This window comes from Dysidea avara, chromosome 1 (assembly GCF_963678975.1).
Source record: "Dysidea avara chromosome 1, odDysAvar1.4, whole genome shotgun sequence".
NCBI classification, from domain to species: domain Eukaryota; kingdom Metazoa; phylum Porifera; class Demospongiae; order Dictyoceratida; family Dysideidae; genus Dysidea; species Dysidea avara.
In genome coordinates this window covers 48,765,575-48,817,989 of record NC_089272.1, presented here as the reverse complement: position 1 = coordinate 48,817,989, position 52,415 = coordinate 48,765,575, and the positions used below count along the sequence as shown (strand labels likewise).

The window sequence follows — 52,415 nt, the reverse complement described above, 5'->3', positions numbered from 1 at the left end:
ATGTGTTTGTTATTTATTTCAACACTTCAGGTCTAAAAGACTTCAAGTTAAGGAACAGTCTTGGTGCAGCTAGCATCAATTTTAGCATTAAATTCTACAGAAATATATTTTTCATTTTAAAAATCACCAGAACACGATGATCGTATACATAAAAATTTTCAATGGACACAATTTTTGTAGTAACTCAACTTTCTGCTAAATTTAATGGTACACCTATGTTTTATAGATAACTTCAGTGAAAACGAGTAATCCTCAAAAATAAAACCAGTGAAATTTGTTGATCCACAAAAATTACATACCTCGAAAATTTGTATATATACAGTATTGGTCTGCCTACTTGTCTGCCTCACTAGGCTAGGGGTAAAATGTACAGCTACGATTTTATACCGTAGTACTTAACTCAGATCACTTGGGGTTTTCAAAGAGTGTTTGCCCTCTGTGCCTTGCCTTTCACAGTACCTTCAATCATACTGATCATCTTCCTCTTCATAACGAAACAATACCAAGCTGTTAATTTCCCTTATAACACTTTCCTTAGAGAAGCATGTTTAGACCAAACTACATACATATTTGAAACACATACACTATTGTAAGAGGGAGTAAATACCTGTAGTTGTACTTTCTGTATAAAACAATTGCATAGCAACCCTCCCTTTAACAATTAAAGTTCAGAACACACTACCACACCCTTAAACAATCAGATCATATAGTAACAACAAAAGGTACTTGTGTTTGGTGTGTTGTATTGTTACATGAACTCTACACACACACACACAACACACACACACCAACTACACATGCACATACACTACACATGCACATACACTACACATGCACACACTACACACACACTACACACACACTACACACACACACACACACACACACACACACACCACACACACACACACAAACCACACTACACTACACTACACACACACAAACCACACTACACTACACACACACTACACTACACACACACTACACTACACTATCAGTATCAGATCAGTAACATGTGTAAATAAGTAGCAGATACAGATATACATTAACATCTATTTATGGGCACTCGTGCTCTAGTAATATCCTAGCAGTGCCTGTTAATGTAATGTTGACTATTGATTGAAGTCCCACACTGTCACTTTACAGCTGAATTTTGAGTGAAAATTGTGAGAAGAAAAAGTTTATGCTACCATATCAGATTGGCTTTGTTAATCAGCTTGATAATATTATCATACAGTATAGTAGTACTGTATATTAGGGATCACGCAGTTTTGGGCTTTCTTACCCAAAAAATATCACCCTAAAACCAGCCTCAAATATCCTTCATAACAGCTTGGCAATATTGGATAGGCATAGCCAAGCTCAAAAATGCCTTCAGAGTGACCCCCAAACCCTTCCAACAAGTTTCTACGGAAGTTTAAAAATTTTCTATTTACTAGAATTTAATTCTGACTAACTAACTAACTAACTGATGCCTTTAGCCTCAACAATGGATAAGGCTACAGGCTTGATTTTTTCACTGTTTGACGTCGCTTCGTTCCAAAATGTGCTTTTTCACCAACCACAGCACGTACAATACACGTATCGTGGACTTACCTTTGTCCTCCTTTGTGTTCCAGTTCTTTTCGCTGACAATGCAAGGTGTCAATTTGTGATAGCGCAATACAGCTTCCCTCTGGCTGTGTCATGCTTTCCGCCCGCATTTAGGAATTTTAAGCTGGATTAGGGATCAAAGAACAAAAATGCAGGGAAACAAGGGAACAGCTAAAAGTTGTGAAACAAGGGAGGTTGCCTATACCTGCAAATATTCTGGCGGACATCTAATCCCTACTCTTCAATCTGTAACCTGCTGTTTTGATTTTTGATCCATAATCCAGCTTAAAATTCCTAATTTTTCCTTCTGCTTGTTTTATATCGGTTATTGGAATATCAGCTAAATGTCATATCAGTGCACCTCAATTATTTTATAGGAACAGTGGAACCTCTATTTTTACCTGAATACCTGTGTGAATATCACAAAAAAGTGTTCAGATATTAAAGTGAATTAGTTGAGATAAAATACAGAGCCATGTTCAACTACTCTAATAGAACATACACTTGTTGACAAAATACAGTCACTGCTACCATTTGGATAATTATAAAAGGGTTTGGATAATCAAAAGTTTGGGTAATTAAGGTCTCACTGTCCACAGCTGATGTCTTTCTAAACAAACTCTCTGAATTAAGGACACAAGAAAAAAGTCCATAAGGAAGACAACAAATTTGGTCTGGTCAATACACTTCCTGTATCTGAAAGAAGAAAACAGCGAAAAGTGGTAAAAACCCAAAAGGCACATCCCATTGGTGAGTTTATTATTGTGGCGTAAAATGGTGGCCATGCACTGCTTCATTTGGACTCTAGGCTTGCGACTGGTGAGTGAGTGAGTGAGTGAGTGAGTGAGTGAGTGAGTGAGTGAGTGAGTGAGTGAGTGAGTGAGTGAGTGAGTGAGTGAGTGAGTGAGTGAGTGAGTGAGTGAGTGAGTGAGTGAGTGAGTGAGTGAGTGAGTGAGTGAGTGAGTGAGTGAGTGAGTGAGTGAGTCTGTCAGTCAGTCAGTCAGACAAAATTTCAAGTTTTGGCGATTTTAAAAAAATTTCTATATCCAGTCACTGTTAAGTGCTTTCTGATATTTAATACTGAATGTAATATTTCAATGAACTTGATTAGCAATTTCGTGTCATCACTTGCATGCTTTTGATACACCCACATGGAATTTCATTATTGGTATTTCAGATCGAAATTTGGTTCTACTTCGGGTACTTAGAGATAATGAGTTACTCTCTAGAATTCCTATGGATATAATTACATGAAAATAACAAGGAGAAAACATCCTGACCACCTGGTAGACTCCTGTAAGCGTTCGAGCGTAAATCGGATGGCTGCAGGTTCGAGGCCACCTAGGTCCAGTCATGGATTTTTTCTCCTTTCTCCAACTTTTCAAACACACCTTAAGTAGTTAAAGTCTAAGTAGCTAAAGTCTTTGAGCGGGCTGTAGGACCAGGTGTCCTACAGACCTTCAGCACCTGTGCTGTAAAGCATTAATAAATTAAAAAAATAAAATAAAAAAATACTATTATAGAGCATCAAGTTTTCAAAAATCTGAGTGAGTAATCAAGTTTCATTGGCCTTAGATGGACTAATATTATTCCATAAAGGTGACTTTCGTGGCATAAGGTGTCTCTTGAAGATGGTATTTTAGGCGGCACGCATCATTTTTGGGGGGATCTCTACTTAAAACAGTACTACCATACTGTTTGACATAACATTTGTTGGTCATGACACAGGAATATCCTCCCACAGACCACAAAATGACCTCATAATAATAGTGTGTGACTTTAACCTTTTATTGTGGTTTTGTTTGTTAATTTGTTGTAGTGATACTTTAATTAATGCATTGCCCAACCACAGTCACAACAGCCATAATAGTTATGGCAAAATCAATTATAAATACCTGTAGCATAACTTTATAAGAGCTCTGTATAGCGTCTGTCAAAAGTGTTAGTAGATCTACTATTTTCATGCCTTAAAGTGAAGGGGAACAGGGATTATTGATCCCTCACTCATGATTGTGGGAAAGATGACATCACACACTTTTTGATGGTCGATAATAACATTGTAGCAAAATATTCACAGTGATATTGGTACTATTAACAAGAGAAACAGTAAGGAGACAGATCATAAAGGTTAGAGTGGCATACTGCTACTTTTGTACAGTGGCCTCATGCACATATGTACATGTGTACTTGTTCAAACATCTAAAAACCACACTTGAGGATAATTTCTTCAACTGTCAACAGGTAAGCAATGTTTATTGTGCTTAAACTCACAGTACTCGACAGAGCTATTCTTCACTACTGGTACACATAAACACTACTAGACTGATAAGTTTACTGTAAAATTTTACATGTGGGTTTTCCCAGGCTGATTTTGTACTTCAAAGTTATACAATGGCTTTGTGGTTGTCATTGTGTAAACAATTACTAGATAATAGAATCCCTTGTTTTATAGTGAGTAATTTGATATTTGATTGTTCATGGGCTCACATAATGTGGCATGTGTAACTGTTGTATAATGCCCTACACAACACAAGACATTATTGTCATGATATTATCACAACTCGACTAATACACATCCACTAACCTGAAGGAGTTAAGGTGGTTACATTAGTAGTAACAACAGTTGCTGGTCCAGCATTGTTAATAGCCGACACTGTCACTTCATATTGAGTATCATTATCAAGATCAGTGAAACTGATAGTATTACTAGTAGTGGTTCTCTCCTCCACCAGTTCTGTTGTCCCATCAGATAAGGTCACATTGTATGTCACATCACAACATGAGGTATGGCTGAATGTGTCCCATGATATTACCAGTGAAGTCAGTCTCTGGTAAATTGGGGGACCTGTGAGGAGTGATACAGTATGTGAATTAGTTCAGAACTCACAAGAAACACAACAAAGCCACACTGTCTACAATTGTGCCACTCTGCAAAAAGCTAATATCATCTTTTCTTGCATAGCATCACATATGAACTTTTCATCTATAGCTAGAGGGTGTCAAGTTTCAGCACCTGCCAAACACTTACTTTTTATAGGCGGTTAGCAGTAATTACACGTGCACAAAATGAGCGATTGGAAACAGTGGAAATGGAAACAGAAAATGGTAATGTTCAAATCATCATATACTTTATCCTAGAGTACAACCCTCGCTTAGTGGCCACTTCTTAAAGACCACCTGGTTAATAGACCATTTCTGTACAAAGACCACCTTGTCAATTACTACACTTAATTCACTTTGCATGGACAAACTTTCTCACTATTTTACATGACACATTCTGGACATCACTAGTGTATCACATGATTAAACATTGTCATGGTTTCCAAATTGGCAACTCTATAGCATATAGTGGAAGAATTCATTGCACGTATGTATGTCATGGCTGAAAGATTTTAACTGACAATGTTTATGCAAAAAGTGCCACCCAATTCAATCTCATAGCATTTTTTTTTTTTTGGGGGGGGGGGGGGGGGGGGGGGAGCTAACAGGCTGAGCACACTGTTGTAATCACTATAACCATTCACAAGACTCCAGCTTCCATTTAAGGGTCTGCTCAAATAATTTTGAGCCCCCAACTTTTTCACCTTCCTCTACTTGTGTATTATATACACACTACATGGTCCAGTAACTTGAATAGTACACAAACTCTACACAACAATAGTACACAAACTCTACACAACAATAGTACACAAACTCTACACAAACTCTACACAACAATAGTACACAAACTCAACACAACAATAGTACACAAACTCTACACAAACTCTACACAACAATAGTACACAAACTCTACACAACAATAGTACACAAACTCTACACAACAATAGCACACAAACTCTACACAACAATAGCACACAAACTCTACACAACAATAGTACACAAACTCTACACAACAATAGTACACAAACTCTACACAACAATAGCACACAAACTCTACACAACAATAGCACACAAACTCTACACGACAACAGGTTCTACTTTAAGGGCATACCCTCCCAAGACACAACACTATCTACAAAGTAGATCTGAAGTCAATTATCAATAGTGACCTTATGTAGTTCATGTCCATGAAATCTTAACACAGTGTCTCAATTATGTAAATGTGTCCAATCTTCAAAATCTCACACATTTAACAAGTTCCATACACTACACACCAATAAGTGATACAACTACATACAGTATAAACACTATTATTCTATGACCTTATATGTACATATTGTACTTTGTGTGGGAGGATCAAAGCGATGCCGCGTATCGTATTGTCCATACAGTACTAATCAACTGCATAACTGTACTGTATGACTCATACAGTACAGTTATGCAGAGAATTTAAGGAATGTTACGTAAACAACACACTGTAAATCGCTAAAACCAGTTAAACTAATCCTACGAGTTCGTTCTACAGCTAGGAATGTGGGCGTCTGGATTTAGTGGAACGGAATGGTGGAATGGACTGGAATGGTGGACTGGAATGGTACTTTGGTAATTTCAATTGGTGGTCACCTCTTCATAAAGACCGTTTTACTTTAATATTTAAAGCGCTGCTATCTTGTTGTTTTAGAGTGTATCCCCATAGAATGGTCTTATTGATCAGTTGTGCACCACATGCCTAGAAAATCAGAGTGATATCTGATTTGTAATACAGCAATATACCCCATGCAAAAACAGTTTGGCTGTATAAAGTGACGTCCCCATCAAACTAAAAGTAACTGACAACTAAAGGAGCTATTATTTGGGTGAGGCCAAGAAATACTGACAAATAACTTGCTATAATTTATAAAAATTTGGTCCATCATCGTTCACTCGTACAGACTTGCTGCATTCCTAATTAATTCCCTGTAACTCTAATTGGCTAGTAATTTATTATTATTAACACTTTACAGTGACCAGCACTGAAGGTCTGACAGCAACATGTGCTGCAGCCTTAGGATTACCTAACCTAATTCAAGGACTTAGAACTAGCTGCCTTTTTTCTCCACTACAACACCGGACTATTGAGAAAGGTACCAATTTACTAGCCAATTAGATTTACAGGGAATTAATAAAGTCAGACTGCACAAGTCAATGATAAAGGACCAAGATTATTGTAAATTATACTTAGTTGCCAGTATATATTGACACTCATTTCTAGATATTAGCTCCTTTAGTTGCCAGTTGCTTTTAGTTTTGTGGACACATATTTTTTTGTATAGCCAAGCTGTTTTTTGTATGGGGTATATAGCTATTACTGTATTGTATCATAAATCAGATATCACTGGCTTTTCTAGGGGACATAACATGTGGCACACAATTCATCAATAAGATTGTCTTATAGGGCTCTAAAACAACAATTCAGATACTAAAATAAATGGTCTTTGTAAAGAGGTGGTCTTTGTTAGAAGGTGGTCTTTTAAAAGAGGTGACCACTAATTGAAATTACCTAAGTACCGTTCCATTCCAGTCCACCATTCCATTCCACTGAATCCAGACGCCCTAGGAATGGATTGTATAAACACTTACTGATCATCTGATCCCGAAGCTTTTAAACATGACTCCACTAAGACAGCACGATTGATCATGTGAGTTACATTGTAAATCACTAAAACTAGCCAAACTAATCCTATTAGTTTGTTCTACGACTAGAAATAGATTATATGAACACTTACTGATATCCTTATCACCGAAAATTGCAGCGGTTTGAATACTAGAGAAAATCGCTCCAAACCAGACATGACCAGGAAGTATAATATAATACTTAAAGCACCACCTTGCTTGTGTGTACGAAAAATACAGTACTCGGGGGGTGTCTCGAGGCAAATACAGCACTCAGCTTTGTCTCATGCTGTATTAGCCTCTCGGCCCACCCCCTCGTACTGTATTTTCCATACACACGCGCGGCGGTGCTTTAACTCTAATAACTACCACTTCAGAGAGTATAGGGTTTCTTATGTCATCCCATTAACATCCCATCCTCAACCACAACTAATCACACAGTACCTTATAATATTATTATGGGGTTTGTTCAACCTTTATCGTGCGATTTTATTACCATTTTTAATAGGCGAGCTAGTATTGGTACAGTATACTTTAAAGCCAATCATCTCAAGCCACACGATCATTTAAAAGCACAAAAGAAGGAAGGTAGATGGTGCTATGATTACTTCTAGCAAGTACTGTAGTAGTGACATCAACTAGTGTAACTGACTACAGATACTGAACAAAATAAACAGTTTTTAAAGCTTAGAATCAGTTGTTGTCATTTGCACCTGTAAGAACAGTTGGGTGGCTGATATTAATGTCAGAACAAATTGTTAGTTTTTGATGATACAATGAGTTGTACTAAGCATTTTTACAAAACAAGCACATTGTATATATCCCTTGAAGCCTAGCTATGCGTGAAGTACAATCTGAATATCTAACAAATATCCACTTAACCCCTAGGGTTTGTATTGTGTCTATTAGGGCTCAGTAGAAACCTACCTCAAGCCAACCTTCACATCTGAATAAGTCACTTCTGGTACTGGTACTGACACGACTGTAAGTGTCTTGTCATCAAAACCTTCCAACTCCACATAGTTGTTGTTGTGGTGTTTCTGTGAGTGAAATACAAGAACATGTATAAACATTAGTAGTGGTTTTTGTATGAGGACAACTGAGGAGCAACAACTGAGCAACAACTATTACAGCATAGCAGTATGGTGTTCAAGTAAGGATATCTTTTTGAGATGTGTAACAGTGATCTAGATACTCAAATAGAAAGCCTCTCTATTTACCTGTGGCATGCAATGTTATGAGAAGCCATATAAATATACATGTATAAGTGCTGCTGTTATGGTTAAACATTCTTACCCAGGTCTTCTAAAAACAGTAGCTGTTACACTTTAGGTATGAAGAGCTGCATGTGGTAGCTAATTGTCTGGGTGGTGTAATAGAGGCAGGTATCCAGGTAGAGATGTGCTTTTTAACAGCAACTCTGTTGTCCGTACTAAAAATCATATCAGAACACACTAGCTATTTGTCACATCAGTAGTTTATCAGCATCACCAAATAAAGAAATTTAAAATGTATACACAGTGAATGTAGAATCAGTGTTGGCTCTTTAAGGTACAGATAAATTGGACATTGTTACAACTATTAGCTAATATGCCAGTCATAACTAGCCATGACCACTTCATTATAGTATCATGATACAGTATCGTATTGAACAGTTTATTGATGGTGATATGTGATACACAAAATGCACTATATCACAGAACACTGATATCTTTAGCTGGAGAAATAACCTTGAAAGACTTCTACACTGTTACTATAGGTTTCTTGTGCAGCTTATCACTACAAAACACGTTCTCAATACTATACTGATGTCTATATGAAGATGAGCATGTGTATTATATGTGTTTTGTCCAGTGTCTGAACATGACAGCTATTCCACCTGTCATCTCTGCCTACAATAATGTACAGATACAGCTCTACACATCAAGACCAAGTCTCAAGGTTTATCTGTTTCCTAAGTAGTCCACCCCTTCAAATAGAGTAAGGGTCTGGTGACCATAGTATATGGTACTTGTGTGACCAGAATGTAAATGTGTGCACAAAGCAATGGCGGATCCAGGATGGGGAATGTGGGACAAACGCCCCCCCCCTCTCACTTTGTGGAGGAGCCATACATGTACTTCTGATTAAAATACTAAACTTTATGTCAGGGCAAGAATGATCAATTTATAACTAATGAAAATATGTAGTATTTATTACAAATTTAACTGAAACCGAAGTGAACCAAAGTCAAACTAGTTGTGAAATTGTCCCTCAGCACCTACATGCGTACCAAGTGCCTCTAAAATAACTATCACGTTGCTGCTGTTTAAGAGATTCATAGCCTTTTACACAGCTTTTAAGACCTCACAATCATCTGCAAAAGCTAAAATGTCAAAAATCAACAGTGAGACACTATTAGAGGTGATTATTTGCTGCTTCAGAAAATGCAGCAACTAACAAGAGAATCTGGCTCTCCCTGCAATCACCTACAACTTAGCCTGTTTGTGCCCTCCCCTTGCCAGCTCCTGGATCCGCCTCTGCAAAGTAATAATAATATTACTTGTTTAGTTGTAACTTGGCAAAGAAAGCACGAAAGTTTATACTTCTTAACAAAAGTCTTTACTGTGTGTGCATCTCAGAGTCTCACTTGGGGATTATCCACTGCTTTCTAATTTGGTCATCGGTTATTGTGTTATTAATGGCACAACTACATGGTTTATGTCACATGATTATTTAAACTGGATAATGTGATTTGATTGGCTCTGATAGTAGCACAAGTACCATATACTATGGTCACCAGACCCTTCCGCTATAATACAAAGAGGTGGGTGTTACCAGACTATTTCCTAGATTGGTAGGCTGTAAATGACTGCCATAAGTGTGCTACATTATGGCGGTGTATAGGGTCAGGGTTGTACAAAGGACAGGTTTAATCATACTGTAAGTAAACAAAACAAACACAGTCTCACATACAGTAGCAATGAGCACAGATACTAGTCTCGCATGGCCAGACCGTTTTTTCTCTGCACAGCATTTATCGATTGGAATTACAAGCACCTACTCCGAAAAAGGGTCTGGAATGGCAAGGGGGTGTCACTCAGGCTCTTGCTGTGTAGGTTGATCTGCAACCACGGTCAAACTCTAAGTCAATGGTCGAGGCCACAAAATAGCTCTTACAGTGGGTCAAGGGTCAAGACGATACAGAAGGTTCAAAACCCACAATCAAAAGTATACATAGCTATTATCAAGCTAAACATGTCACTCACAGTATAATAAAACCATGCAAAAGAATAATACATATTTTAATGTAGTATTATATACACACCCATAAAGTAAATAGCTTCATGTGCCAAGTTATTTTACAACAAAAATAAAAATAGCTAAATCTTTTCTTGCAATAACCAAATTCGCTCCGCGCTTTACTGATACGGAAGGCCAGCAATACATCGACACCATTTCCTTCCACTCATGTGGCCAAACTCATGATTTTAAAAGTTAACATATACATTGTTCCAAGAAATTAAATGAGTCGGTCGGGCCGAGAAACATGAAATTAAGTTGAAGTGGCCTAAGCTATAGTATCTATGTATTTACTGAGATTTTTGCACAACACACAACAAATAAATAAATACCAAAGGTGTAGCCGGGTGTGGTGGATTCACTAAGTGGTTTTGCACAGCATATAATATACACAAATAAAATAAATAAATACCATACAGTCTCGCAATGAGTACAGATACACATTAAAAACTTACACACAAACTGTCATTCCGTTATCAGTACTCCATTAAACACGACCTGGTGACCAACAACAGTTGCTGCGACCATAGATGACCGGACTTCTTTAACTTCAATTTTTCTTATGCGCGCCTAGTAGCTGCTTATTCAAAGGGTGTGCCGTGCGTTTCGTCAAAATGGCTTCTGCTCTCCTTCCTTCCGTGTCTTCTGTGGCTAAGTGTCAAGTGTTGATGGAACATTTTGATAATCCAGACCAACTTCAAGATGCTATTAACTGTAGCGAAGAATGCGCCGCTTTATTGCAGTATCCCTCCACCACGCCCGTTTCTAAATATTGTCCTGATCATCCACGAAGAAAACTTGACGTGTTCTGCAGACAATGTGGAACTGAGTTATGTAGAGATTGTGTCTCCCATGGTCACTCAACACACCAGCGTACTAGCATTACAAGTGTGACTGATGAAGAAACCAGGAGACTGGGAGAAGCTATGGGTCACATGACAGATTTACTGGAAGAGACGAAACGAGCAGTGTCCGTTGTGAAGGAAATGAGACAACGTGTTAGGAGCAGAAAGGAGCACAACATGGAGAGGACAAGGGAGGTGTTTAATGCTCTTAGAAAAATCATCGATGAACGAGAAGAACAAGTCATAACAGATATTACCAAAGGAGCAGACAAGAGGGAGAACACACTAAAGGTATTATTTTGTAGTTAATCTGCCACACAAAGTTAGTATCAGTAACATAATACAGCAGTTCTAATAGATATTGTGTGACAACAAATACCAGCAAAATCACGTGCACAAGATTTCGACCAATCAAATCAATTCATTTTTATGTTTAAACTATAATATCAAGATACAAGGTAGTGTGTCGTGTGGCCCAAGAAGTCGGCGCACCGCACCATGAGTATATTAACAGGAAGAAAAAAAATGCAATTTTCACACCTATGTAGCTCTGTGATCCCTTATCCGATTGGAACCAAATTTGCTAGAGATGTGCCGCCCAGTTAGGGGAGTCTACATACCAAATTTGAAGAAAATTGCTCCAGCCATTTCCGAGATACGAGCGAACAAAATTTCGTTTTAATTTCTTCGTTATCTTCATTTCGCAAAATTCGCCATAAAACACGAATGCGTGCTTGGATTGGGCTGACATTTGGCACACTTAAAGGTCTCATTAAGGCGGATCTCCATACCAACTTTGGTAGGAATCCGATGCACATTCACGGAGTTATGACCGATTATTTGCGTAAAATGAGGTCGAAGGTCTGTCACGCCTACAGGGTAAACCCCTTGGAGGAATCAGTTGAAAATTGATATGTAGATGGAGCAACCATCGTAGGAGTGCCTTTTTGTGGTTTGAAAGGAATCGGGATAAAGACCATGGAGATATGACACAAAACCCAACCTGTGTCAAAATTACGCGATCGATTTTTATGAATAAAAAAAACTATTAGTTTTCGTGTCTACCAGGCAAACCGCTTAGAGCAACAAGCTGAAAATCAGTATGTAACTGGAATAATCATCATAGAAAGTTGTTGCAGTAGTACAGAAGAATCGAAGTACAAATCACTGAGTTATGATTCGAAAGGCAACTACATACAGCAAATGCGAGATCGAGATACTCTAATAGAACAGTCACCCTAATAAAGCATTCAGCTGCATTTATAATTTACTCAGTTATATTACATTGCAAGTTATTCTGTAGGGAATTCAGCTACAAACAAATTGCCCTGTAGAGAGATCAGCTAGAAAGTTACCTTGTAGAGAGTTCAGTTACAAAGAAACAATCATGCAAAGAGTTTAGCTGCAAACAAATCACCCAGTAGAAAGTTCCGCTATGAACAGATCACACTGTAGAGAGTTCAGTTAGAAACAAGTCATCCTGTAGAGAGATCAGCTAGAAGAAGTTACCTTGTAGAGAGTTCAGTTACAAAGAAACAATCATGCAAAGAGTTTAGCTGCAAACAAATCACCCAGTAGAAAGTTCCGCTATGAACAGATCACACTGTAGAGAGTTCAATTAGAAACAAGTCATCCTGTAGATAGATCAGCTAGAAGAAGTCACCTTGTAGAGAGTTCAGCTACTAAGAAACCACCATGTAAGAGAGCTCAGCTGCAAACAAATCACCTGTAGGGAGTTCAGCTAGGAACAAGCCACACTGTACAGAGATCAGCTAGAAACAAATCATCCTGTAGAGAGTTCAGCTAGAAGAAGTTACATTGTAGAGAGTTCAGCTACAAAGAAACTACCATGTAGAGAGTTTAGCTGCAAACAAATCGCCCTGTAGAGAATTCAGCTACAAACAAATTACCCTGTAGAAAGATCAGCTAGAAGAAGTTACCTTGTAGAGAGTTCAGCTACAAACTAATCACCCTGTAGAGAGTTCAGCTAGAAACAAGTCACCCTGTAGAGAGATCAGCTAGAAACAAGCCACCCGTAGAGAGTTCAGCTAGAAGAAGTTACATTGTAGAGAGTTCAGCTACAAAGAAACTACCATGTAGAGAGTTCAGCTACAAACTAATCACCCTGTAGAGAGTTCAGCTAGAAACAAGTCACCCTGTAGAGAGATCAGCTAGAAACAAGCCACCCGTAGAGAGTTCAGCTAGAAGAAGTTACATTGTAGAGAGTTCAGCTACAAAGAAACTACCATGTAGAGAGTTCAGCTACAAACAAATCAACCTGTAGCAAGATCAGTTAGAAGAAGTTACCTTGTAGAGAGTTCAGCTACAAACAAATAACCCTGTAGAGAGTTCAGCTACAAACAAGTCACCCTGTAGAGAGATCAGCTAGAAACAAGCCACCCGTAGAGAGTTCAGCTAGAAGAAGTTACATTGTAGATAGTTCAGCTACAAAGAAACTACTATGTAGAGAGTTCAGCTGCAAACAAATTGCCCTGTAGAGAATTCAGCTACAAACAAATCACCCTGTAGAAAGATCAGCTAGAAGAAGTTACCTTGTAGAGAGTTCAGCTACAAACAAATCACCCTGTAGAGAGTTCAGCTAGAAACAAGCCACCCGTAGAGAGTTCAGCTAGAAGAAGTTACATTGTAGAGAGTTCAGCAGTTCAGCTGCAAACAAATCACCCTGTAGAGAGTTCAGCTAGAAACAAGCCACCCGTAGAGAGTTCAGCTAGAAGAAGTTACATTGTAGAGAGTTCAGCAGTTCAGCTACAAACAAATCACCCTGTAGAGAGTTCAGCTAGAAACAAGTCATCCGGTAGAGAGATCAGCTAGAAGGATCACCTTGCAGAGGGGTCAGCTACAAAGAAATCACCCTGCTTCATCTTCTCTTCTTCCTGTAGTAAAGAATAAATGATAGGTTAAAAGCCCTAAAGCCGGCCATAGGCCGGCTTTGGTGTATACAAATACAAAAAGAAGTGAAATCTAATCCAAAACAGCCAAGCTGTAAAAAAAGTGCAGCCCTGAGAAAGGCCATGGTGAAAAAAGATGTGAAATCCAAGGTGGCGGCCAAGAAATGGCTGTGATGGTAGGTTAATGGTAAAAATTTTAATAACAACAATTCAGGTGAATTTTGGGCCAATTGACCAAGCAGCACCAAATTCACCTGAATTGTCGTTATTAAAATTTTTACCATTAACCTACCATCACAGCCATTTCTTGGCCGCCACCTTGGATTTCACATCTTTTTTCACCATAGCCTTTTTCTCAGGGCTGCACTCTTTTTTTACAGCTTGGCTGTTTTGGATTAGATATTAATTACTGCAAATAACGTGTGTTGTTGTCATGCAAGGTCTTTTAATTATAAGTTTATTTATAACCCCATACAGGTTTACATACCAAACCAATTCACATGATTTTGTGTAATAGGTGAGCCCCTCCCACCTACCATTTAGCATTCTCTATTAGAGAAATTAAAAGCAAACACATTATCTGTTTTACTGACTTAAAGGTTTGAAACTGGCTTGAAATTGACAGTCAAAGCTAAACCAACAATGCTAACATCAGTAATATTATGCTACAAAGTAGTTCTTCCTGGGATTGGTAGTGGTAATGATGTGTCTCGTTGTTCTTGTTTTAATATTAGCTACAGCTGGAGAGGTTGTTGTTACTATGGACACAACTACAGAATTGTCTGGAGCTATTGAAGAAGACAAGAGAGAACAAAGTGACTACCACTGAACTGGTTAGGAGGAGGAAGATACTGGAGCGACGACAAGATCACCTGATGTTAATGAAGAAGAGATCAAGACTGGAACCAGTAATGAAGGAACAAAGAGAAGTTGAGTATGAAGAAGTGGAACGTCTTTGTGAGGAGGTGACCAAGTTGGGAGGATTTCTACCTCTGGACCCCAGCAAGTGTGAAATGACCTTCCCTACAGCAATGACAATAATGACCAAAGAGACGTCACTAATGGTAACACTTAGAGATGTCAATGGTGACATTGTTGATGATAAGAATAGTGAGGTAAATGTATCCGTGACCACCAAAACTGGAGAAGCCATAGTAGTGGGACCAGTCAAGGATGTTAATGGTGGAAACTACACAGTATCCTTCACTCCCAGGACACCTGGAGATTACATGATATCAATTGTAGTTGATGGACAACACATCCCAGGCAGTCCTCACAAGTAAGGAATAGTGTGTGTTCTATTAGAGTGTTTTGTGGATAACATCTGAGGTGTGATTGTATTATACTTATTCAGTTAGTGTATACTAATGTTACACAATGACTATACATATTAACACTACTACACAGTCAGTCTATACAGTCACACTACTATACAATAGCTATACATGTATTATTTTCCCATACAATGTGTCATACATACAAAACATACAAGTGATTATCATTCGAACTTTCCACTATAATGTTATCTCATTTCCTGTACATACAGGAAGTGATGTCACCAGTATTATTAATGTACAGTAGATCGTGTGATCCTGTCATGTTACTGTAGGATATTAGTTGTACTGAGAGACTACAGCAAGATGAGAGAAGAACACTGCCAAGTGATGACTCATTATGGAGGGAACAAGTTTGGTCAACTCCATGATGTTGCTATAGGAGTTAATAATGAAGTCATCATTGCTGATTATACTAACGAGTGTGTAATTGTGCTGGACTGTAACTTTGCTTTATTAGCAGTGATTGGACAAGGAAGTGGTGACAACAGATTGGTCAGTCCTATTGGTGTAGCAGTCAGTAAGGATGACATCATAGCTATTAGCGACTTTAGTAGTGATCAAGTGAAGAAGTATTCACTACAAGGAGAACTCTTATCAATAATTGGTAACAATGTAGGGAACAACAATGGCCAGTTTTATGCTCCTAGGGGACTAGTCTTCAGTAGTAATAAAATGTTGTATGTTGTAGATGGGTATAATCACAGGGTCCAGGTATTCCAACAAGATGATAAATTTGCATTTACATTTGGCAGTGAAGGGTCCAACCCTGGACAATTTCAGCGTCCTGTTAGAATAGCAATTGATACTGACAATAGAGTGTTAGTTAGTGACTATCATGGTAATCATATTAGTCTCTTCAGTCATACTGGCAGTTTTATTAGTAGGATAACATGTGATAGACCATGGGCCATTACTGTTAGCCCTGATGGTCACATCATAGCTAGTTATGGTGATAGGAATAAAATTGGTGTATGGAGCCCCACCCATCAAATGATAGAACATTTTGGAAAGAAGGGACCTCAACAAGGAGAATTTGATACTATCAATGGTATAGCCATGAACAGTAGTGGGAGTATTTATGTTGTGGAGTGTCACAACAAGAGACTACAATTTATCAGTTAAATTGTTATTTTGTGTGTTTGTATGATGTAATCTATTATTACCATGGTTACTAATTGTTTACACAATATGATAATATTCTACGTAACTGTACATATTAGTGTGTGAGGGGTGATGGTGTGGTTGTTTTGTGTTGTTACTATGTAGCCATGACAACCACACAACCACTGTTACCAGGAAGTTACCAGTAAGTGTTGGTGATGAAGAGCTGGTATACAAGTGTCTTTTCTATACAGGTGAAGAAAGTAGGTGTGTACAATGAAGATCATCTGAAATGATGTCATTGGGGACTTTTAGCCAATCAGATTGTACTGTGTGTACAGAATAAAGTAATCAAAATGTGTAACTTGACAATGTTTGAACTTTATAAATCACCAGTGTCCTGATCATGTGATCCACACGTCTACATGAGAGATTCGTTGTGGTTGTCAAGTGATTAAATCAGACAGTTCACCTTAATAAGGTATGTGTACTACCTTATTTGGATGTGTAATTTAAATGTGTTTAATTCAGAAGGTGTTACAACATGTTCTCCTATTTACCAACGGACTACTCACACCCACACCACACCTCCACACTAGGGTATAGGGTCTGGTGATATTGGTTAGGATTTTTTGGATCATCTGTCAATTTATTAGTTCTCCATTACCACATGTAGTAGATGATGTAATCCTTAGACATTCTAATTGGCTTAATGTATTTTAAACACATCAGTGTCCAATACTGACCAATATCACCAGATCCTACTCTCCTGTAGAGGTGGGTGTGGTCACTAATGTACTAATTGGACAAATGTATTTCTGTGTATTTGAGAATTGAATGAATCATTTTCTTTCATGTACATAATTACTATACGGAAACAGCCTTTATGGGATTTGTGACTTATGAGTAGTCTATAAACTAGTTAACTGAGGGATAGTACATTACTGATGCTGCATATGACACAACAAAAAAATTATCTAAGTCTCCTACCAAAATTTTGTACCATATATGGTAGTAATGAGGTTTACTATACAAAAATAGATTTTTCTGTCGTTACCACTTTGTAGCGCTGTTAACTTTAAAATTTCTTGGCTTCCAAAGCTGAAATTTCAGTTGACCATTCCTTTAGGTAAAGAAAAATGTAATTTGTAAATCCACTAACATGTGGGGTTCTTACAGATTTGGTCACATAATATTATTAACTCTTGATACTATTCTGAATGAAAATCATACTCTAAGCAGTCTGGTAAATATCAACTACTCTAATAGAACAGTCACTTAGCTGCAGTACTAGTGGAAACCTTCTTTCAAGTGTTGTATAATTATGTACAATATTTACTTAGTCATTATTATACTTGTTAATATACATGGTGGCTACACAATCATTGCCATTATTAATGTCACACAGACAAAAATGATTTGTAACAGTTTACCCTACCATGAACTAATGGGGACCAAGAGTCAAGTCACACTAACTTGTTATTACAATCTTTCCCAAAGTATAGTCCATTAAATACACTTCCTGTTGACATGTGACCACAAGTTTGTCTACACTGACCATGGCCTTTTTTAGATAACTACACAATATATTGTTGAACTGCCACAAACACTGACTATAATTTTAGTTGTATACTTGTATCATAGAAATCAAAATACTCCCAGCCCACACTCATCACCTAGTGGCATGTGTATGCATTACTAATATTGGCTGGGTTAACAAACTGAACAGTTTATTAGTTACAGGATCATAACACCACCATCATCTTGTGGGTAGTCTTGTAGATGTGGACTGGTGACGTACTCCATCTATTATCAGTCCCAAGGAAATTGAACTTTCCATACATTGCCACATCTTAATAATGACACAGTTCAGTGACTGATCTAATCATCCAATTAGAGCACACCATCATTTTAATGCTACAACAAGACAAGGATAGGTGCAACAAAAATAATAACACATTAAACAGTTGTTTAAAATTACTCTAATGCAACATAACATCAATGCAATAGCTAAGCAAGTGGAGTAGTTTTCTTGTTTATATTGTAAACCATTTAAATATGTAAACAAACATCCATACAGTGTTTTTCCTACTAAAAACACTGATGTGGTGTGCCAGCTTTAGTCCACTCCACTATGTGTCTTGTTGTTGTTTGTGTATTCAGTGACAAAAACATAATTTGTCTTGCATTAGTAGCTTCATGGTCACTCCTCAAAATGGGACAGTGGAATTTCCTACTAAGCCCGGCTGCATGCCAAACTTACTCAAAGAAATAAGCCATCAACAAAGTTTTATCTTCTCTTAATTGTTATAATCATACAGCTGTGACCATTTAATCTGTAGACCACACAAAACTGAATAATTTATTTACGTAGCTAGGCCGGCATACAAACAAATTTACTGAAACTTGCCAAAGTTAAAAAATGGCCACTCATTTTCCCACTTGAAGTCTACAGTATACACTGTACTACTGTACTTACCTCAAATCAACCTTCACATGTGAATAAGTCACTTCTGGTACTGGTACTGACATGACTGTAAGTGTCTTGTCATCAAAACCTTCCAACTCCACATAGTTGCCCTGGTCGTGTTTCTGTTAGTGAAATATAACAGAATGTACATAAAGAAGTAGTGTTTAACTTTGCACATGGAATTGCAAACACCTCTAATGTCTACCAAATTATGGTCACATAACTGGATTAGCAAAAAGGAGATCTTTCACACACCCAATTCCATGAACTTCAGATACCATAACTTAATACATATACCTGAACCATCCATTAAGTGATGTATGTTGGACATGCTCACTTGCTTTTTGTAAGTTGCAATTCCGGTAGAGCGAAACTTATAAAAACCACTCATTAATCAATACTGAGCAGTTTTAGAAATGTACAAGTGATGGATGATTAATGGTGACAGTATAAAGGTGTCAATTGAGAGTATACATGTGTAATTTGGTGCACTTTATGGCTTTGCCCTTAGGTGTAATTTTGATTGGTCATAAATATTGTGTCAAACACTTGAATAAAAAGATTTTAAAATGTTTTCGGAGGGTCATGTAGTACAAATGAGTTGATTGTGTAATTCTACCAGGATTCAGCTCACAGTGGAACCTTGGTGAGACACATGTGTAGACAACTAATGTCCTCACGTAAAGAATGGGGAGGAGGGAGTAAAAAGCTTATTCTACCTACCTAATAATGTGGTCTCCATATTCCTGCAAATTTGTGTTGCCACATCATTACACACCTTGGAAAGCCACTCAGCAGGGTTGTTTTGAAGATCATTGTGGTGAACCCCCTTGTTTACATATTATTGGGGAAATGTGTATCTGAGTTTTGTATTGTTTGTATATAGGTGTGAATATCAGAAGTAACCTCTCCAAGGTTCAAAAGGATAGTCAGCATACACAGATTATGACATTGTTGAATTAAAGGTGCTCAGCATCCAAAGCACTGGATAGTGTCATGCATGGGTCAGTTCATCAAACTTCTCACTGATAATTTTATAATTTTCCATGACCATATAAACAAATCCCAGTCATTTCACCTGTAGAAATAAGTACACGTAATCTACATTATACACATGAGGCATACCATGAGCATGTATACCACCTAGTGTATCTGAGTATATCATAACTGGGAAGAGCAACTGATTCACACCTACAAAATTCAGGTTGGTGGGGACAAGGTTACTATACATGTGTTAATATGAAAGGTGTCTATTACATGATATAGATGAGAAAAGTAGCTAACCATATTTGGACTACTCATACTCAGTCTTGTGCAACCACAGTGACTGCTAGATACTAACAAATCAGATGAAATTCCATCAATAGTATTTAAACACTGTATGTGCTGCAGAAATTGCACCTATATACTCCATGTAGTGGTGTAGCTAAGGTGGGTACTGGTAGGGCACAGGTCCAACCAATCAGTTCCAGTGCCCTACCAACACAGGTACTCACCGTACGTAGCTAGCTATAGCTAAATTGTATTAATAATATTTCATCAAACTTAATTGCTCTTTGCAACCAAATCATAAATCTAGCTTGACCAACATGCAAGTTCTACATGAGATCCATAATAACAATAATCAATTTTTATAAGATCCAGCCTCTACATTGGTTAATGGTTACAATTACAACTATATCATATCATCCTTGTTGTATGGCCTACCTTGGAATAGAGTCATAACATATCAAAACTATTCTATACATTTCGTCAAATGCAGCCATTATCGATGGTCTAATTTTTTTCACTCAATACATAGTTTTACCCTTAATTCTAATCATTAAAATGATGTAATATCTGCTTTTTGTTTCTTCCACAACCTCAGGTTGGTCAAACAAGCTGATTCAAAAAACCTTGCCATTCCTTGTGATTCCCTTGTCCAATACAAAATACATGCTTTTTGCACTATACCATATAAGGGGAAACCTTGGTGGGGATAAACTTTGGCCAGTAGCAAGCTAAATTAATTTGCATTTGGTGAAATAAACTTTGGCAAATTCAACCTCAGTGTTTAGCTATAAAGATGCTAATCTGAGGTGCTACAAGTACTTGACAGGTTAAATGTTGGTGAATTTGTAGCAAATCGCCAAAGTTTCCCTCTATACAATATACAGAAAACACAAAGTACAAACCAGCGTTGTAAGTGGGCCGGGTTATCCGGATTATCCGGGTAATTTGGGTCACATTTTGTCTGGGTCAGGTGGGTCTTATCCACTTCACTGAATATCTGGGTCTGACCCGGATGAGATCATATAGAGAAGTACGCCAAAAAACCTTGTTTTCCCAGCATTTACTTACCCACCTGATGATGCGTAATTTACCAGAACAAGGCTCTTTTTGCCATTTCCACTTGTCTCAGAACAAAATCTAATACACCACAGGATTCACCTGACATCAAAGAATCTGATAAACTAAACTGTGTTTCTGTATACTAAAGTATGTGGAAGTTATGGCGGCTTGTTTACAAGGTAGTGTAATTTTCACCAAATGCGGGCAATGCCTAAAACAGAATCCAAAAAATTTGACATTAGTTTTAATATGAAAGGATGTGCCATTCCTTTATATACAAATCTATTAACAATCTTACAGGTTTGAAATTTCTCAAAAACTTCCAAACTATTTTACAAGTATTCAATGAGGATTCACCACCAATAAACTGAACAGATGCCCATATGAACATGCAGTTTTCTTCCGTGGACCATCAGAGAATCCCCCCCCCCCACATGTTGTAGAATAAAATTTATTCAAATAGGTGTCTATTAAATTTGAATGTTCCTCTTGCTCGCAGGGGCCTGTACCAATTACGTTTGCACATTGTATTTCGAGAATTTCACTTATGGTGTCACATGAAATTAAAGCTCAAATGATAGTCATGACAGCTCAAGTGATAGTTTTGAATAATCAGGCCATACCAATTTGATCATATGTTTCATGGATTGTTTTCCCTCTACTGGTAGATTGAAAAATAAATCAAAATATGTAGCTAATTATTTGACTTATGTGGCTGCTTTATTAGAATATTTTACAGGTAAAGCACTTCTTGTAAGTGAGATAGTGCTCCATTTCACAATTACTGCTAGTAGTACTGATATTACATCATGGGTTGGCCAAAACACTGGCCTGCCACATTAAGATTAATTTGTTATGGCCTTTATTATGATCAAACATGAGTAAGGCCACTCCAACTAAATTTCCTGCTTCCTATCCTGACCTCAGGCATATTTGCATGCGGGTGGGTGGTCCATTTCCATTATGAGATTGGCAGCTTTTCAAGCTTGGCACAGCTATAAAAAGCTGCACAAAAGCATGTTCCTTCCTTTTCAAGTCGGTTGCAAAAATAGTAACACAAACGTGAAGTTTGTGCCGACTTGCATTGATAGCACTACTGACACATGAGCTAACACTGTTACAAGATGGCTTTTACTAATAAGCCTGTCAGTAAGTATGCAAAAATAACTGGAAAATAATGAAAGAATATGGAATATTTAGAGCTGACAGTAACCAGATGCAGGAGAGATTTTTTGGGACAAACCTAGTCCCTTGGGCAACATCAGCAGTGCTGCCTGCCCAGTATCAAACAATCAAATCTAACATAGAATATATATAATACGCGCAGGCGCTTAGAGACTTGCCTTGATGAGTAGTCTAAGTGTCTCTTTGACTTCTAGTTACGGTTGAATTTCAATGAATCGGTCCTCTCCGTAGGATAATATACATCCCCATGGTTCTCCGTAGAGCTTTCTGATTTAATAATATATTATAAGCACTCATGGCGTTTATAAACTTAATTTCTAATTTGAGAAGCGCCACTGGGAAAGTTGGTAAAGGATCTGAACTTTTGAAGGATCGTAGACGGCGGCTCGGACGGCGGTAGAGGGTCAAACACTAGTATGGCAGAGTAACAAAGCAGCAGTATGATGTGTACCGTACTAAATGATTGTAGTTTATCCCACGTGAGCGGAGATTACGTCTGTGCTGGACACGTGGTGCTGACATGTGCAAATCAGCCTGGCGGGGATTTTCTAGCGCAAACAAAAACCATGATCACCACCACCACCACACCTACTGATTTAATAGTTCCCGCGTAACACAAGCGCAATTTGCCGAGAAGAAGAGTAGTGCAGTCTTCCGGTAGAGCTAGAAACTACAAAAGCGGTGAAGGAGGTTCAGCCTTGAAAGAAACCAGAGGTACGCTAGTTTTAAAAGGTTTAGTTGTCGTACAAATTGGTAGATTAATAGGACATCATTTTAATATTTACTAGCTCATGCCCTTTTGAAGCGTTGTGACTACCGCATTTGTCTTGAAGGCAAAGCGATACGTTACATCGTATCGTATAGATGGGCTATTGTCTCACGCAGCCAGACCGCTTTTTCTTCTTTTGCTATTGGGTCGGAAACAAAAAGGGTCTGGTGAAATGCAGTATAGCAGTTTTGTTGTGGCAATTACCCCCAGATTTTGGGAATCTTACTTCGCGGCTGATAAAGGCTCACGAACGGCGAGAACTGCACACGATGGCTTCACAGTAGGTTTGGAAGCCACGTGTGTGATTCTCATCGATCAATACTGCACTGCATTCACCTTGCCCCTTTTCCCTACGATGTTCTGGCTGTGCAAGACTTGTATAAGAACAGAAATGCATTTGGGACTACGCTGAAAGTGGCCACTACAATAGCAATTTGGTGGTCTTGTCTAGAAGTGATTGCTACGGTTTGTGCTTGCGTGATTGTTTCTGATCTCTGACCACATAATTTTCCTCACCACTGCTTCATTTATGAGAAAGATTGGCTATCTTTGTACAGCAAGTAGTTTGTTTAACCATGTGTAAGCATGTGTTGCCTTTGAGGGTTCTTTTCTTGGCTTTTATTTATAAACTTTATAGCACAGGACAGCCTATTGTTAGAATATGTTTTGTCTTTCACTAATAGGTGCCTCCCACCCACATGTAACTAGCTGTAGCTAAGCTAAGATGACACCTGCTGCAACATATTTATGGTGGTCTTGTTCCGTAACATGCTCAACTTACTGTGGTGTGAATTTAAAAGTCCAAAATGTTTTAGTAAGTTTTGTGCTTTTCTGGACAACCACATCTGCAGTGGAACCATGTATTTCGCACACCTTGGCACCATGTCTGTAATAGAGACACATCTTGATTTATGAGGTCCAAATGCATCTGGTTTCCTGAAGTTGTTTTCAGAAAAGTGTGTGTTGTGTGTGTGTGTGTACCTTCCAGTCTACCCAGCTGCTTAAATGGGGACCTGGTGGCCTGGTGTCAACTGGGGAAGCAGCCCACCCAGCTGTTAACATCAATGGGTACCTGGTGTAAACTGGGGAAGCAAATGCCTTGTCTCGCTTAGTGGTGTTGGGGTCGTTGTGGAACTTTAGATTCCGCGACCTCTCATGAGACCTGGACAGTCCTCCTGCAGGTTACTAGCCTTGCCCCAGGAGGATTTGCCTGCACAAGGCTCAAGTGCCTGAGTGGTGCACAAGCATCCCAGTGCTGGTTCACTGGGTTCACTGGGCGGCAATAGCTATGTTTCGCATGGCTGCCGGAGGTTTGCTTTTGTTTTAGTGTGTGTACCTACCTATCTATCTATCTACTTATGTTTGTCTGTACGCACCCACGTGAGCAAAATCATTAGCTAAATGGTAAAAGCAGCTTGCACGTAAGAAGTAAAAGCAAAATGAAGTCTGTATTAAACTTCCGCACAGGTAAACTTTGTGCTGAGGTGGTTTTTTCTCAGCAGTCTGAAAAATGGGTATGGCGACTCTTCATATACATATACTCTATTCTTGAACGAAAATGAAGGGCAGCCTCAAGGCCTTGTCTAAACAATTTGCATGAGAAAGCACGATTGACGCACTATAAAACAGTTGAGAAGATACTTCTGTGCATAATTTGCTGCTTAAAGTGGTTTGTTATAGTTATGCTTCCTTAGCAGTGCATAGCAACGTAAGTACCGAATTACAAAATAATTCATGAAATATGCTAAATTACAGTATTTACAAATCTAATTGTCTAGCTGAATTAATAATAACAATAGCATGAATATAAACTGGAATTATATACATGGTTGATTAATGGCCTATTTGGTTAGAATGAGATAGTATTAACTGCATAGGCCCCTGGTTTTTAGAAGTAGCTTTACATCAACTTGTTTACTCACAGGACTGTGATCAATTGACCTGATTATTTCACTGTTTCCTTATTAGTAAAGTGACCCAATTTAAACGTGTGTACATGGGACCATGGATAGACGCCCACTGTATAACACAAATGTGCCTTAATATGAAGTTGGCTGTGATTTAGAACATCCATTTTTGAGTTCCGTTGTATAACCTTCCCACTCAAATAATACCTCCATTGTTCTTTTAAATGTTATGTGGTCTGAGGTGATTACGTATTTGTAATATGGTGCCAAAAAGTAACACCTAAAATAAATTGATAGTGGGTAGTTGTGTTGTACAAACTGTGGTCAATAATTGTATGCAAATTGACTGATTTAAGAAACCATATATGCTTTGAAGTGGTAACTAAATACTGTAGTGTATGCTCTAACATTATGTTTGTATATAAATTTGTCCTTAGAGTTTATATAAGTGGCACCTGTTAGTGTGGACAGTGAGGTCACCTATATAATGGACATACTGGCATTATTATGGTCCCAAAGTAAACAGTATGATGTGGGCATCTTCATAATAATCAGGACACTTTTTGTTGGTTCTGAGGCATCCGTTTTATGTAGATTCCATTGTCAAATTTATGTATCCTGAAGGCAGGGCCTATTTAAAGAACGTGACATTCCATTAATATTCTTTCACAATTACTGGGAGCTTGTTTATGTTTACTGAGCCATTTAACCATGTACTGTACAAAGAGTATACTGTTTCATATCACTAGAAATTGGCGGTAATCTTTGCCTTGTGGTGAAATTGTGTGATCCTTCTACTGGCTTCTACCTGTTTCTGTTACAAGTTGTGTGTCCAGGTCAGTATATCTAAATCCTTCAAGGGTAATGAATAATGATTAGAACACCTGGTTTAATTGTACCTGTAAGTTGACAGTGTTTCCATTTTGAAGCTTATTTCACCTGTACTGTTAATACTGGTTTGTACAGCAATTGAATGCACTCAAGACAGTGATCTGTTACAATGATTAACACTGCTTTTATCATAATGTGTTGCTTTGTCTGAAGTTTACAGAAAGATTACATACAGTTGTTATGGAGACTTTTTGGTAACTAAGTAACATGTGTAGGTGATAAAGGGTGTGTTTCACTTGCTTTCCGAACAAAAGGGAACTGTTGTTGTTAGCAGTGACGAATGTGGCACCCTTCCACCATGGGACTAGGACAAAGTGTCCTGATTGAGGTGTTCTGATTTCAGGGATCTGAATGTGTTTATTCTAGTAGCTAATACAAATGAGACCATGGACTAGTATCCTAATTATCAAGGTGTACTTGTTTCACAATAGTTCCTTTAATATTAGTCCAGTTCCATTGCCATGTCTGAATTCTCAATTTTGGTATGACATCAATCCTGCATACCATCTGTAAACATGTTGTGAGATAGATGATGTTTGGAGTAACATGTGTCTGGTGGGGTCTCAGAGAGCAGTTGTTTCTGTGTTGGTCTCACATGTTTGTACTGAAATGTGTTTGTTTCTGTTGTTGATGGTTACACCTAGAGCTAATTGCACTTTCAAATTATTACTCTTTGTGTTGAGAGATCAAAGCATGTTTGTTGCTTAAGTATGTGTGTGACCTTTTACATCTCACAAAAGAATTGAAAGATATTCTAGCCTAAGCAATCCTAGCTGTTTGTTCTGCAACTTAACATAGACTGTCTACACACTTTACTAGAGATGGCTGAAGATAAAGAGGTTTGATTTGTAGAGATGAACAAATTGACTGCATGACACTACCTTGCAACACTAGACACTGTTGACTCAATTGTACAAAAGTTATCTCATACCAATACAGCAGTGTTACACTACCACAATGCTTCATCACATGCTGTCTTTAAGCTCTCTAACTCATCCACCCATACATATGTGCTTTATTCAGCCTTATTACAGTGCTATTATTGTAGGTCAATCCTATAAAAAATGTGTTTTGTGGCTAATTCCATGAAAATATTTTCAGCTGGAAATATTTTCACCATGTTATATGCAGAAGTTTCATAGACTGTCTGACTCATTGTTAACCACCTCACATTAGTAAACAAGAGTTTCCAGCATGTTTGCATCATGGCTCCACTGTCATTTCTCTACCAGACAATGATATAGTCTGGTATAAATAACAGCTTAGTGTATTGTTAATAATATTGAACAAAAAAATATATCATCTATGAATTTTAATAATTATGTGTGCTAATTATTAATGTGGTTTTTCTCTGAAACTCTTAGACAATCTCATTAAAATAACTTGTCTCAACAGGGCCTCCTGCTTGAAACGTTTTTACATGTTATCTTCCCTATACATGTTTATTATAACATGTCAGTTACATGTGTGTTTGTGCATGTTGTGCATGTTGGACTGCAAACATCAGTATAGCAGATTATTGTTGTGAGGTCCAATTTTTTTAAAATAGCCTCCAGCATAAATTTCTGTAATTATGAAATCTATGAGACATGAACAATTTCTCTGTAACTACAGATCTCTTGGACACTATAACATGGTAAAGTTATGAAAACTTAAGAATGTATAGATGGTTCTGCTCATTATTTTTTTTTAGAAATTCAGTTTGCTAGCAGAAATTTTTGTAAGTTAAAACTTTGATTCGCAAAAATAATAATAATAATTGGACCTGCTGTACACATGCATGTTGACGTTGATAGCTTGTACTTGTAGTATATTCACATTTTGAGCAGTCTCAAAGAGGAAGACCTCTAGTAAAAGGCCTAATACTCCTAAAGTGTCTTATTGTGTGTTTTATCATTTTCAGAAAATGGAGACACATTATCTACTTGTTTTGTTGTTATTGTTGATCACACTACACAACTCTGAACAACAAGGTGAATAATACACATTGTATTTTGTTATTAGAGGGTTTCACTCTAATTCATTCACTGTACTCCAATACATGTATTACAGGTCTTATTATCCACCCACCTCAAGATGTTACAATATGTGCTAGAGATGATGTTAATATCACTTGTGGACATAACTATACTGCATCGTTGACTCCTCTGTGGAGAATAAATGGACAAGCAATTTCTGGTAGTAAAATTGGGACTAACAACACATTTGAGATGCCAGTGGTAGCTGATAATATTGATACAGTATTGACAGTGTATTCTGCAAATGAAATATTGAATCAAACTAAATTTCAGTGTGAATTTACATTCCTACCTCCTGTACAGAGTTCAGTTGGCATTCTAACAGTCATGGGTAAGTTAGTAACTGAATACAATTCAACAAGCAATGATTTCTCATTTTATTATGTTGTTGTTCACATGCCTGGTTTAAAGTCTCTCTGAACATTTTGTTTATACACTTTAACTGCTTCACTCCTCACAGGTCCCCCAACCCTACCAGTTATCAAGGTATTAGAAAGGAGACTGACCTCACTGGTAATATCATGGGACACACTCAGCCATACCTCATGTGGTGATGTGACATACAATGTGACCTTATCTGATGGGACAGCAGAACTGGTGGAGGAGAGAACCACTACTAGTAATACTATCAGTTTCACTGATCTTGATAATGATACTCAATATGAAGTGACAGTGTTGGCTATTAACAATGCTGGACCAGCAACTGTTGTTACTACTAATGTAACCACCTTAACTCCTTCAGGTTAGTGGAGTGTTTGTATATGTACTGGTGTTTGTTGGGAAATGAAAGCACAACTGAGTGGCTCATTTATCGGTGTTGGGATTGTTGTGGACTTCTGAAACTTCTCATTTAATATCCTTTCTCCATAAGACATAGTGCAGTCCTCGTGGAGGTTACTACGCTGTAGTCCATCAGGAGGGGATGACTTGCTTGCATTAGTTGGCTCTAGTATCTGAGTTGTGTACAGGTACCCCAGTGTTAGGTAGCAGTAGCAGTGCTTCGCACAGCTGCTGGAAGGTTTGCTATGCTTATGTAGACTATTGCGTAATCTTTGAAACAAGAAACACTTTGAAAATTTGTTGCATTTTGTAACAGGATTACATATTTGGGGAATTTTACATTGAAATGATCTTCATAATCCTCTGTTGACTGTGATGTGTCAATGATATGAAATACAGTATTGAAGCCTCCACAAACAAAGATTAGAAGGAGGCTACATGTTGTAACTGTCATATCACCAACAGATACATACAGGATGTTTTTGCTAGCCACAATAATTGTTTGGCTGGCTATCAGTCCTCTGTATGTATCATTTATGTGTAGACTTCATTTTTCACTTAACTTTACATATAATGTATGGTATTGTTGTGTGTTATGTGTTTGTTAATCTTTAGTACCTTCTCCTCCGAGTGATTTGGCAGTAAGCTTGAAGTTTGTTGATTACAGGCCTATTGTTACCATATCTTGGAATGTGAGTGTGTGCGTGCGTGCGTGTGTCTGTGTGTACATGTGTGTGTAGTTATAGATCACTGGTCTGGTAACAAGGCCACTCTGCTAAGTGAAGTTGCTGAGCATGAAACTTTACTCAAATTGTTTACATGTGGACCAAGCCAACCTGTTATATTATTAGAAACAGTTTATCCAACTGTACTAATAAACACCTGTTAACTGTAGCTGTCAGCTGTCCATGTTTTTGGTGTGCATGCATGTTTAGGAGATGTGCAATATTTCGAGCTGGGATAGCATAGTGAGGATAGAGTCGATAGTGTTTTATCCTTAACCTTTTTCTTGTTGTACATTTTGTACACTGAATACAATGTGTATACATTACTGAATCTTATGTGTCTATAGGTATCATCATTGTCACATAACATGACTGAGGTGGAGGCCTTAAATGTCTCTTTGACTGGTGAAGATGATATAACAACAACCTTTGAAGTATCACCTAATACAACTACCTTCCAAATGTCACATAATATGACATCAGATGATAATGTTTCCAGACATCTTGATGTTGGAACAGATTACATCATTTCTGTTTGTAGTGTGAACAGTGTGGGATGTAGTGAGACAGTTAGTACTTCATTAGGTATGTACTGTACAGGGGGGTTGACTGGTGAATTACAGTGGAACCTGTCTTAGTGGCCACTTGTACATCTAAAATGGTTCATTTAAATTCCCCAAGTGAGAAGTTTATACTGTCTAACGCTACCGTACCTTAGGCCATAAAAAATTGGCCTGCAGCTTCAACAGGTTCCACTGCTATATTCCAGACACCTTAAGATGGTGTCCTTGTGTCAGGAGGTGTAAATGTGTACATCAATGCATGAACATGTGTCAAAGTCTCTTTATGAGGTGTCCAGATATAAGGGGTCTGTTTACTCTAATACGACTGAAACCTACACCCTTAGGACTAATGTCCTGGTTGTCAAGGTGTCCCTGTTTCAGGCCCTTGTACAAAAAACCATTTTACAGTAATTGCACACTTTCAGAGGTACCAGCTTTTTATAATCAGGTGGTCCCCTGGACAGCTAAAGTTCCAACATTGCATAGCATTTCATTCACTGTTATGTTTTATAAATTGTAGCTGTACAATAGCTCCAGTCAGCAATAGTCCAGTGACATCCAGATGACCAGTCCATCTATGTATCGTGTGATGTGGCTGAGTCAACTCCTAGAGTTAAATGTTTAGCAAGACTGAATTGTTCGACATGTGATGAGGTCACTTCTGAAATGTTCACCAGACATACCGAAATATCAGTCATGGCTGATACTGACTATCACATTTCTGTGCTGGTTGTTGAATCACAAAACAGTATGCCACTGGAGAATTACAGTATAGTAGAAACCATCTCGGTACCAAAACTTACACCAGAGCCGAATCCCACACATGTACCACAGCCGAGTTCAACACAACAGCCAAGCTCAACACAACAGCCAAGCTCAACACAACAGCCAAGCTCAACACAACAGCCAAGCTCAACACAACAGCCAAGCTCAACACAACAGCCAAGCTCAACACAACAGCCAAGCTCAACACAACAGCCAAGCTCAACACAACAGCCAAGCTCAACACAACAGCCAAACTCAACACAACAGCCAAGCTCAGCACAACAGCCAAGCTCAACACAACAGCCAAGCTCAACACAACAGCCAAGCTCAACACAACAGCCAAGCTCAACACAACAGCCAAGCTCAACACAACAGCCAAGCTCAACACAACAGCCAAGCTCAACACAACAGCCAAGCTCAACACAACAGCCAAGCTCAACACAACAGCCAAGCTCAACACAACAGCCAAGCTCAACACAACAGCCAAGCTCAATACAACAGCCAAGCTTGACGCAACAGTTGGAACCAACAGAACAGCCAGAACCTGGAACATCCTGTAAGTTTTTAACTAGCTTGAACTGGTTAGAAGCTACACAGTTACACTGTACTGTATGTAGCTAACTGAATGGTTTTGCTTATAAACTTACCATATTTACATACTGCTGTAATTTTTAATAGTAATTGTGGGGTCTACATCATGGTCTTAAATTTACAGGTGGGATGTGTTGTGCAATTCTTTATTGAATTCATGTAGTGATGGTAAATTAGATACAGTGGCACTATGCTTAACCCTTTGTTACCATGGACGCATGTCTATTGAAATCCATTCGTAGTGCCTTCGGTCCAGGGATTACAGGGCTGATTCCATTGTCATTTTATTCAGGAGGGGGGGGGGGGGGCATTTTGAATTGTGTATCATGTGTAGCCAAGAAAACCATCCAGGGAACGAACATCATTTAGAATAAACACAAGAAGTATATAACACATAATGTTTACATACCTATGAAAAAAAGGCCATAACTTCCATCTCGGTGGTGGTACACTATTCTAATATAGATTAATTGATTCCTCGCGTGATGGCGATTCGATTGGTATATAGTATGATATCATCACACTTAGCAACAAAATGGTGGGACAACTTTTATTTCGTGTGACGAAGAAGAAGCAGCCCTATTCCATTTGCTTCACAGCGTGTGAGTTCTGTGTGTTAGTGTGAAACTTTTTAGATGTACAGCTATATAAATAGGGTAAAGAGGTACGTTTTTTGTCCCAAAAAATGAAGATAAAATCCTTCGAATAGTGCCTCACTGTGGTATTATTCGAGGGTGCACTACTAACACTTTAAACCACTACTATAGCTAGTTTTATGAAACAATCACAACACGTTGCTACTAACTTCTATACAAGACCTTTCTTTCACTCAAGTCCTTGTAGCACAACCATGTCACGCCTCGTGCTACGTGGTCAATTTACTAAAGGGAATTTCGATTATGTGACAGCCGTTTAAGTTTTACCAGGACAATGCCTTTCTTATATCAAGATGGAGATTAATACTAAAGTTATGAGAGCACTAGTAAAGAGTAATTACAAAAGTATGGTGTGGTACTATTCAAGGGCGCGGCACAACAAATCAAGTGATTATGGTATATTGCTATTATTTATTCAGCTAGTTAAATATACTGTGATTTAGTGTATTTCATGATTCATGAATAATTCGCTGATTACGTTGCTATGCACTGCTAAGGAAGCATAATACAAACCATTTTGAACTGCAAATTATGCACAGAAGTATCTCAATTGAAGGGGTCAGCTGCAAAATGGGACAAGCACCATTTGAAAATTTAGGCGACCATGGTGGTGGGCCATTAAACAAAATTTTGGTACATAATTGAATTAGAATGTTTGCTTAAAATTATTTTGATACTGCCATGAACTTTTAAGTTTTATTGTTTACTTAGTGACAACATTATTCACATAGCTAAATCAAGCCATTCCAATGTTGAAGAAATTAAAAATGTAAAGTGGCACATGTGTCCCTTATTTCCATGACCCCTTCAACTGTTTTATAGTGTGTCTATCATGTTTTCTCATGCGAATTGTTTAGAAAAGGCCTCAAGGCTGTCCTTCATTTTTGTTCACATAAGCACGAGTAATGCCTCCCTTTCAACTTGAAGGATACGATATCTCTGGTAGCCTAAGGCCTTCAGTGTTGTTTTAAAAACTGTTAAACCTCTATAAAACCAAAAGGGAAGACCATTCACAAAGTATATGAAGAGTCACAATACCTGTATTTCAGACCGCCAAAAAGAAACCGTCTCGGAGCAAAATTTATGAGTGTGGAAGTTTAATACAGACTTAATTATGAAATTAATTTCAGTAAACCAGGCACACGCCCACAACCTGCTGAAACAAAAGGCGAATAGAATTATATAAAACATCATTTCATTTTAATGCACATCACAATGGGGAATGCCTCACATGTCCAGTACTGCCAATTAGTGTCCAGTGTGATTTGAATACCTGGGATTACTAACATTAAAAGACTATTTGACAAAAGATTTATAATTTCAATGAATATACTAGTATGAATGGTCATTACATTTTAAATTTAAGTTGCTTACATTTTAAAGTTACAGTGGGTTCCCTGTTATCTGAACACCTTGTGCCGGTTCAATTACAAACGTGTTCAGATAAGTGAATTTGTCTGGTTTTAAGTGAATCTCATTCATTTTTATGCACAGTTTTGTTTAACTACTCTAATAGAACATACGGTAACTGTCAAAATACTCTAATAGAACATACGGTGATTGTCAAAATACTCTAATAGAACATACGGTAAATGTTAGAATACTCTAATAGAACAGTTATTCATACTGTTTTGGATGATCGAGAGTCTGGATATTTGAGTGTCTGGATAATTGAATACTTACTGTAATTCGCTCATAGCGGCCCTGTGTTACAGACTGTAACCTTCTTGTGGTTCTGTAATGATATAGTACTAACATAGCCTTTTGCTGTTGAAAAATCAGTGTGTTTTAAAATGTGGTTGAATTGCTAGAGTAAGTTTCATACTAAAAGGATAGAATATGTGACCATCTCAGCAATAACCCGTCTAGTTCGCACAACTTCCAAATTTCTTTTTATTTTCTCAGCATTATCTGCATTGTTCAAGGAATGGTCCACCAAAGTTTCAGTCGATTATGGTGAGTAATTTTGGAATTACATCACTAGACAGTAGGAAGAGCAAGGAAATCGATTTGTACAGTAATTATACTAAAAATATACTACAGATGCTTACATTCACAGTCATAACTTCCGTTTGGATTAGTCTACAGGTTTGGGATTTGGCTTACAATGTTCACCATGGGTTGGCAGATCGACCAAGGTTTAGTTTTTGCCCAGCAGTTACTTCCACATAGGCATACGAAGGAAGTTTTATTGAAGAAATGGCAACGGTTTCGCTTACGTCTATCGCATCATAAACGAACGCATGTGACACGCAAACCATTGGAGTTACAGAAATTTAACAAAGATTTTCAAACTCCCCAGGAGTAGGCGAATAAGATGGTATAATAGGTTTAATCAATTTGAGTCTTCCTTCACTGAGTAATGGCTCAATTAAAACTTACATAAAAGTTTCTTTGTAACACGCATAATTTCACCAATTTTTTTAAATTTAATTTTTCTCAAAATGCATGCTTGTGTGAACTAGACAGGTTTTTGCTGAGATGGTCACATATATTTGCAAAGAAAGTTATGGGGTTCAGCTCTTAAACCCGCATAATCCAGGAAACTGGATTTAAAAATAAATACGCACGCCTTTCACAAAGCGCTGTAACTTTTGAAACGTCCATCCTATGGCTACGCAATTTACATCATTCTACTTTTGATGTAACAATAATTAAACAGTACCTAGGGGTTTACCCTAACACTAAATGGTGATGCCAAAACTGGCCATGAAAATAACTTTTCGCTAAGGAAACACACAAACCCTTTACATACCTTTATAAAATGGTCAATAACTCAATGGCAGTTGCTCCTATCACCTTGCAACAACTTCCATTTGATTCACTGATAAATTTTCTATTAGGCCATATACAGCTCACATAGTAAACAGGATTATACATGTGGCAAGAATTTTGAAACACGGAGACGCAACTCACAGTTGTTCATTGCTTCATAACAAGTAAGTTACAGTGTTCATTTAACCTTCTCTAAGTAGTCCAGTGGACATACCTTTAATAAATGTGTAGTTGTAGGCTGTAAGAATTCAGTTTCCCCAACTAGTGTCACCATGTGTTCCCATATTGTGTAAACATGCATTCCCCAAAAGTTCTCTGTGAGTTTAAGGGTTAAAGTAAGCCATTTAGTGACATCACATTATTACATTTCTTATCCTGTTATGTACTCTATTATCTATGCCGAAACGTACAGCTCTTGGCAAACCTCAGTTTAATTAGGGTCAGCAGGTCATACAGTGACCTGGTTTCAATAACACCATACATAAATATGCAGTAAAGTGATGATGAGCATAAGTGTACACTGTATATCATATTGTATCATGATATACAATTCTATATTGTGGCATCACTAAATTACACATGTGTCTTAAAATGATTCATTCCTTATTGTAGATGCCAACGTATACTGAAGTTGTAGACTTGAAAAAACCAGTAAGTACCGTATTTCTATAATTATAAACCGTTAAAAATATTTCGTCGAAGGTAGCATCCGACGAAAATTAATTACACGAAAATTTTTTACCAACGTAATATTCGAGAAGTTGAACGAATTCGGTAAACTACTTTCTGGCCACCTGGATCGAGGCTTGGCCATTGGCGTGTCAAGCATATGCCTGCTGCAGTCTTTTAAAAACAAAGTTCTCCCTGAGAGGGGTTCGTCTCGCTTCGTCTACTTCGCTGCACGTTGGTAATGATGCCATTCCGTGACAGACAGCTACTACAGGATACATTAAATAAAGTATATATGTACAAATATGCAAGTTGCATGGAATGAGCTTCTACCACTCCAGTCCATTGCTTGATTTGTGATGGACAACTTCTAAATCTGAGGCACAGCCTCCATGGAACGGAGATGCCACACTTCAGTTTCGCTGCTTGTTGTTCTGCTTCTCAAAAAATGGCCGCATAGAATTAGTAAAGTTATGTAATTCATTGTTAGAAAATTTTCGTCGCTTGAGGACACCGGTGAAAATTTTTTAACACGAAAATTTGTCTCGTGAAAATTTCTCGCAGCTTATATTTATAGAAATACGGTAATTTTGATCTATGTAACCATACATTGTAGAATTAACTACTGGTGTTTTGGTTATAGAAAAAGAAATTTTTCTGAAAGCACATATGAGGTACGTGTGTATATGTGCATAGTGTACATTTAAATACGTACGTTAGAGATGGCATAAAGTTTGCCTCCTTTTTTCAAACTCATAACTGCATGGAATTGTGCTCTTCAGAAAGATATTGATGTTTGGTTGTCCAACTATTTTTGTGTAGATACCAACATACAATGAAGTTTCAGAATTCAAAAGCCCGGTAAGTAATTGATTGGCACATATTGACTCAGTGCATGTACTGTACTCTTGGAATTTTAGTTTTTAAATATATGTCTTGATTTGTTAAATAGTACGCTATATCAAATCTTTGAATGTATTTTTTTTATGTGTGTTTAGTTGTCGACGTACAGTGAAGTTGCAGACTTCAAATGTATTTGATGATATTTATATTTGTGACCGTCTCAGCAAAAACCTGCCCACCTACCATGCTTTTTGAGAAAACCAAATTCTCATGCTACAAAGGAAACAATGTACAAGTTTTAGACTCAGGGAAGGTAAATCTCAAATCAATTACACCTATACACCATTTTATATTCACATGTTCATGGAGATAGTTTCGTTTCTTTAACCTCAATCATATTATGTATTTCACATGTGATGCAGTAGACATATGCAAAATAGTTGTCATTTCTTTATTTAAAATGCCTTCATACATCTACATATATATGTCAAAGGATAAAATCTTATCTTAACTGATTTGCCAGTTCATGGTGATCATTTTTAAGCCAAATTCCAACTCTGTAGACCAATGCAAATGATGTGAATTTGATTTATTTTCAGTGTAGTCATCATACAAATTAATTTCTTGGTTGTTCATACTGACTAATATAATTCCTAAACTGCTCACCACAATAGGCTCACCCATTGCTTCTACACTGAGAACTGAGAAAAAAAAATGGTTTTGCGAACTTGCTGAGATAGTCACATTTGCTGTAGTTGTAATGTATGTTGTTACAGTTAAAACCAGTAGCTGAATTTATAATATCTTTTAGTGTGTGATAAAACATGTCACATCATACACTGGTTAAAAGCCTAAACCTTCATTGTACATACTACATCCAGCCTTGTAGGATTTATTGTGTTGTATTGTACAGTTCCTTTTGTTGAATATACACTGTATAGGGAGAAAAATCACCGACAAGAACTTTTAGTGAATCAACAGAACCACAAAAGGTTCTTGTGTTCAGTGTGTTGTATTGTTACATGAACACTACACACACGAACACTACACACATGTACACCACACACACACATACACACACCAGAAGAGGTAGGATAAGGGGAGGGGCTTAGTGGATGTTTAGTTAGCACTTTACATAAACATCAAGGCCATCTACTTTGTTTTGTAAGGGCCTCTGAATTTATTAGTGAAATAGAGTAAAATCACTGTTTCATGTGCCTACACCATGCACACAAGCGCACGCACACACTACACACACTACATTCCGGTGATTTAAGAGGACAGGTTTACAATTCTTATTACTCCAACATCATGACATATGCAGCAATAGTTATAGTACATAATTGGTATTGTATGCATGTATTATTCACTAACTTATTTTCACTTTATTTTATACAGCCGGCAATACCAGACACTTATGCAGTAGTTGACATGATAAAGGTCAGTGATACAGTTAGATACTGATATGGGTTTTTGGCATGTACCGATATCCGGTATAGATACCACCAAAAGAAGCCGATGACCGATAGTCAATCCGATATTTGCATTACAAACAAAAGTCATAGTTAATCTATGCAAAAGTGTACATTTACCTACTGTAAAACAACTCGTGGATATGTTCATTGCTCACTCCATGCCATGGTGATATTGGCTTGGGTTTCTATTGTGCACTCCAGACAATTAGGCACCCACAGACATTTTTATGCATACTCCCACAGAGCCTTAAATGGATATTTATTGGCTTGTGTGAAGGCTGAGCAGGTTTTCTTGGTTATCTTGTGACTGTTCTTTTATATTACAAAGGTACTATATACAAATATATAACAACTGCTTCTTTTATTTAAGACTGATAAGCTTTCCAGCAACGAACACTAGAATTGTGTGTATTTGTATGGCTTCTCATAGCATAGCACTTGCTGTAGAGTGAACAATAAGCCACTGCCACTAAACAGCCACATGGATAACATAGAAAACCAATATTATAATCCGTTTATGTACAAACTATTGCTGTATAAATATCGGTAGCGATATTGGTCCTCCTACTGTTCTGTACTGATACCAATGTTGGTAAAAAAATGCCATATCGGTGGCCGATATTTTGGCCTATCCGATTATCGGTACACCTCTAGATACAGTTACTACAATTACATGTACAGGCTGTAATGTGAAGTAGTTTTTGCTTATTGTGTAATTTTATTATGACTGGTCGTGTGTGCACAATCACAATAAGTTGTAAATCAAAACTTATAGTGATGGACTAACTAGAATCATTCATTTGTAGTTGATAGAACTCGACTTGTACCATTTATCACCACAATGAATTTATATTGTCATCTGCATATCTTCCTTGTCACATTTTCCTATCTTCAGCAATAAAGTCCTCATAACCCTTAAACTCACACAGGCCAGAAAACTGGTCCTAATACACATGCCTAAGACAAAGTGCTGTAATTTTCCTATTGCTATGCACTTTATGCTATTCTACTTGTTCTGTAATAATCAGTAAAATGGTACCCTGGGTTTTACCCCAGCATGAAACTGTAGAGCCAAAACCTGCCATGTAAGCAGCTTTTCAGTAAAAAAAAAACACAAAACGTTACATACCTTTACAAAATTATTTATAACTTAACAATGGTTGCTCCTATCAACTTGCTATTTGTGTCATTGAATTCTCCATCAGGGCATCTATTACTCATGTGATTAAACCCACAATCAAAACTATACACGTGGCAAGAACACGCAATGATGGACTAGCGCATTGGGATCCTTTGACACTTTTCATAGCAAATAAGCCTTTGTAGCTGCAGTGTTCATTTAAACTTCTCCAAGTAGCCCAGTTAACAGAGTTTTAACCAAGTTTTAACCACAAAGAGTTAAGTTTCTCCTTTTTAAGTCACCAAGTATGCCAGTAATATGTAAACACACATTCTGCTAAAGTTCTTTACAGGTTTAAGGGTTAAAACTTCCATTTAGTGCAACTGGTTTACAGCCTAGCTATGGCCCACAGGTTATTACATGAAATTGGAAATATCAGAAATCTTCTTAGAGTATTTGTGACCGGATCTGCAAAAACCCGACACAATCGCGCAAGCCTAAATTTACAGTATAAAGCATTGATTACAATGAGAGAAATACTTGCGTATTATTTTAAAATCCATAAATATTTGAGCGACTCTTTCTTAGTGGAGGAAGGGACTAACAATAAAAACCTAGATATCATCTTATTCACCTGCTCAAGAGGAGTTGGAAAATATTTGTTTTGTTGTAGTAAACCCAAGGATACTCAAGCGTTAGTTTATGTTACGTCGAAGCGATCATACACAATTGATTTTTCTTCACCAATTTCTCCTTTGTATGCAGTGCAAAAAGATGAGTAAAGGACAAACTTACCCAGTAAAGAAGAAAGTGTTGAACTAATTCAACATTCATACCTCTTAATATTCTAAAGGACAAAATTGTATATCCATACCAGAGCATCCCAGCATCCTTACAAACCTTCTCACTGCTTTCCTAGCTGCTAAACAAGCCTTAATACCTAGAACAATGCTTGATTGCATAATTTTACCTCGTAGGCTTATAATGCATGACCATCCTTATCTGGGTTAATCCACAAATTGCTTAGTTGGAGCCATTTGAGTGCACAAAAGGTCCATGGGGACCCCAAATTTGACCTCTAGCCTTAACTCGTCATCTGACTCCATTTTGTGTTTCAATATAAAACCCACCAATCTCACTACCTGCATAAAATAGTTGTCAAATTCAATGGCATGTTTGTTTATCTTTTATAATTCACTCACAGAAGCACCACAAGAACAACTATGTGGAGTTGGAACATTTTGATGACCAGAGACTCACAGTCATGCCTGTACCAGTACCAAAAGTGACTTATTCAGATGTGAAGGTTCACTTGAGGTAGGTACACTGTAGGGTTCTAAATAAGGGTGGGAACATAATGGCTATTTTTAGAACATTGGCTAGTCACTCACTGAATACTAGTATAGTAAATGTACATGACTACCTTATATCAGTGTCATGTGGCAGAAGATATCATGGAGCCCCATGTGTATTGTGGACATGTTGGGACCACTCACATATAGTACACAATGATTATCCAGTGTTTAAAATCAAAAATGACTGTTCAGTTAGACAATGCTATAGATTGCCTAAAATTTTGGCGTCTCACTCATCCCTAGCAATTAATATAAACAATGAATTACAAAAATAATTGGTGAATTATGAAATACATTAAATTTTAATAACTTACCAGTAATTTACATGTATTATTACTAGTGCATAAATCGATGTCGATTTTATGCTTTGAAGATTTGAATGCAATATTCGAAGGATTGATGAATATTTAGCTACTATTATGTAGGTGGAATAATTTTGAGTGTATTGTAGCTAAATCCACTTTTTGTTTTGGCTCCCTTTGGCAAGTGGAATTTCTCACGTTGACACTATTACTTATCTGTTTAACAGGATATAGCAGCTGGAGAAAACACAAAACAAAATGTATAGCTGCTGCTAAAAGACCTTACAGTAGTACACAACTCACCAATATTCTTCCTCTACAGCTTGTCCCAACTGCACTTCATGATTATCGGTGGGTGTGGCCACTTGTGGTGCAAGATAATTAACTTGTCAAACACCTAGCACAACCACCTTCCATTACTTTCTAGTGTCTCAAGTGTAACTGCCCACGGTGAAATTATTCATGACGTGTTGAGCAGTTGGATTCTTACGTTCTTCTGCTCACTAATATGGCCAGGTTGTGCTTGCGCAAAATTCGAACTTCACTTTTGTCATTTGAATGATGTACCCTTCAAACAATTGAATGAATGCAGTAGATTCGTTTATGCACTAATTATTACAATAATTAATATTATGCTATACTTTTCAAATGTCCAGAACAGCAACTATTGGTACATACTGTAATGTAAGAACCTGGTATTGTGTTTGTGGTTAGCCCATAATTATATGGATGAGCTTATTGTGGTAAGGTGGTATAATATAGCAGGGAGACTTGTAATGTTGTGTGTCATAGTATGGCTCTGTAGCTTTAGAAAGAGTTAGTGCCCAGTTAACACCTGGTTTATTATAGGTAGCACAGCATCAAAGGTGTCCTGATCATGTGATCCACCCAGTGTAGTGACATCTACTGAAGTAAAAGATTTGTTGTGGTTGTCAAGTGATCACATGAGAGACTTCCCCTGATAAGGTACGTGTATTACCTAATGTGGATATGTCACTTAAACATTTTTTTTTTAGGAGGCATTGCAACATTATCTCCACAGACTACTCACACCCACACCACACCTCCACATTAGGGTATAGGGTCTGGTGACATTGGTTAGGATCATCTGTCTATAATCCAGTACCACATGTCTAAGACATGCTTAATGTATTTTAAACACATCCAAGAATACTGACTAATATCACCAGATCCTCATCTCCTGTAGAGGTGGATGTGGTCACTACTGTACTAGTTGGACAACTGTATTATAATTTCTGTGTAAATTAAAACAACAATCATATAACACAACTTAACATGTAAATGACAGGGAACCCTTTGTGGTATTATGACTTTATTAACATACCTTCATACAGTAGGACTGAGGTTTTGTATAGTGAACAACACTTCGCTTGAGTGAATTCAGGGTTGGGCAAGGTGGGTAGTAGACACAGGAAGTTTGGGGGTGCAAAGCTTTCAGATTTTAACATGTAGATTGAATTGCTTTAATTATGCAAAAAAAAAATCTACTTTGTAAGTGAGAGTTGCACAGGGATAAGTGACTACAGGAGCTTATAAGTGCCGAAGGAGCGTGAAACGAATGCATTTAACCATGTGGGACTTCTATAGTGAAATATTGCCTTATTTTGGAACACCACAGGCCACCTGTTGGTGGTTTCGTTACATAAGCAATTAGTAAGAAGCATTTGTAATGCAACAGTTCTTATAGTGATGGGATACACCAATGGACTTGTATTAATTTTATAGCATGTGAGACAGCAACAAGAGGAGAAGTGTTACTAACCAGCCTGCAGCCTAGCAAACAGGCTAAAACTGTTGATCCACAACTAGTACTGCTCATTTCATGCTGCACAGCACTAGTGAATGTGTTTATAATGACAGAGCAGGAGTGTAGGGTGGCCTGTGTGGTTGGTGAGGTTTCAACAATATTAGTGGTGTTCCATATAAGGTAACTTTGGATTTCAGCACTGTTACCACACAACCTCATTGAAGTTTCGCACCTTTGGCACTTATAAGCTCCTGGTGACTATCATGAGTAGTTCAGCTAGCTTTATACATGTAGCTATATATGGCATATGCAAGACCACGTGTTTAGTAGGATAAGTGTATTCATACATGAGGTACACTTAGACACTATATGTGTAGATTCTAACTCAGTAACTATGGAGTATTCTTAATAGTACTAGTGTTATCGTTATGTAAGGTGACTGTTCTATTAGAATATTTGACTGACTGCTCTATTAGAGTATCTGGATGGTGTATCCTTTTCTTTGGGGGGGAGGAGGGGATGGGCACACGCCCCATTTTGCCAGATCCGCCATACCACTGTCACCCACATGGACAAAGCATAGCTCAATATAACCACTATAATTTTCAGTTACCAACTTGAATATCTCATAAGTGTAGCCTCTTCATCTTATTATTGATGTCATGAAGCAGGGATGGATGTGTGTAGATGGATGCTGAAGTGTTTCCAGAAACTGCTAAGACCTGAAATTTTTCCTGGGGGCTTAGATTAAATTTATCAATTGACGTAGGACATCCCGACTCCCAGAATTGTTACGGCTGTTGTACACTTCAAACTTTACATGTATAGCTCCACCCTTAGCCAAACTATGCCAAGCATAACTAGCAGCCAAATTAATTCCTAACATGTTTAAATGTCAGTTTGAAAGATTATCTTAGTGAAATTTGTTACCTGATTCAATTTGAGTGAGTACACATAATTTTCAGGAGGAGCATGACTCCAGACCCCCTAGATATTCAGTGTGTATGTAACAGAAAATAAATTTTGAACCCTGCAAATTCCTTGAGCCGATCTTGATGAAGTGATGTAGGACCTCATTACACTTGACAGACATGTAGTCAGGTGTTCTTAATAGATCACACTAGTTTTACTGAAGTTTTGATCATTTCCATAATCTCCAATTACACCAGTCACTGTATTTTGGTGGTCTCAAATAAAAAGTTGACATCAAGTAAAGTATTGTACCTGTCTATTCTATTTTTCCATATTGGTGACACATACATGTAGTACACTTATAGCCAATAACATATTTCATAGAGTCATTAATCATTGTCATTTTACTCCACACAATGATGATCAAGGAAGAATTAGTTAAACACAACATCATGTAGTTACAGTCTTTACAAAGTGTTACATAATGTTTATTACACATAGTAGTAGTGTTCATGGGGTAGTGGCCATGGTTAGTACTTCATGAATTTTCTTGTTTACTGTAAAGGAAGAAAACCACAAAGTAAACAAACATACCCATACATATAACAATTACATACAACAACAATATAAAAACACAATGTAGTGTGTTGTGTGGACACTAATGCTGACATGTTACACTAATGAGTTATCAATAAACACACCAATATCCATGTAGCACGTCAGTGGTTTCTTCCATGGGACCACTTTATGACATACCGTATAGCGGGAAATTTTCGAAAGGTTAAATATTCGAAAAATTCGAAAATAACAATGTGTTTTCGAAAATATTTTTTCGAAAATAGTACATCCCGGCTTTGAAATGACAATCAAAGAAAGTATGGTTAGGTATATATATGAATGAATTTTGCGAGTGCACGCATGCATAGTTTCTACTTATATCAGTTAGCTATAGGCCTAATGTATTAGTTTATAGCTAGGCACTGGGGCACAAACAAGTAGCTAGCCATATAGCTATAGCTAGATACCATGCATGCGCGTGTATATGAGTGAGCACGAATGACGCCACGAGTCTTGAAGCCTATAAGAGCTCGAGAGACCAGAAATTACTAGGAAAGACTATAATTATCAGCCAACATCTATATGGGCTGAAAAACGCCATGTACTTAGCTTATTATTATTTATTTATTTATTTATTGTTAATCAGCAGGACCCTCCAGGGGTATAATGCTGATGTGCAATTACATGTGTACAATTTCAATTAGTTACTTATGGTTCAATCCGCAGCTCGATCCGCAGGCCTCTGAGACGAAGTCCGCCAAGCAACATGGTTCAACCTACAAATTAAGGAAGACTCTAGGGTAGCTAGACGAGATTCTATCAAAGCTAGATTGGGCTTTTATCTAGCTATACTGAACAATCAAAGCAGCTATGTATGTGATGAACGCAACCATGCACTGTTAGTTTCCTCTGTGAATTAATTATCTACTGTGCGGTGCGGTAAAGAGGCATTGTTTTGAAAATATTTTTTCGAATTTCCAATCAAGCACTCTTTTTCGAAAATTTAACCTTTCGAAAATTTCCCGTTATACGGTAGTGTCATTGAAATACTCTAATAGAACACACACCTACACTGATGGGTTGGTTAATCATAGAAGACCAGGGCTAAGATATGTACATCATTGTTATAAAGGATACTTGTAATAGTGGTAGGTGATTTGGGAGAGACAAGGCTGAATCTACCAACATAGCAAAACATGTGTTTGTTATATATTTCAACACTTCAGGTCTAAAAGACTTCAAGTTAAGGAACAGTACTACACTTAGTATCAATTTCAGCATTAAATTCTACAGAAATGTATTTTTCATTTTAAAAATCACCAGAACACGATGATCGTATACATAAAATTTTTCAATGGACGCAATTTTCGTAGTGACTCAACTTTCTGCTAAATTTAATGGTACACCTATGTTTCATAGATAACTTCAGTGAAAATGAGTGATCCTCAAAAATAAAACCAGTGAAATTCATTGATTCATGAAAATTACATACCTCGAAAATTTGTAAATAATTATACAGTATTGGTCTGCCTACTTGTCTGCCTCACTAACTACACTCACAAGGCTAGGGATAAAATGTACAGCTACGATTTTAAACCATAGTACTTAACTCAGATCACTTGGGGTTTTCAAAGAGTGTTTGCCCTCTGTGCCTTGCCTTTCACAGTACCTTCAATCATACTGGTCATCTTCCACTTCATAACGAAACAATACCAAGCTGTTAATTTCCCTTATAAACACTTTTCTTAGAGAAGCATGTTTAGACTAAACTACGTACGTATTTGAAACACATACATGCACTATTGTAAGAGGGAGTAGATACCTGTAGTTGTACTTTCTGTATAAAACAATTGCATAGCAACCCTCCCTTTAACAATCAAAAGTTCAGAACACACTACCACATCCTTAAACAATCAGATCATGGTAACCACATTCCCAGCTACAGTTTCTACTGTAGAAAACAAGATATGTTAACCACGCCCCTTAATCTATTGTGTAGTTCACTTGACATGAGTAGGGAAATTTAGATACTCTAATAAAGCGTATACTGGATGTAACAAAAAGTTAACAAACTAAGCATCTACTCTGATAGAGCAGTAAATCATGTATGCCAATACATCACACTAAGTATCATATGAGACTCACTGAGTAAGAACTAACTACTGTGACATCTGTAACCCTTAAAGGCACATAAGCCTCTATACGCTGGCTGTAAACAATGCACTACAACTTACATCCTATGGTTAAGCGATTTACATCATTCTACTCGTGATGTAATAACCTTTAAAATGATGTACCAAGGGGTTTATCCTTGTGCTAAAATGTAAGGCCAAAACTCACCTTACAAGTAACTTTTCAGCAAATAAACATTAAATGCTTTACATGGTTGCTCCTATCCACTTCCAGTACATGTAGGTTCCACATTAAATTTTGAATCGGGCTATATGATGCAACTCACATGATTAAACCCACAATCAAAGTAAAATACATGGTGAGAAGTTTAAATCACAGAAAATACAAATCACTGTTGCATAACAAGTATTTAATCTTTCCTAAGTGGCTCAATGAATAGATTTTTGGTCAATCCGTAGTTTTAGGCTAATGGAATCAAGTTACCCCACCTTGTATGTCTGTATTGTGTACATATCCCCCAAAAGTTTATGTGTCTTTACAGGTTAAACAGGTTGTGTGACTAGGTGTCCTGCAGACCTTCAGCACTTGTGTAATCCCTGTCATATGTAAACCAAACAGCTAAGACAAAGCCTGGTATTGGTGTGCTAGAGACAGGCGATGGTACAACTACTAAAAATGACAATGAAGTAGCTACAATTCTTAGTGACTATTGTTGTATGGTGTTTACTATGGAAAATTCAGAGTCTATGCCCCCAATTAATTTCAGATCGTCTCTTACGGTTTTTGATAAACTCATTGTAACACCTGAAGAAGTATATTCTCAACTATATAGATTGAAAACAAAAAAGTGAGCTGGTCCTGACAATTATCACCTTTATTTATGTTTTGTTTGGTGTTTGTAATAGTCTAGTTTACCCTTGACACTGCTTTTTAATAAATCACTTGAAGAATCCACTCTACCCAACTCATGGAAGGATGCCAATGTTACACCAATATTCAAGCAGGGCTGCAGGACCAAACCCAGCAAATACCGCCCGGTGAGTTTAACATCTGTGATAGTTAAATGCTTGAAGCCATCATAAAAACTCACCTAATGGAACACCTAGAATCAAATTCGTTCTTATCTGATGTACAATATGGATTTTGTTCTGGAAGATCTTGTGAACTGCAACTACTGAGAGTGGTAAACCATTGGACTGACTGTTTTGATGCTGGTAAAGATATTGATATTTTGCATGTACCTGGATCTCCAGAAAGCCTTTGATAAAGTCCCCCACTAGCTACTGATTTGTGAACTTGAAGATTATGGAGTAAATGAAGACATTCTTAATTGGATTCAAAATTTCTTATGTAATCGTAGACAAAGGATTTGTGTCAGAGGATCAGCTTCTTCTTGGTCTACTGTTATCAGTAGTGTTCCTCAGGGTAGTGTCTTGGGCCCTATATTCTTTATAGTTTATATGAATTACTTGCCTGATGTTATTACATCTAACCTGTGGGAATTTGCTGATGACACCAAACTATATCATTGCATTTCTTCACTATCTGACTGGACTTTGCTGCAGACTGATTTGGATAATTTTATGAACTGGTTTGTAACTTGGCATTCATCTGTGAACATTGACAAATGTAAACACATGACTATTGACAACAGTTTAAATAGACAATACTCATTATCTACAGATGTTGACATTTCTATAATTCAACAGTGTACTGAAGAGTCTGATTTGGGTGTTACATTGACAACCGATCTAAAATTTTCCCAACATATCAAATGCAATTCGTAAAGCATCTAAAATGGTTGGAATTATTTAACGTACATTTCATGCGCTCTCTCCACACACTTTACATTTGTCGTACACATCTCTCCTAAGACTGCATTTAGACTATGCATGTGTTGTTTGGCAACCTCATCTTCTTAAAGATATCAGAGAACTGGAAGCTGTTCAAAGAAGGGTTACTAGATTGTCAACCTAATCTTGCACACCTGACTTATTCTGACAGACTGAAATATTTAAACCTGCCCTCATTGTATTATACAAGGTTGAGGATGGATATGATCATAACGTATAAGATATTACACAGACTTGTGGATATACCAATTGATGAGTTTTTCAATACAACACTTGCTATACAAGATCGAATGGACTGAAGTTACTAAAGCTCATGTGAAAACAAATATGAAGAAATATAGTTTTGCTGCAGGAGTAATAAATGATTCGAATTCTTTACCATCTGACATTGTTATGCATGTCCACTAACATTAATTCTTTTAAACTTTGTTGGATGTACATTGGACAAACCTTAGATTTACTATATTGCAATGTGTGATATTATAAGCTTTGCTTTTTCAGAACCTAATAATAAATAAGTAAACAAAACTGGACCAGTTCGTATACTTTGTTTATAGCTATTTTTGTTGTCTAGAGGGGAAAACCAAATGGGCTTATAAAGGGTTAATACTATTGGAGTTATTGTGATAAACAGCAGGAAGAGCAAAACAGTAGATTAACAATATGGACAATAAATTGATGGTGTTTACTAAATTGATCATAAGTCACAAGTGTAACAAGCTATGGAGTTGGGACTTTTCTCATTATGTATGGGAATTCATCAAGGTACAACTTTTGGCCTGTATCCACTCAGGTTGTTAAGCAAGAAGGCTAAGACAATAAACTATTTTACCACAACAAAAACAAACGCACATAACACATCTTTACTTTATGACACAGAAAAGAAACAAGACATCCGTACTATCCTTGAATAGGCAAATCCACTGTTTTATAAAATTTATCAATTCAAGCATTCTTTCACTGTTCATTAAAGAAATTAAAATGTGTGGAAAATTATTCAAATGTATTTCGATGAGTTTTTTTTTCTTCAAAACAGAATTATACAAACTAGTCAATATATTTTGCTCAGTAGGTTACACGTTACATATGATTCAGCAACTTAATGCAGTTTTTTCATATGCTTAAAAGGACCTTATTAACACATGCAATATGCATGGTCTCAACATGTCCTGTAACATATATGTATGTAGAGTTACTCTGTAATTCTGTCACATGACATTGACTTGAGGTAGCCATACACATCTACTATACTACTATACCTACCTCAAGTCAACATCTGAATAAGTCACTTCTGGTACTGGTATAGACATGACTGTCATCAAAACCTACACCTTTGTTATGTCAACTAGTGTCTGGTATTGTCAGCTACATCATAAAGAAAGTAACACATAAAATGATTTATAGCCAAACAGTAGAGCGGCTAAGTGAAAAAATTGTTCACTTTGTGATAAAAGCACCAAACTTGGTACAACATTTGCTGAGTTTACTATTTATGGTGCCATTAAAATTACTAATCTAATAAAGCTCAATGAATCTGAAATGTAAAATCAACAGGGGAAGCCATAAAAGTTCTCTGAGCTGGCTCGATTGTAAATATACTGAAACTTTGCACCTGAATAGACAAGCAAGGGATGGCCATATCCAATAGCTGATCAAGGGAGGCGTCCATCCAGGTCATTAGCTTGTCATGTTAAGAAGTACAGAGGGTCATGGTATATGAAGCCATAGATGTGCAATACATTATTTCTATTGGGTGATACCTGTACTTTTAACACTGAAATATTGGTTCATTTGAAGTGTTTAAAACAGGTTATTTTACCACATTTTGAAAGACTTTTTGATTACACCTGTAAATTTGAGGTACATTTATGCTATTTAAGCAAAAACAAAAGATTTTGGATGTACTTGTATGGTTTCCTGAGTAGCCAGAAATGGGCTCATAACCTAGTTTAAAAGTTTCAAAACATGCCCTAAGGCAATGATTTTGATGTGGCACCATATCTCAAATGATTTAGTATACTTTACTTGATTTCCACATAAAATTTGGTACTTTTATCACAAACTGAATGATTTCATCAAAATTTGTTGCTAGCCGCTCTACTAAAACAAATGCATATATCATTCAGTTCTAACCATCATACAGTATGGTAGTATTATACAGTATATAGGAGATATAGGTTTACCACAAAATGTTAACAAGAAACTAGCCTTGTAATACTTCTATGAGAGTATTACTGACCTCATTGTTGGCTGGTTTTGTACTGTGATTATTGAAACTCATATGATAATAATACGTAGATTATTCAATGAATCAAGTGGTGTACAGCTCATGTCCTACCTCATCTGGGTGGAATGAAGGTAACTAAGCAATGACACACAATGTACTACACCACCAAATCACATACGTATAAGACAGCCAGTTGTTTTGATCACCAATGTGCTGAATAGCAGGACACAGAGCAGATCAGTGAGCTCTATTTTATAGATAACAATGAGGAAAATGATTGTGGGTTCACATTTTGTGCAAGATGATGACATGATGACATTGTACTCAACCCACAATCAATCTATCTACTAGTCCCACACCATTTTCTAAGTCAGTTAGAGGCTGCCCACTCAGAAAAATACCTTGGCTTTATCTTGGGTTTATAAAATCACAAAGATCCTCATGGTAGGTCTCTAACTGTTACATATGGTCCAGTGACTTGAATAGTACACAATCTCTACACACCAATAAGCTTAACACTGTATAGCCATGAACTTTAAAGAACAAAGGTTCTACTTTACAAGCACACCCTCCCAAGGTATAAACAATATTTAGAAAGTAGAGCTGTGTAATTAAAGCCAGCCAATAGTGTCCTGATGACCAAAATTAAACTTATGCAGTTCATGATCATGTGATCTTAACATAGTGCCTCAATTACGCAAATGTCCAATCTTTAAAATCTCCCACACTTAACAAGTTCCTTACACTATATTATAGTTAAAGCACCGTTGCACGTGTGTATGGAAAATACAGCATGAGGGGATGTGTCGAGAGGCTAATACAGCAAGACGCGAAGCCAAGTGCTGTATTTACCTCAAGGCACCCCCGAGTGCTGTATTTTTCATACACACAAGCATACGCGGTGCTTTAACTGTTATAGCTATTGTACTTCCTGGTCATCTGGCTTGGACCGATTTTCTCTAGTACTCAAACCGTTGCGATGTTCGGTGATCAGGATATCAGTAAGTGTTGAACTAATCTGAGAAGAAAGAGCAATCGAAGCAGTCTATCTGAGAACAAGGTGGCAATTAGCTCAGAATGGCACTGACAAGAATTTTGTCAAGCTAAGAGGAAACAACATTTATGTCAACAAGAGTCTCTTTGGCACAATTGAAAGGTCCAGCAGCACAGAATCATATGTAATGACTCCTATTACTACCAATGATCATTAAGTTATTAACTTTGACGATAAGAGCAACTGTACATGTTACTTAACTTCTTTCTCAAGAATTTATCAGTTACAGCCACCCACCTTCAATCTAAACTCTCCTTAGCAACTGTACGTATGTATGTATGTATGTAAATAAATATGTAAATAAGTAACATAGGGTAATGTACAAGGCTGTTGGTACAAGTTACCTTCAGGCCTTTGGTGTGTTTACACCATAAAGTTTTAAATAAAATAAATAAATAAATAAAATAATCTATTTCTAGTCGTAGAACGAACTAATAGGATTAGTTTGGCTAGTTTTAGCGATTTACAATGTCACACACGTGATCAATCATGTTGTCTTAGTGGAGTCATGTTTAAAAAGCTTCGTGATCAGACGATCAGTAAGTGTTTATACAATCTATTCCTAGCTGTAGAACGAACTCGTAGGATTAGTTTGGTTGGCTTTAGCGATTTACAGTGTGTTGTTTACTTAAATAAATTCTCCGTATAACTGTACTGTATTTTCCCAAGTGTGCTGTATTTGCCCAATTAAGTGCATAACTGTACTGTATGACTCATACAGTACAGTTATGCAGTTGATTAGTACTGTATGGACAATATGATACGTGGTATCGCTTTGATCCTCCCACGCAAAGTATAATATACACTAATAAGTGATGTACACAACTACATACAGTAGGTCCTATATAAACACTGTATTCTATGACCTTATATGTACTTACTTCTACATAACTACCACTTCAGAGAGTATAGGGTTTCTTACATCATCCCATTAACATACCATCCTCAACCACAACTAATCACACATTATCTTATAATATTATTATGGGGTTTGTTCAACCTTTATCATGTGGTTTTGTTACCCCTTTTAATAGGCGAGCTAGTATTGGTACAATATACCAATTATCTCAAGTCACACGATTATTTAAATGCACAAAAGAAGGAAGGTGGATGGTGCTATA

The 52,415-nt window shown here is 37.3% G+C and overlaps 3 protein-coding genes and 2 long non-coding RNA genes across 13 annotated transcripts in view; 3 read left to right on the top strand and 2 right to left on the bottom strand.

Moving 5' to 3' along the window:
* Positions 1 to 8,883, bottom strand: part of LOC136266991 (uncharacterized) — a 9,422-nt gene extending 539 nt beyond the window's left edge. The window contains exons 1-4 of one of the 2 annotated variants that reach the window (XR_010706442.1): positions 8,422 to 8,883; positions 8,053 to 8,165; positions 4,178 to 4,438; positions 1 to 484 (exon numbers count right to left, since the gene is read on the bottom strand). The exon at positions 1 to 484 is cut by the window's left edge and continues 539 nt beyond it. This is a non-coding gene — a long non-coding RNA (uncharacterized lncRNA). The remainder of the gene's footprint in view (positions 485 to 4,177; positions 4,439 to 8,052; positions 8,166 to 8,421) is intronic. The other variant, XR_010706438.1, reaches the window with a different exon arrangement.
* Positions 8,884 to 14,872: 5,989 nt separating this feature from the next.
* LOC136266678 (E3 ubiquitin-protein ligase TRIM71-like) lies at positions 14,873 to 17,436 on the top strand. Of its 4 annotated transcripts, none has more exons than XM_066061687.1 (4): positions 14,873 to 15,440; positions 15,771 to 16,804; positions 16,854 to 16,946; positions 16,996 to 17,436. In XM_066061687.1, exons 1-2 carry the CDS (start codon positions 15,037 to 15,039, stop codon positions 16,618 to 16,620), a joined length of 1,254 nt encoding a protein of 417 aa, XP_065917759.1. In that variant the 5' UTR covers positions 14,873 to 15,036; the 3' UTR covers positions 16,621 to 16,804; positions 16,854 to 16,946; positions 16,996 to 17,436. The 4 variants fall into 4 exon arrangements, with proteins under 4 accessions (XP_065917759.1, XP_065917762.1, XP_065917754.1 ...); XM_066061690.1 differs by having other exon boundaries at positions 15,771 to 16,946; positions 16,996 to 17,080; positions 17,134 to 17,436; XM_066061682.1 differs by having other exon boundaries at positions 15,771 to 16,946; positions 16,996 to 17,080; positions 17,131 to 17,436.
* A 5,474-nt stretch (positions 17,437 to 22,910) lies between these two features.
* On the top strand, positions 22,911 to 31,086 carry LOC136266725 (uncharacterized). Of its 2 annotated transcripts, XM_066061757.1 has the most exons (7): positions 22,911 to 23,299; positions 28,056 to 28,125; positions 28,205 to 28,501; positions 28,631 to 28,912; positions 29,566 to 29,642; positions 30,023 to 30,260; positions 30,759 to 31,086. In XM_066061757.1, exons 2-7 carry the CDS (start codon positions 28,059 to 28,061, stop codon positions 30,767 to 30,769), a joined length of 972 nt encoding a protein of 323 aa, XP_065917829.1. In that variant the 5' UTR covers positions 22,911 to 23,299; positions 28,056 to 28,058; the 3' UTR covers positions 30,770 to 31,086. The 2 variants fall into 2 exon arrangements, with proteins under 2 accessions (XP_065917829.1, XP_065917822.1); XM_066061750.1 differs by lacking the exon at positions 30,759 to 31,086 and having other exon boundaries at positions 30,023 to 30,742.
* Positions 31,087 to 35,654: 4,568 nt separating this feature from the next.
* LOC136266820 (uncharacterized) lies at positions 35,655 to 42,079 on the top strand. 2 transcript variants are annotated; one of them, XM_066061847.1, is made up of 8 exons: positions 35,655 to 36,368; positions 36,517 to 36,555; positions 36,693 to 36,850; positions 37,479 to 37,529; positions 37,936 to 37,977; positions 40,337 to 40,453; positions 41,643 to 41,755; positions 41,806 to 42,079. In XM_066061847.1, exons 3-6 carry the CDS (start codon positions 36,725 to 36,727, stop codon positions 40,451 to 40,453), a joined length of 336 nt encoding a protein of 111 aa, XP_065917919.1. In that variant the 5' UTR covers positions 35,655 to 36,368; positions 36,517 to 36,555; positions 36,693 to 36,724; the 3' UTR covers positions 41,643 to 41,755; positions 41,806 to 42,079. The 2 variants fall into 2 exon arrangements, with proteins under 2 accessions (XP_065917919.1, XP_065917925.1); XM_066061853.1 differs by lacking the exon at positions 37,479 to 37,529.
* Positions 42,080 to 43,817: 1,738 nt separating this feature from the next.
* On the bottom strand, positions 43,818 to 52,154 carry LOC136266973 (uncharacterized). 3 transcript variants are annotated; one of them, XR_010706415.1, is made up of 5 exons: positions 50,253 to 52,154; positions 49,277 to 49,378; positions 47,654 to 47,771; positions 47,402 to 47,607; positions 43,818 to 44,026 (listed from the first exon to the last, which is right to left on the bottom strand). It is a non-coding gene; the product is annotated as an uncharacterized lncRNA (long non-coding RNA). The 3 variants fall into 3 exon arrangements; XR_010706412.1 differs by having other exon boundaries at positions 43,821 to 44,026; positions 47,251 to 47,607; XR_010706414.1 differs by lacking the exon at positions 47,402 to 47,607 and having other exon boundaries at positions 43,840 to 44,026; positions 50,253 to 52,151.
* Positions 52,155 to 52,415: the final 261 nt, after the last annotated feature.

Bases quoted from the DNA above. Each gene is read 5' to 3' on its own strand.
- LOC136266678 (XM_066061687.1), top strand. From the start codon at position 15,037: ATGTTAATGAAGAAGAGATCAAGACTGGAACCAGTAATGAAGGAACAA. The intron at 15,441-15,770 runs GTAAGGAATAGT...ATGTTACTGTAG, and splicing joins ATCCCAGGCAGTCCTCACAA to GATATTAGTTGTACTGAGAG.
- LOC136266725 (XM_066061750.1), top strand. From the start codon at position 28,059: ATGGAGACACATTATCTACTTGTTTTGTTGTTATTGTTGATCACACTA. The intron at 28,126-28,204 runs GTGAATAATACA...CATGTATTACAG, and splicing joins ACACAACTCTGAACAACAAG to GTCTTATTATCCACCCACCT. The intron at 29,643-30,022 runs GTGAGTGTGTGC...ATGTGTCTATAG, and splicing joins TTGTTACCATATCTTGGAAT to GTATCATCATTGTCACATAA.
- LOC136266820 (XM_066061847.1), top strand. From the start codon at position 36,725: ATGTATTTGATGATATTTATATTTGTGACCGTCTCAGCAAAAACCTGC. The intron at 36,851-37,478 runs GTAAATCTCAAA...TACACTGTATAG, and splicing joins AAGTTTTAGACTCAGGGAAG to GGAGAAAAATCACCGACAAG. The intron at 37,530-37,935 runs GTTCTTGTGTTC...TATTTTATACAG, and splicing joins AATCAACAGAACCACAAAAG to CCGGCAATACCAGACACTTA.